Genomic DNA, 71,349 nt, shown 5'->3' with positions numbered 1-71,349 from the left:
CACCCACGTGGCTCCCCCCGCATGGCCTCCTGCGTCAGCGCCTCTGCCACCTAGTGCGTCCTGGTTTGTCGAGGCTGCTGACCGGGCAGCTAATGTGGCGTAACTTTTTTAAATTGCGTTTTGACATCTGGTTTCTGATTTTTCTTTTAAAAATACCTATAGAACCTAAATTTTTACCCTTTTTTCTCTAAAATTATTTTCAATTAAATCCCTAACTAATTTTTACCCTTTTTATTATTATTATTTTCATTAAATCAAATTAAAATAAAATAAAATAAATTAAAATCATATAAATAATAATTATATTTATATAAAAAAGTAATATGTAAATAAAAATAAAAATAATTAAATGTTGGGTGTTACAACTCTCCCCTCTTAAAAGAAATTTGTTCCCTCAAATATACCTCTTACTCTCGATCGAACAGCTGGGGGTATTGATCTCTAAAGTCTAATTCTAGTTCCCATGTGGCCTCCCTTGGTGTGTGGTTCTACCATATGACATTCACAAAGGATATCTCCTGGTTGCAGAGTAATCTGCTCTTTCGATCGGCAATACCGACTGATACTTCCTCGTAGGATAAATCCTCCTGAAGTGGAAGAGGTTCGTGGGCCAAGACATGAGAGGGGTCCGGGTTGTACTTGCATAGTATGGACACATGAAACACATTGTGGACATTAGAAAGTTCTGGAGGCAGTGCTAGTCTATAGGCAACAGTACCGATCCTGTCTAAGACTTCAAATGGTCCAATAAATCGGGGGTTCAGTTTTTTCCTCTTACCGAACCTACTCATTTCCTTAAAATGGGTGACCTTAAGGAACACCCAGTCACCTTCCTCAAATGCTAAATCTCTCTTCCAGGTGTCCGTATAACTCTTCTGTCTGCTTTGAGCAGTCTGAATGTTCTTCTTGATCTTAACTATTTTAGATGTAGTCTCCTCTACCAGCTCTGGGCCAAATAATTTTCTATCGCCCACTTCTTCCCAACAAATCGACAATCTGCATGGGCGCCCATATAATGCCTCATACGGAGCCATGCCAATACTCGCTTGGTAGCTGTTGTTGTAGGCGAACTCTATCAGGGATAGATAGTCATCTCAATGGCCCCCGAAGTCAAGGACACAAGCTTGGAGTATATCCTCAAGTGTACGGATTGTCCTTTCTGACTTTCCATCAGTCTAATGGTAGAATGCAGTATTGAGGGACAGCTTTGTTCTCATGGCTTGCTGAAAGTTACTTCAAAACTGAGAAGTGAACTTAGGGTCCCTGTCGGACACCACTGTCACTAGGACTCCATGTATCTGACTATTTCCTGTATATACATTCTTGCGAACTTGTCCAAGGGATCGGTCATCCTGATGGCCAAGAAGTGGGAAGACTTGGTAAGTCGGTCAACAATTACCCATATGGCATCATGTCCTGAGTGTGCCTTAGGTAACCCTGTCACGAAGTCCATTGTGATATACTCCCACTTCCACTTTGGGATCGATAATGGCTGAAGTAACCCGCCTGAGCGCTGATGCTCTGCCTTGACCTGCTGACATACCAAGCATTTAGACACAAAGTCAGCTATGTCTTTTTTCATCTCGTTCCACCAAAATTGGGGTCGCATGCTTTGGTACATTTTAGTGCTTCCGGGATGCATGAAAAACTTTGAACTATTGGCCTTTGTCATGATGTCTCTCTTTAAATCACTATCACCTGGAACACACACCATATCCTGAAATTAGAGTAACCTATCGGCGGAGATTCGGAATTCTGAGCTAACTCTCTATTCTGTATCGTTCTTAAGGGCTACTAGGGCGGGATCAGCTGACTGAGTTTCCCTTATTCTCTGGATTAACTCAGGCTGGACGGTTAGATGACCCAAACATGTGACTCTTCTCAAGTCCTGAAGTCGAACCTGTTGTGTGGCCCCAATTTGCCTGCATTCTGAAACCATTAAATGGGCTAAGATACCTGCACTTTTTTTGCTGAGTGCATCGGCTACCACGTTACCCTTATCCAGATGGTACAAGATGTCACAATCATAATCCTTAAGAAGTTATATCCACATTCTCTTACGCATGTTGAGATCTTTTTGAGTGAATATGTGTTTTAAAATCTTGTGATCGGTATAGATCTAAAAGGTCTCTCCATATAAATAATGGCGTCAAGTCTTCAAGGTATGTATGATTGCGGCAAGCTCTAAGTTATGGGTGAGATACTTTTTCTCATGACTCTTTAACTGTCTGAATCCATAGGCTATGACCTTCCCATACTGCATTAGAATACAAACTAGGCCTAGATATAAGACATCACTGTAAACTGTATACCCCCCCGATCCACTCGATAAGGCCAGCATAGGTGCAGTAGTCAGCCACTTCTTTAGTTCTGAAAAACTTCTTTCACAGTCCTCATTCCACTCAAACTTGTCATTCTTCTTTGTGAGTCGAGTTAAGGGAGCAACTAGACTAGAAAATCCTTCAACGAACCTGCGGTAATAGCCCGCCATTCCCAAAAAGCTACTGATTTCTTTAACTGATATCAATTTCTCCCAACCGAGCACCCCTTCAATCTTTTCAGGATTCATTGATACTTCATCCTTTGATATGATGTGTCCCAGAAAGGTGGTTTGCTCAAGCCAAAATCCACACTTACTCAACTTTGCATACAACTTTTTTCTTTTGAGAACCTGTAGAACTTAAGCTAGATGGTGAGCATGTTCCTCTCTGCTTTTTGAATAGATCAGGATGTCATCGATGAACACGATAACAAATTGATCTAAGAATTATCTAAAGACCATGTTCATCAGATCCATGAAGATGGTTAGGGCGTTGGTTAACCCAAATAGCATGACCAGAAATTTATAGTGTACGTACCTAGTTTGAAAAGTCGTCTTAGGGATGTCTTCTGTCCTTATTTTCTCCTGATGGTAACCTGATCGCAGGTCTATTTTGGAGAAGACATGCGCACCTTGCAACTGATCGAAAAGGTCATCAATCTTGGAAAGGGGATACTTGTTCTTGATTGTGACCTGATTCAATCTTCTGTAATCAATACATAGTCTCAACGTTCCATCTCCCTTTTTTGCAAAAGTGACTGGGTACCCTAAGGGGACACACTATGTCTGATAAAATCACTATCTTGCAATTCAGAGATCTGTTTCCTCAGCTCCTCCATCTCAATGCGGCTCATGCGGTAAAGAGCAATTGAAATAGGCTAGGTGTCTGGCTGTAGATCTATGGTGGATTTGACGTTCCTGTCAATTGGCAGTCCAATAAGTTCATCCGGAAACACATCTGGAAAGTCTTGAACTACCGGAATCTCTTGAATACAATTCTCTTTCTTGGTTTGCCAAGTTAGAGAAAATAGTAAGGTTAAGGTACTCGACAAATAAGAAAATTTGCCATCAAGGAATAAACACTAAATGATTTTATTAATTTGTAAATGGCTCCTCATTAGGAGGATTGAATACAACCTTCTTGCTAAAAAAATCTACGGTGGTGTAATAAGCTGCTAGCCAATTCATCCCTAAAATTACATCAAAATCCTCCGTGTCTAATTTTATTAGGTTTACACTCAGTTTTCTATTTGCTATCTCTACGGCACAAGCCCTATAGACAACTTCTCCCAATAGTGTTACACTCCCAGCAGTGGACACAAATAATATTGAATCAAGTTTATCATTTAATACATTAAATTATGATGCAAAAACAGGTGAAACAAATAAATGCGATGCACTAGTGTCAATCAAAACATGAGCAATATGGTTACAGATAGTGTACATACCCTGTACCACGTCCGAGTCGGCTTTAGCATCCTACTGGGTGAGGTTGTAAGCTCTATCCTAAATAGGAGGTATGCCCTAATTCTGGTTCCTTGAGCACTCTCTCGCATAATGTTGGGCACTACCATTATGTGACAGGTGTTGTTGAGGCGGTAGCAAGGTTGGTCCCCGTCATCTCTGCCACAATGCTGACAGATCTTACCACGTCCTACCACTAGAGGTTGAGGGGGAGCCTGGATCACCGGCCTGGGCCTCTTGTTTTGTTAGACAGACACATTAGGTGCTGGTCTGCGGGGTGGAGCTGAGGGTTTGAGGTTCTCTGCTGCCTAAGGGAGGGTGTGGAAGCTCCTCTCCACCAGTTGTGCCTTGGCCAGAAGGACCAAATAGGTCTTGAGCTCTAGCACGAACAAATGTTGCCTGATCTCTGCGCAGAAGCCCCACTAGAATCTCCTAGCCTTCCTGCCCTCATCCAACAGCGTCTCAGTGGAGTATCGGCCCAACTGCAGGAACTTGCGAGCATATTCTGACACAGTCATGTTTCCCTGGACTAAGTGAACGAACTCCATCTCCTTCAGATGTCGGAGATGCTCTAGGAGGTACTCTGTATAAAAGGCTGGTAGGAACTATTCCCAAGTAACTGGAACGGGCAGGGTGGTCTGTTTGAGTTCCCACCAGTAGTCTGCTTCTCCCACTAACATATAGGTAGCAAGGGTGACCTTATGCTCAGAAGTCACCCCTAAGGTCTTGAAGGCTTTCTCTGTCTCTGTCAACCAGTACTCAACATCTTCAAAAGAAGATCCCCTTGCAAAAATGGATGGATTTAGTCTCTTGTACCTCTCTATGTAGTCCGGGACAATCGTGAGAGGAATTGGGTCCCGTGGAAAAGGGACTGGGCCATGTTGATGGTAGACTGGAGGGCCCTGTGGTGGTACTTGTTGATACGGCGGGGGCACCGGATTATACTGTGGCGGTGGTACCAGGTGGTACTATGAAGGAGCAGGGTCATACCAGGGTGGCTCAACCTGTGGTAATGGGGGAGGGTCAGGTAGCTCCCTCCTCTCCTCTCGGCCCTGCTGGGCTGCAAAGAGTCTTTCTAACAACTCAAATATCTTGTCCACATCTTCCCTGAGCAAACCCTCCCGAGCTGCTCGGTTTAGTAAGGGTCTTCCTCTTCTCATCTCTCTGTACCTGCATTTCACAAAGAATAGTTGAGTGATAATTCATTGTTTGGTGTTTCTATAAGTATTATTATGTAAGGGACAGGTCCGAGGAACGCACCTCTGATACCAACTGTAACGACCCCGAAAATTTAAAAAGAAAATGCATATAATAATTTAAGTACGGAAGCAAAATAAAGGTTAAGGTTAACATTCCTTACACGATAACTTAAAAATACTAACAAACATCACGGAACAAATTCTCTGAAAGAAATACGAAAAATGGAAGAAATAAAAGAAACTATAAAGTATCTAACATCTACTCGTAGCCTTCTTGCGGATCAGGCTCGAGAATCGGGTCCTCCTAATCTGAAATGATTAAATAAGGGGTGAGTTACACTAGCCCAGTAAGGACATCACACTATATCGCCGTCATAAAAGCAAAGGTTGGTAGAAAACCAAAAATAACCAATGGAGCACAAATTTTAAACCAATACATTCATTAAAAATAAAACCATTTTCCCTTTTTCTTACTATTGGAGAACCTGTGAAAACAACCTATAAAGACAATAACATCATACTGATCATAACTTCATGCACAATCAGTAACATAAAATATATCATAAATTCATATTCATTAACAATAACTAATCATCACCGTTTCTTGTTTCATCAGCCTATTAGTATCCATGGGGATCCATAGGGGTGTTTTCGCTACACATGAACCATTTTCCTTAACAATCTTAATTACAGGGCCGTCCCCATACCCCATTTGGTATGAGCGCCAAGATATTAAACCTCAATACCCCATCTAGTATGAGGGTGAAGCAGGTCGTCCCCATACCCCGTCCAGTGTGAGCGCCAAATAACCAAGTCTCCATACTCCGTCTGGTATGGGACAACATTCAAGGTAGGGTTTCCTATGAACCCGATCTATCCACCATCTCCCAGGATATCTAGTGAGACTGTCACCTTATCTGTTTATTAGATCACATCCCTTTCCTGTTTATCCATAATCTCCGTTACCAAATTAAACACAATCACATAAACAATGAACATGCACCCAGTAATACAATCATATCTTAAATCCTAAAATCACACAGTGGTCAAGTAATACAGTAATACATGCATTTAAAACCATAGAATAGATAAACCAGATACCATTATGCATTTAAACTGTAAAATAAATCAACAGGAATCAACAGAAAACAATGTTTGATTTCGGGCTCCATTAGCAATCTGTAATTAATTAGGCATATTTATCTAACTTGTACAAAAGACAATATTATTATTTAATCAAACTTCATATCTATGATAGAAAATAGGGTGAGGGGTCCTTACTTGATTCGATGCCGAAAACTAGATGGTTACTGCGCCTACGGGCGGTCCCTAGGTTCCCTGAATTTTCTTTCAGGAACTGAAACGCGCTTACGATACCTATAAGTGTCCCAAATAAATCCAAAAATCAGACCCATGGCCTACTCGACCAATTTCAAAATTTCGGCACAGCGGCTCCGCCTTGCTCCGGGACGACGACGGCGATCCACATCGAGTTGGCTTTTTTTGGGCGTTTTTGGACGAATTCAGCCAAATGTGCCCTGTTCCTACGAGGAAACACACTTAGGGCCCTCGGTGGGCCAAAAAATGTAGAAAATCGAAACTCACCGGCGGTAGGACTCTCCGGTCCGGCGGCTCTTCCGGCTCACGTTGCGATTGGGTGTTTTGCTTCGGTTAACCTGTAGAGAAGCAAACGGTGGTCACAACGGTGAAAAAATCAAATCGAATGGGAATCGGGAAGGGCCTCATCGGAGGCATTTTCTGAAACACCTCACGACGACATTTTTCGGTCAATCGACCGGTTCTCTCACTTCGATTTGGCATTGGGTGGGTTTAAAATTGAATTTCGTGCAAGAGGATAAATTTTTACCTCGTTTGGCGGTCGAAACTTGCTCCGGTACAGCGGCAGGTGGCAGTGGTCAGCTCCCTGGCAGTTAGGCTGTCTTCTCCGGCGAGGGGCTCTGGCAGCTAGGGTTTGGTTTTGGATGCGGATGAGGTTATTTATACCCATCCGCTCTTGATTTGGGCCATCCATCACTGTCAATCTAGACCGTCTGATCGCGATTAAATAGGGAGTGAATCTTGACCGTTCATCGTGATTCAATCTGAACCGTCCGTGCGCGATGCAATCTAGACCGTCCGTGCGCGTTTTCGATATGGGCCATCCTTGCGGAAGGGAACAAATCTCAGTCGTTCGATCGCGCGCACGCGGATCGCCCACGTGGCTCCCCCGCGTCGTCTCCCGCATCAACGCCTCTGCCACCTAGCACGTTCTGATTGGTGGGGGCTACTGACCAGGTAGCTGACGTGGTGTAACTTTTTTAAATTGTATTTTGACCCCCGAATTCTTATTTTTCTTTCAAAAATACCCCCATAACTCAAATTTTTACCCCTTTTCCCAAAATTATTTTCAATTAAATCCCTAACTAATTTTTACCATTATTATTATTTTTATTATTATTACTAAATCAAATTAAAATAAATTAAATTAAATTAAAATCATATAAATAATAATTATATTTATATAAAAAATAATAAGTAAATAAAAATAAAAATAATTAAATGTTGGGTGTTATAGGTGACCTTAAGAAACACTCGATCACCTTTCTCAAATTCTAAATCTCACCTCTGAGTGTCTGCATAACTCTTCTACCTGTCCTGAGTTGTCTGGATGCTCTCCCTAATCTTAACTCTCTTAGTTGTAGTCTCCTCCATAAGACCCGAACTAAAAGATTTTCTATCACCCACCTCTTCTCAGCAGATCAACGATTTACAGGGTCGATTATATAATGCTTCATACGGGGTCATGCTGATGCTTGCTTGATAGTTATTATTATTGGTGAACTCTATTAAGGTAGGTGATCGTCCCAATGTTTCCCGAAGTCTAGAACACAAGCTCAAAATATATCGTCCAGTGTACGAATTGGCCTTTTTGATTGTCCCTCGGTTTGAGGGTGAAATGCAGTGTTAAGGAATAGTTTCGTCCTCATGACTTGGTGAAAACTAGATCAAAATCGAGAAGTGAACTTGAGATCTCTGTCGGATACCACTGTCACTTGAACTCCATATAACCTGACTATCTCCCGAATATATATTCTTGTTAACTTGTCCAAGCGGTCGGTCATCTTGATAGCTAAGAAGTGAGAAGATTTGGTGAGTCGGTCGACAATTACCTAGATAGCATCTTGCCTTGAGCGTGCCTTAGGCAACTCTATCACGAAATCAATTGTGATATGATCCCACTTCTACTTCGGAATCGATAATGGCTGAATTAGTCCGCCTAGGTGTTGATGCTCTGCCTTAACCTGTTGATATACTAGACACTTGGAGATAAAGTTAGCTATCTCTCTTTTTATCCCGCTCCACCAAAACTAGGTTCGCATACTTTGTTATATTTTAGTACTTTCAGAATGTATGACGAACTTTGAGCTATGAGCCTCTGTCATGATGTCCCTTTAAAACACAGTCATCTAGAACACACACCCTATCCTGAAATCTGAGCAACCCATCAGTAGATACTCGAAATTCTGGATTTATTCTCTGTTATGCATCCTTCTTGAGAGCTGCTATGGTGGAATCGGTTAATTGAGTTTCTTTTATTCTTTGGATCAATTCGGGATGGACAGTTAGGTGAACTAAGTATGTAACTCTCTTCAAGTCCTAAAGTTATATCTATTGTGCAACCCTTATTACCCTGCATTCAGAAACTATTAAGTGAACCAACATACCGATATTTTTTCAACTGAACGTGTTTGCTACCACATGGCCCTTACCCGAGTGATATAAAATATTACAATCGTAGTCCTTGAGGAGCTCTATCCAACACCTCTTACGCATGTTGAGATCCTTCTGAATGAATATATACTTCAAGCTCACATAGTCAGTATAAATCTCAAAAGTCTCCCCATATAAATAGTGGCGCCAAGTCTTTAAGGTATGGATAATGGCCGCAAGTTCTAAGTCATGTGTGAGGTAATTCTTCTAATGACTCTTCAACTACCTAGACTCATAGGCTATGACATTCCCATGCTGCATTAGAACACAACTCAATCCTAGGTAGGAGGCATCATTATATACGGTAGATCCACCTGTTTCACTCGGTAAAGCCAGCACAAGTGCAGTAGTCAACCGCTTCTTGAGCTTTGTAAAGCTCCTTTCGCAATTCTCATACCATTCAAACTTAACATTCTTCTTTATGAGTCGGGTCAAATGAGCGGCTAGGCTAAAATATCTTTCCACAAACCTGCGGTAATAACCTGTCAGTCCTAGAAAGTTACGAATCTCCTTAACCGATGTCAATTTCTCTAAACCAAATACCGCCACAACTTTTTCAGAGTTCATTGATACTTCATCCCTTGATATGATGTACCCTAGGAAGGTAGTCTGCTCGAGCTAGAACTCATATTTGCTCAATTTTACATACAATTTCTTTTTCCTGAGAACCTACAAAAACTGAGTTAGGTGGTGAGCGTATTTCTCTCTACTCTTTGAATAGACCAAGATATCATCGATGAATACAATGATGAACTGATCTAAGAATTGTTTGAAAATCATGTTCATCAAGTCTATAAAAATGACTGGTGTATTGGTTAGTCCAAATGGCATGAGCATGAACTCATAGTGTCCATATCTGGTTCTGAAGGCTGCCTTGAGAATATTCTATGCCCTGATCTTTACCTGATGGTTACCCGAATGCAAGTATATTTTAGAGACGATTTAAGCACCCTGCAACTAGTCAAAATGTCATCAATTCTAGGGATATGGTACTTGTTCTTGATCGTGACTCTATTCAATTCCCTGTAGTCAATACATAATCTTAATGTCTCATCCCTTTTTCATGCAAATGTGACTCCAACAACTCAATGAGACACACTATGTCGGATGAACCCACTATTCTGCAATTCATTGATATGTTTTCTTAGCTCTTCCATCTCAATACGACTAATGCGGTAACAGAAAACCGAGATAGGTTGAGTGCTAGGCTGAAGATCTATGGTGAACTTAACTTCTCTGTCTATTGGCAGTCCAGATAGTTCATCAGAAAACACATTCAGAAAGTCTTGGACTACCGAGGTCTCTTAAATGAAAACTTCTTTCTTATGTTTGCCTATATAAAGAAGACAACTTAGTTAAAGCGCTATGTAATAAGGAAATTAGCATGAAGGAATAATATTCAAAAATTTTATTAACTTGTAATGACTCTTCGTTAGAAATGTTGAATACAAGTTTCTTGTGGAAACAATCTATGGTGGCATGATATGCTGCTAACCAGTTCATTTTCAGAATTACATCAAAATCCCTCGTGTTAATCTCTATTAGGTCCACACTTAGTTTTCTATCTGTTATGTCTATGATACAAGCTTTATATATAAGCTCCCCTACTAGTGTCCTACTTTTAGGAGTAGACACAAACAATACAAAATTAAGTCTTTCAGGTAATACATTTAAATTTTGTGCAAAAGCATGTGAAACAAAAGAATGTGAAGTATTAGTATCAATCAAAACATGTACAAGGTGATCACAGATAGTGTACATACCTAGTATCACATCTGGATTAACTTCAGCATCCTAGTAGATGAGGTTGTAAGCTCTGCCTTGAGTAGAAGGTCTGACCTGATTCTGATTTCGTAGGTACTCTTTCAGTTAGTGTTGAGCACTCCCACATATGTAGCAAGTATTATTGAGACGATAACAGACAATCCCCATGATCCTTGCTATAATGCTAACAAGTCCTACCGCGTCCTGTTCCTAGAGCCTAAGGAGGAGCCTGAGTCACTGGCCTAGACCTCTTGGTCTGCTAAACTAATATAGTGGGTGCTGATCTGCAGTATGAAACCGGAGGTCTGGGATTCCCCACTACTGGAGGGAAGATACAAAAGTTCATTTGCACTAGCTGTGCCTTGGCTAGAATGGCTGAGTAGGAGCGCTCATATACGTACAGCTGCTATCTGATCTCAAGACAAAGGCCCCACTCAAACTTTCTTGCCTTTTTGCCTTCATCTATCATACTTTCGGGGGAATACCGGTCCAACTCTAAGAACTTTCGGGCATACTCCGACGCAGTCATATCACCTTGAACTAGGTATGCAAACTTCATTTTCTTCAAATGTCGGATGTGCTCTGAGAGGTACTCTACATTGAAGGCCATCAAGAACTATTCCCAAGTGACTAGAACGGGTAGGGTGGTCTGCTTAAGCTACCATCAGCAACTTTTATCTTCCACGAACATGTAGGTGGCGAGTATAACCTTTTGTTAAGGAACCACCCCAAGAGTTGTGAGTGCCTTCTCTATCTCAACTAATCAATACTCGACTTTTTCGAAAGAGGATGCCTCTGCAAAGGTAGATGGATTTAATTTTTTTGTACCTTTCAATGTAGGCTGGATCCATCATGGGTGGAACTAGGTCTCATGGAATAGGGATTGGATTGTGCTGGAGAGGGACCGGGTGGCCCTGTGGCGGTGCCGAATGATACGGTGGAGGCACCGGATTGTACTGTGGCTGTGCCAGATGATATGATGGAGGAGCAAAGTTGTACTGGGGTGGCTACGGATCTTTCCACTGCAAAGGTGGCTCAAACTGTGGCAGTAGGGGAGGGTCAGGCAACTCCCTCTTCTCCTCCCGAACTACTGGGCAGAGATGAGTCTCTTCAGCATATCAAAGAGTCGATCAACATCCTCTTAAAGTGAACCATCATGGGCTACTCAGTTTAGTGGGGGTCTTCCTCTCCTCATATCCTTGTACCCATATTTCACAAGGAATGGTTGAACGATAGTTTGTATTTGGTGTTTTTAGGTCTTTGTGTAAGGAATAGTTCCGAGAAATGTGGCTCTGATACTAACTGTAAAGACCCGAAACCTTAAAGAAAATGAATTTATTATCTTTAATGTGGAAATAAATAATAAAGTTAGGATTTACATTCCTTACATAATAAATTAGAATGCTCAATAGAGATACGGGAATGTCCCTTCTGCATTTGTTCATAAAAAGACAAACGGTAATTAAAAACAAATAAATAGATATCCTAGGGGTTAACCTTCACTAACACTTGAAAGGAGTTCAGGAGATGAACTACTCACAACTCTCTTGCTGATCGGAATCTGGATCTTGGTCTTATTAATCTGAAATAGTTAATAGAATGGTGAGTTACACTAGCCTAGTAAGAATATCACACTAATCACTGATACAAAAAATCAAAAATTAATAAATATCACAAAACAACTAATAGAGCCCTTGATTTAAGTAAATAATTTTAACTCTAAAATGTTTTATTCTATACTTACCATTACAGGTTTTCCCAAAAATAACTTATGAAGACAAATAGCCAAATAACATTTTAATTTCATACATAAGATCAGTAATTCTTCCTTTTAACCTACTTAGTAGGATCTCTTGGGGTCCATAGGGATATCCTTCTACTCGTGGACCGAGTATCAAGATTTAAAAATTAAATCAGTCGTCCTCCTACCCTTTCTGGTAATAGGCACTAAAAACACCATTGCTCGATACTCCGTCCGATATGAGGGTGAACCATATCTCTCAAAACCCTTCTGATATAGGACTTCTCAACCCTGTTCGACTGAGATATTGTCTACGGTAAGGTTCCTTATGTACCGGGTCTGTTCACCATTTCCTAGGATGCCCAAGAGTTGTGAATGCTTTTTCTGTCTCAACTAATCAATACTCGACTTTTTCGAAAGAGGATGCCTCTGCAAAGGTAGATGGATTTAATTTTTTTATACCTTTCAATGTAGGCTGGATCCATCATGGGTGGAACTGGGTCTCGTGGAATAGGGATTGGATTGTGCTGGGGAGGGACCGGGTGGCCCTGTGGCGGTGCCGAATGATACGGTAGAGGCACCAGATTGTACTGTGGCTGTGCCGGATGATATGATGGAGGAGCAAGGTTGTACTGGGGTGGCTACGGATCTTTCCACTGCAAAGGTGGCTCAAACTGTGGCAGTAGGGGAGGGTCAGGCAACTCCCTCTTCTCCTCCCGAACCTACTGGGCAGAGATGAGTCTCTTCAGCATATCAAAGAGTCGATCAACATCCTCTTAAAGTGAACCATCATGGGCTACTCAGTTTAGTGGGGGTCTTCCTCTCCTCATATCCTTGTACCTATATTTCACAAGGAATGGTGGAACGATAGTTTGTATTTGGTGTTTTTAGGTCTTTGTGTAAGGAATAGTTCTGAGAAATGTGGCTCTGATACTAACTGTAAAGACCTGAAACCTTAAAGAAAATGAATTTATTATCTTTAATGTGGAAATAAATAATAAAGTTAGGATTTACATTCCTTACATAATAAATTAGAATATTCAATAGAGCTACGGGAATGTCCCTTCTGCATTTGTTCATAAGAAGACAAACGGTAATTAAAAACAAATAAATAGATATCCTAGGGGTTAACCTTCACTAACACTTGAAAGGAGTTCAGGAGATGAACTACTCACAACTCTCTTGTTGATCAGAATCTGGATCTTAGTCTTCTTAATCTGAAATAGTTAATAGAATGGTGAGTTACACTAGCCTAGTAAGAATATCACACTAATCACTGATACAAAAAATCGAAAGTTAATAAATATCACAAAATAACTAATAGAGCCCTTGATTTAAGTAAATAATTTTAACTCTAAAACGTTTTATTCTATACTTACCATTACAGGTTTTTTCAAAAATAACTTATGAAGACAAATAGCCAAATAATATTTTAATTTCGTACATAAGATCAGTAATTCTTCCTTTTAACCTACTTAGTAGGATCTCTTGGGGTCCATAGGGATATCCTTCTACTCGTGAACCGAGTATCAAGATTTGAAAATTAAATCAGTCGTCCTCATACCCTTTCCGGTAATAGGCACCAAAAACACCATTGCTCAATATTCCGTCCGATATGAAGGTGAATCATATCTCTCAAAACCCTTCTGATATAGGACTTCTCAACCCTGTTCGACTGAGATATTGTCTATGGTAAGGTTCCTTATGTACCGGGTCCGTTCACCCTTTCCTAGGATGCCCAATAAGCTTTTATTTATTTAGATTCTCATCATCCAAACAACCATCAAAGCATGCTAACGTCTCATTTCATATTCACTAATTTATTTAAATGACATTTAAGCAAGCAATATAGTTTAACATAACTGAATAACTAAGTAACCAGAAACCAAATAAAAGATACAGGAGGAACCACATAAACCAAATAATCGAGAAAACTATAAAAACTATCAATTTAAATACACACAATATAATAGTAAGCAGTTTAAACAGTACAGAAAAATAAACAAGGAATCAAGAATAATGTGAACTAATCGATTCCGGCTCCACTACCTGTAATTATTTTTTAGGATTTTTTAATTTTTCAATAAACACACAATTATCGATTATTAATCATCAATTTACTGTAACAGATAATAAGGTGAGTGATCCTTATCCAGATCAGTGTTTCAAAATATTGTACTATCTACTATGCCTCCTAACGGGTTTTAGATTTCCTGAATTTTTCCTACAGGAATCAAAATACACATCACGTACCTAAAAATACTCTAAAAACTCAAAATCAGTGTTAAAAACTCTTTCCAGCCAATTTTAGGATTTCGACACGGCGGCATTGTCGTGCTTCGACGTCGGCTTTGCCACCCATGCCGGTGGTTCACCTTGATTTGGCCGATTTTGGCTGATTTTAGCCAATATTGGCCGATTTTACACATATCCCTGCAAAAAAACACATTATGGTGCCTCAGTTAGCTAGAAAATCAAAAGAAACCGAACCTAACAGCGGGGGGGGGGGTCTCTGGGTGCGGCAGCTCTGCTGGTTCTCCTTTACGGCTGGGGTTTCTCCTACTAACCTGCATAGAAAAGGACGATGAACACAAAGGTCGAAAAATTGTGTAAAACAGGAAGCAGAAAGGGGCTCATTAGAGGAGTTCGGACTTTACCCGCAGTTTTCAGTTCATCTGTCGTTTCTTTTGCTCTTATATGGCCACAAGGAGACTCGAAATCGATTTCTAAATGGGAAGAGAAAAGTTTTACCTTTTTTGGCAGTCGTCGGTGGCTCCGGTGCAGCGGCAATTTGGGATCGACCTCCTTCTCCAACGTTTGGTTCTTCTTCTCCGGCAATGGCTGGGTGGCTAGGGTTGGGTTTTTCTGCGACACGGTATTTAAATATTCATCCCGTGTCGATCTGGACCATCTGTTCGGGTACGCGTGACCCTCTCTTGTTCGTTGGATCTATCTTATTCGAAGAATGAAACTGCACCGCATGATTAGATTAAATCTAACCGTTCAATCACGTTTAAATAGGGAACACATTTGGACCGTTCACGCACGTGAGATTAAATCTGGACCGTCGAATCGCTGGGTATGCGGATCGCCCGCGTGGCGCCGATATCAGCATGTTTTGTCACGCGTCATGCTCTGGTTCGTCGTGACTGCTGAGTGAGTCGTCCCACGTGACCGGATTTTTCTTTTTTGTATTTTAACCCCCTTATTTCTAATTTTTCTTTCAAAAGTATCATCCGAATCACATATTTTCTTTAAAATTGTTCTCAATTTCGTTCCTAATTCATTTTTTTAAACAAAAATTAATAAAAATAAATTAAAATTACTTTTAAAATATTTAAAAAATAAAAATAAAAAAATCATCCCGAATTGATTTTTGAGCCTGAGTGTTATATTTAAAATGTCCAAATTTATTTTAACTAAGAACTTAATTACACTAGTTTACACATGCAAAAACTAGTAATACATCTAACTTCATCCTTCAAATCGGTAACTTCAACTTCATTCTTCTTTGCTTAATTTCAGATTTCTTGTATGTATGCATTTGGAAAAATGGGGCGAAAACAATTTTACTTATTCTGTCTGCAGCAGTGCATATGGATACCAGTTTAATAAACCATATATATGTACGCGTGTGTGTGTATATGTTGGTAAATAATATTATAAGAATTATTCCAAAAAAAGTTTGATTTTGACACGGTAAAAATTTAATTTAATATCTACCGTGTTTTCTAGTATGTAATTTTTATTTATACATGCGTACAAGCTTTTAACACGTATGTTGTAATACCGCCAGCAACTTAATTCTCATATTTCATTTTATAAAATCAATTTTTAAATAAAAATGTGCAACAGTTATATACATGTAATTTGCAAAAAAAAAAATTTATATATTTTTCTATAGCAATATGTATCATCTCCATAATATAATTTAGAAATTTAAATCTTTTTAGACTGGAATTTAACTCTTTTTAGATGCTTTCGGTGAATTATATCTACACTAATTAAAACTAATAAAATTTTAATCATCATCATCATTATGTTAAACAACCAATCAATTAATTGGGTACAACCACTTTGCATTAGCCAGATTAGACGTACCCAAATTATTTAATTTAAACCCAAGTCCCTACAATATACACATTACTTAAATCAAGGTAAATTCAGCGATACGTGGGTGGCTTAGAAGAAGGCATGATAGATTAATTTTAAATTATTTCAAAAAATAATGAAGCTCTTTTTCAATTGAATCAATTCAATAATAACTGTCACTAATTTTTATTTTTATCTCTTTTAGTTTCACAAAGTAAATATTTTACAAATCCAACTAATCAGCCCTTTTAAATATTAATTAAGAATTCAAATCTGATACTTGAGAACAATTAGTTTAAGTTAATTAGTAAGGAATCACAATATTATATATTTATTAGTGTAAATTTTTTTTTTATTTTTTTTCTTCTTCTTAAATTAACTAAATGCAATACAGCAACTTTTTTAAATTTTATTATGATTAACTAATTAGAGGAAGATAAGTGTATATTTTTAAATAATTATCGTAACTGTATACTAATTATAAATTAAAAAAAAAAAAAAAAAAAAAAAAAAGTAATATTTATTGAAACACTGACCCGTCGGCCACAATCAATCTCCACAAGAGACATATCCAACATACTATAAAATACAAGATTCCCCAATATTTATTGCTTTTTTTCTCAACTACATCAAATTATACAAACACAGATTTATATGGATGCATGAGAAAGAGAGACTAAATGCCGGAACATTATGAGCCAAACCTTGTGATGTAAGACTTCAGTCGGCAGCTGTAAACTGGTAAGAAGCATAAGAAAGAGAACTCATGTCCCAGCTGTGGTGAACTAGCTTAGCTTTGGCACCTTCACCGGCAGCACCAATTGCTACATGTAATGGATAAAAGTGATCTGGCCATGGATGAGCCGTCCTTGCATGTGGTGCCTTCTCTTCATAATGATTCACATCTTCGTATCTGCAACAATAATCAAATGTTTACATCTCCTAGGAAAACTTAAGCAAAATGTAAAGTCCAAATTTGATTAAACAAGATGATAGGCACAGATCATATCATAAACTCAATACACAGGAGAGAACTTTCAAGGAAGAAAAGAAAAAATTTGTGGAAAGATGATCTCCACCCCCACTTGTTACTTTCTTCTCTTTTGCTACTTTGAAGGCGGGGAATTGCTGTCATTCTGAAAACTAGCTCCAATTAACAAAATATCAAGTGAAAAGCCAACTCCTGAAAGCAGGAAAAGTAGCAAAAGGCCAACTACTAGAAGCAGGAAGTAGAAAAGGCTACATCAATTTTGTTCAACAAATTTGACAGATTCCAAGTGGCAGCACTTCAATCCTCCCATGAAATAAAGTTACAAAACTTCAGCATGATCAAAACAAAAAATACTCCGTGAAATGAAGTTATTCCACTTCTTTCATGGTATGAACATCTGAACTTTGGATTAAAAATTGACCCAAAACCAAAAATTAATTCTATCTCACAATTCTGAAACCCAGTTTCCCAAAATCCAAAGATGTTTATCCAGACACTTCCAAGTTAAAATTCTTCCAAATATGATGATGTCGCCATGGATTTTTGGTCCATAAGCTCTTAAAACATTTGATCCAGTGAAAGAAAGATGTTTCCGTAGTTGTTGTAGACCAGGTTACAAGATTAAATTTTTGTCCACCTAGAAACTAGTCATTTTGTGTTCAGTCACTCTTCCACCATCCCACAAGAGCATACGAAAATATGGAACACTATATATGGAACGAATGCTTAACAATTACCTTCCCTCAAGGAGAGAATCTTTCAACCAAGTATCAAACTCCAAAGCCCAAGAAGCGACAGAACCCTTACGTGGTCCAAGGGACCTCAGGTTGTGAGTTGCACTTCCAGATCCAATGATCAGCACACCTTCGTCCTTGAGAGTAGCCAATGCCTTGCCAATATTGTAATGGTAAGTTGCATCCTTGTCCAACTGAAGGGAGAGTTGACAAACAGGGATGTCAGCCTCTGGGTACATTAGCATGAGAGGAACCCATGCTCCATGATCAAGCCCACGTTTTCTATCTTCATCAACACGCTTGAAGCCAGAGGACATAAGCAGCTCTTTTACCCTCTTTGCCAATTCTGGAGCTCCAGGTGCTGGATACTCGAGCTGATGATAGGTTAAATTCTTTCACTTAAAAATTCCAAAAGCTATTTTAAGACACAGAGAATGATGAGATACTAGATTTCATGAAAATTCCTTTCTAATCATCAGTTAAGTTGATCACGAGTTTACTCTCACACCGACTGTTTCAACATATTAATAATACTGACTAGTCCAAAATAACAGCAATAATACCAAGGACTCGATTCTATAGAAACCTATTAGAATATGGTGTTATTTTCTTAATTATTTTTTTAATGTTCAGCTTTATTTTTATTTATTTTTAGAAGAAAGCTTGTTTTGCAACTAATGTTCTTTTGCATCTCCCTTCGTTGAGCCTATATAGGCATTCATTGTGTTCGGTCATATGTAGAGAAGAATGAAAAACTTTTTCAATCATTTTTTTACTTTCTCTCCTAACATGGTATCTGAGAGATACACTTCTGCTGCCCCTTCCTTTCTTTCCCTTGTTCATTCTTCTCTACCTATGACCAAATACAATGAATGTCTATATAGGCTCAGCAAAGGGAGATGCCAAAGAACAAAAGAATATTAGTTACAAAACAAACTTTCATCTAGAAAGAAACAAAAATAAAGCTGACAAAATAGTGAACAAAACAGCACCATATTCTAATACTTCCCCTCAAGATGGAGAATATATATTGTGGATTCCTGTCTTGCTTAGAAGGAGTTGGAATCGAGTAGGATGAAGATCTTTGGTCATTAAAACGCAAGTTGGTCGTGTGTTGAAACATGCATAGTCTTCAAAACTCCATCTTGAATCTTTTCTCTCACAAAATGGTAATCAAGTTCAATGTGTTTGTTTCGCTCGTAATATACTGGACTTGCTGCAATGTGAATATGCAGCCTGATTATCACAGTGGAGAAGTGCAGGACCTTCATGTTCAACTTTCATATCTTTAAGTCAATTCTTAACAGCTACAAGAACTAGACGTCTTCAAGAGGCCATGTGTATCCTACAATATATAAACAGAATGGTCAAGGTCTCTTCTTCTCATCGTCGTTGGCAGTTCAGATTAAAGCTTTTTCAGATGTGAATTGGGGCACCTGTCCGAACACTCGCCATTACCTCACGGGTTTCTGCATTTTTCTTGCTTCTTCTCTCATCTCCTGGAAGTCCAAGAAGTAAAAAATAGTGTGTTGTTCTTCTACAGAAGTTGAATACAGACAATGGAAAATAGAACTTGTGAGATTGTCTTGTTAATGAACTTGCTTAAAGATCTGAAAGTTGAGAGTCAATGGCCTGCAATCTCTAATATGATAATCAGGCTGCATTTCACACTATAGCAAATCCAGTCTATCATGGGCAAACCAAACACATTGAACTTGATTGCCATTTTGTGAGAGAAAAGATTCAAGATGGAGTTTTGAAGACTATCCACGCTTCAACACACGACCAACTTGCGTTTTAATGACCAAAGGTCTTCATCCTACTTGATTCCAAATCCTTCTAAGCAAGACAGGAATCCACAATATATATTCTTAGCTTAACATTCATTTGTTCTTTTGCCCCTCCCTTTGCTGAGGCTACATAGGCACTGTATTCGGTCATAGGTAGAGAACAATAAAAAAATTTTGTGTCATTTTTTAGTCTCTCCTAACAAAACCAAATGGCATAAAAACTGGAAATTCAACCCTCTTTTCTTATTCATTTGGAACCAAGATCTGAGCTTCAATTAACAAGCCAATTGGTCACAAAGATAAACAAACAGACACTTATCAGGTAAATTTCAAGAGAAAACAGAAAGTCCTCTCAAATTTTTGTATCAACGTGCAAGATCCAACATATTATAAACAATTGAACCTCAAAAACATTTATTGTGGGCAACTGATCTCAATACATACATACATACATACATTTACTATATAACCAACGAAACATAAACGCATCGGAATCATATTTTTCCACGCATCATTTCTTGTATGGATTCAATTGAGTTAACAACAAATCGTTAAACAGCGAGATAAACCTGGAATTGAAAAAACGAAGGGAGCAGGAAGGAACCTTGTACATGCGATCGGGGAAACCATAGAAATCGTGGATGGTTTGATTGCGTTGGACGACGCTGACGGTAGGGTATTTGGTCTCCCAGTGACCGGAGATGACGAGGATGGAAGTGGGTGATTGAGATAAGACTGTGTTCTTCCATGACTGAAGGAAGTGCCTGGCCGGCATCGACTCGTCAATGGATAGCGTTGGGGATCCATGGGATACGTAGAAGGTGTCCTTCATCTTCACCGCCATGTCTGTTTCCAAATACCAACCCGCCCGCCAAAAACTTATTCCTGAATTCTGACCACCATCTTCAAACGCGGAGAACGCTTATATATACACACTGAATCTGTCTTCTATATTTTTTTTATTGATGTACACACTCGATGTCAAATTGCGACAGCTACGGGATACCATTTTTCCATTTTTTTTTACCTTAAAAAAAAAAAAAGTGTTAATTTATTTTTAAATTATAACTCACAAAATTGTAATTCTAACTTTGACTCCCAATTTCCCTTTTTTTAAAAGTCTTTAACTCTAAATATCCAAAATGTATTTATCAGAAAAATATATATATATAGTTCTAAATTATCTCTAAAATAATATAAAAATTAGACTAAAGTGATGAATTTGAGAATAAATATTTTATTTAAAAGTATAGTCAAACTAAATTATTATATTGATTTATCATAAAAAAAAAAATATAGTGGTAAGATTAGAAACTTTGGAAATTATTTCACAACAACGAAGAATTTATAACTAAAATGAAAAATAATCTAAATTTTAAGGATTAACATAATAATTTATCCTTATTAATCTTTTAAAATTACTGGAAATAGTTTCCAAAGTAGTAGTAGATTGAGCCCCACAAGATCTCTTGATGTAAAATTGCAAATGAAAATTACCCAACATCTCTGCTTCTGTAAATCTAACAAACCATGTGCTGGCCATTAAAATAAGTTATAAGCCCGACCTTTCATCCCCTGCCAAGATCCTCGTCTTCTTTTCAGCTATTATGCTTCAAGGGCACTCCCCGAGTGGAGACTCCACAGAAACGGTACATCAAACAAGTTCAGGAGATAAAACATGAGACTCCACGGCATTTAAGCGGCTTTCTTGATGAGGCTTTCTTCGCCTTTGCAGACAATCCATCCTGACAAGAAGCGTAACTTCTGAGCTTCTCCAGGATCTTTCTCTCGCTCACACGCAAAATCAACGAGTGATATAATTTTCTCTCCCTTACAGAACACTTATTTAGTGCTTCAATATCATCCTCAATGGAATTTGAACCATATAAACTCTCCCTCATATCTGCAAGTGCCAGGAGAGCTCCACAGACGCTTTTTGTAAGCAAAACAATCTTGCTCAGTTCCTTACTTCCATCAGATATGGTACAGCATGATCTTGACAAAATCACAGCAACTGCTTCCTTTTTGTTACTGGCCATTGATATTGCATGATCCACCTTATGATACACATCTTCTTGCAACAGCATTATGTACAACAAAACCAGCAGCTCAATTTGTGGTTCCCCATCTGACGAGATCTCAAAATATTCTGAATTCTGGCTGACACATCCAGAGTAATCTAGTCTTCTCCATAAGGACAGCCTAGATCTACTGTACCGGCTAGTAGAAAAGGATGAACTCCATTGAAGTACAAGCTCCAAGTCGATATTAACTATGTCATATTGATTGTTAGGTTCAGTAAACCCATATCTGTGGAGCAATGCAGCATTGCCCAACAGTCCATAAGTATTAAACACCTGAGCAGAAATTTAAAAAATTAAAAAAAACAACAAACAAATAAAGAAATTAGAACCAATCTGACGTGAGGGCTAATTTCCCATTGGTACCAGGGGACGCTTGGATTCATATCAGAGCAATAATAAGGTAAAGTTTGAAGTCATGCACTAGTGCTAGAGATGACAGTCGGTAACCATCACATCAGATTCATGTGCACAAAGCAAGATCTTCCAAGATGACTGAAAGATGTAAATCTTTTCGAAGCATGTAATGAAAAACTTCCAACAAGAGACTCACTGGACGTTGTTACATGTGCACAAAATAATCATCTCATAAGAAGACGAACAGAAACTGTAAGGTGGTGCTAGCCCAAACAACACGACTTTTGTGCCTTCTTATTTTTCTCTTCAATAACAAGAGTATTGAGTCCTGGAGCCTTCTAAATAATATAAGACTAGATAAGCAAAACTTGTTTCACATAGATCAATTAAATTATGCTTGGAAGCAAGCCTTCTGCTGATATCCAATTGACAGCAAACGAGAAAGATAAATAATCTATATTTATCTGAACGTCAACCAAAAAATAGAAGAGAAAAAAGGAGCCAGCATCATTTCAACAATAGGCCAAGTTTCCAAAAAAAATCAACCTAATGTGCCACAGATAAGAACACTCTGTACACAGTCACATACTAACCTCAGCTCCAATTTTGACATCCTTAACCATAATCATTTCCAAAACTGCCGGATCATCACCCAAAGTTGAAGAGCATTCTGTGTCGCTACCATTTTGAAAATTCTCACCCGCAGAAGCTGCAGCAGAAACTTGCTTATCTAAGAGAGAATTTTGAGCGAATGAGTCCTCATCACCACTATCTTCATGGTTGATGCTGTCATCATCAAATTTATCATCTTCTGTCTCGTTGTCAGATCCATAATGTGATGATGAAGAGGTAAAGTGTACATCCTCAGCTCCAGTTTTGTGATTAAACCTGGATTATGGAGCACATAAATAAAATTAAAAGTTTAAAACCTAGGTAGAAAAGATTTTCTTTTTGAGGGGAAAAGACACTAGCTTGCAAAAATATTTATATAAGACAGTTACAATGAAAAAAAAATATCATAACCAGCCAAGCTGCATGATGATGATTCTTAAAAGATAGTCGGAGCCTCCCACTGCAAGGATTTTAGAAACTGTGTCTGGGGTTCAACTTAGTTTGGTTTTGACCCTATTCCTTACGGTTTTGCTTCCGTACAAATAAAAAAGAAAATGAAAAGAACAACACTTCATATTCATCATTATGTTAACAAGACACAATAAGCTATGCATGCTAAATTAGAGCCTCAAAGAGAACATTCACAACTAAACATTCTACTTAAGTCATTAAAATACTAAATGTAATCTAAACTAACAACAATTATGAGTAGACATGACGATAAATTGATTTCACTGTTCAGATGCCAGATAACCACCATTATTAAGCCTTGATTGATAATACCACCAATTTGAGTAGGAAATATAAAGTGAAAGAGATATATGACAGCACAGAACCATGATATAAATCATCCTAAAAGTCTATTCTAAAACAAGAAACTAGCACAAAATGCATATTGGATGCTTAAAACAGGGAAGTATATTATGAAACAAACAATTATACTTAGCTGGCATAGCCACAATTCATGGAACAAACCTTCAAGTTTATGAGTATTACCTTAGCTTTAAGTTACAGTAACGGAAGGGGGAGAAAGGTTGAACAGGGAAAAACGAAAACCAATGATGAGTTACATTTTTTTTTTAATGAAATGATGAGTTACAAATTGACCATCAAATTATGCAGCTCCCATGGCGACCAGGCCTAATGATGATATTTCCCAAGAGAATATTGGACAACTTTAGTGGTCAATCTTATCTATGACAGATCACCCAAAAAATATATAGTCCCGTTAAGAAATGTAATATCAAGTATATTAAAAAGATCAACCCCTAAACTGTTCAAAGATAGGTTCAGAATTCCCATTTAGTAGAAGAATTACTTACAAATCTGCCAGAGGAACCATACCAAACCCATGGTACTCATCTACTTCAAAAGATCGAGAAGCAACAAGACTTTTTGCAGCAAAATATTCTTCTACGCCAAAAAAGCATTTATTGACCTTTAGAGGTGCATCCATGAGAGGCAGAATGCTCTCTTTCCAATCCTCATAAATAAGAGCCTTATCTTCTTTAACTGTCTGCCTACAAGTGTACAATTAATCATTAAAGGAAAAGCTTCATGGTGAAATAATTTAACTCTTTGAAAGAGCATATAATATAAGCTGCAAAGCATTATGAATAATGAAAGAGAGAGCAATTCCTCTATTATCCTTTCATCATGTCCTCAGAAATAAAATGTGCGAAGTTTGGCTTTACTTTTGCAGATACCACAGTCAAAAAGATCTGACTGAAACTTATGCGAGCACTTTTCAAACTATATCACTAAAAAAATGCATATTTCAACCAACGTGCAACTTCATTTCTATCAGGCATCTATATCAGCAAGACAATGGAGGCTCAACCAATCCATGGAACAGACATCTGATACAAAGTGAATTTGATACATCTCAAACACAAGCCACTCGTCAAAGGGCAAAATAACACCAGAAAAGAAAAGGCAAGTCTGAACAAAATAAGCTATAAGTGACAAGACAACTTAACCAATTGCAAGATTGCTCCTAGTGTGAAGGGTACTATATACAACAAGAACTTTCTACAGAATCACAAAAGCAATTTATTAATATATGCAGTAACATAGAAATGAATACATGTATTGAACTAGTGCATTTTATACCTTGTGAAGCTCAGTGCCACGTAGAAGAGAATCCACTTCATCAACAGACCAAAGAAAGGGCAAGGACTCTTGATGAGGTAATAGCTGAAGGTAACCAGCCCAAGAGGAGGCTTCACCTAAGCTCCTTTCGTACATCAAAGCGACAGACAGGCCCAAACAACCATCCAAACGAGCGGATTCAATCATCTCACATGCCCCACTTGTTTTGATTGTGAGACAAGCTTTCTTTGGTATTTTTGCCACTACATCTCCTTTCTTCAGATCACAAAGAGCTCTCACAGAAATCCCTTCTTCAGGACTGTCCAAAAGCTCGAGCGCATCGCTGCATTCGATTCCTTGGGATTTCATCCACCTCTTGAATGCCCTCAATCTTCTGCTAAGAGATGCGGGGATAAGAGAAATTCAGGTTTAGATGTTAAGAAAATACTGAAAACGAAAATGCACCATTGAATTACAGAACTTCTAGCCGTAGATATTAAAGCGCTCAGACAACTTCATGGAAACAAAGAAAGAAGAAGAAAGTTTGTTTTGTTTGATAACTGAGGAAACTAGAGCTAGGAATAAAAAAAGAATAACCCTTCCACTCGAATTCATTGAATCATTTCGTTGTTTAGCGAAGCAATAAGAAGAGAAGAACAAATTCAGATTATCATTACTAAATCAATATTCTCATTTAGTTTTCCTTTCCCGAGCAACCAAACATAAATGTCGATTAGCAGGAGAGAGGGGCCAGAGAGAAAGAGAGAGACGTACCTGGAGGCCATCAGTGCTGCTGCTGCTGCTGCGTCGTAGTAGGGTTTGTTGTTTTATACAAAAACTATGACATGTTATATAATTAATTTATATTAATTTTTTAGTTATTAAGTAAAACTTTTAATTAATTTTTCATAATCTTAAAATATTTATTTTGATTACCTAATTAACAAAATTACATGCTTTTTCTCCTATTATTAATCATATAGAATTTTTAATCAAATGGTTTTAACTTTATTAAAAAAAATTATTTAATAATGAATATAATTTTTTAATTACACAATTTAATTTCCGTTTCAATCAATAAATTGGAACCTCTGTTTTTTACTTGCATAATCTTAGTTGCGATATAACTTTTAACTACACAATGAAATATATTTTTAATTAAATTATTTTAATTTTTACAAATTTAATTACCCAATTTATAAAACTACTACTGTGTTTTAATTGATTTTTAATAAAATTAGAATATGTCAGCATTAATTTTTTATTATATTTATGTTAAATTCAATATAATTTTTAGTCGGATAATTATTATTATTATTAATAATTTTTAATTAGATATCTTAATTTAATTATTCTAAAATCAGCTCTGTTGTGCCTAGAATTTCCATTAAAAACTTGAAATAATATGTACGTGCATTTGTGTATATAAGAAATCTAAAAATACCCAGAGCAGTTACAGCATTTTCTGGGATAAATTAGACCAAAGAACAAAGTTACAGTAAAGACGAACATGAAAATAAAACTAATCTACATATAAAGAAAAAACAACAGAACAGAAAAAGATCAAATTATATACAAGGAACTATCTTTACAAAATATATCTCATCAATTTTACAAAGACTATCTCCCAGATAGGTCAAAGACAGATACAAACTAACTAGCGAGCTTAAAAGCATCAATGAAAAGAACATAAGTAAAACCCATCTTGAAGTTGTTAAGGAGAGCGAGTGGAAAAGTTACCTTTGGTCGGCTGTAATAAAATCTAGTAACATACTCTGTTAGGAGAACTCACAATACTGCAGCTATGCCATCGTTGACTCCTAATGCTCCAAATGACAAGGAGATTGTTTGCACCACATAAAAGCCACCCAACAATGAAATTCCCTCCAAAATGTGCCTGTCGAGAAAGACTCCGGAAGTAATTCCAAGAGATTTCTGTGACAATTCTGATAATATCAACTAATCTTCGAGGACCTCCATTCTCTTGCACAGCTTGGATGCTGAGAAACCCAGGTAAAGACCGCAAAGTAAACCTTCCATATTATCCAGGTAAAACACTCGAATGAGTACTTGACCCAAAATTTTGGAGGCTTGGAGAGATCAAATACATAGAATGAGCCATTTAAAACTCTTTGCCAAAAGCTCTATGTAGAAGACAAAATTCCCTTTCCAGAAGGATCATTTGAAATACCTATGCCAAAAGATAAAATTAAGGTTAGTTAGCATTATAGGGAGACCCCCACTAAACAAATAAAAAAATTTGGAACACAGACAAAATGTGTTAATAAGCAGAAGCAATTTAGTTCACTCTGCCGATTTCTTTCACAATAGTAAAGCTTTTTGTTCCCTCAGTTCTTTCATCCATATTATGTTATAAGACTGGAAAGATTTCATGAATGACAATAAATGCAACAAGAGCATGCTTAGCCACTGGTTCTACAAACTATATGCCACAAACTCTTGACAAGGTTTTATGTTTGACTAATGAACATTGATCTAAAGCTTTCAGTCAAAGTGTTTTAGCCAGCAGCCTAAGAATTGTTGATGACCTTTCCTTTTGGAGAGAAAAACAGGATAACTAGACATGCACGATTGGAGTGCCAACCATGTCCAAGAGGTCAGGGTCCCAAGATCTTCTCCACCAAGACAAGGTGCCAATTAAACAAAAAAAGATAAGTTATGAAACCAGTAATCTCCAATGCTGTCAAAAGGAGAGCAAATGCCCTCAACTTCTGTTTCTCTCTTTTCGAAATGACCCAAGTAGGGCAACCTGGATGATGAAAAGAAGATTCTTCTTAGATTTATTTCAACAAATAACCAGCAGAAGCCCAGATCTCCTCCACAAACCACTGGCTGTTCAAGATAAGTACGGGAGACTAAGGGCAGAATCCCACAACATTTTAGCTACCAAAATGCCAAAGCAGCAGATGGTTATGGATTCTCACTCAGTCGAGATAACAAAGGGACACCATTAAACAAGATTCTGTCTCCCTCGATCAAATTGTAAGTGGCAAGAATTTTGCCCACCACGGCTCCCAGCCAAAAAATGCTGTCCTGAAAGAGAAAAGGTTAAGGTAGAAAGACCTTACTATGAAAACCTCATTCATAGAGAAAGACCAAAACAATATGTCAGTATCGTCCAGATCTGACTTGATCGGGGCAAGGGTAATGCTGTGATGTTCGTGTTTCAGTGTGTATCTTTACTTCACCTTCATCTGACTTAAGAGGAATGCTTCTTGAAGACCGGATTGAAGGAAGATAAAACAAACCTGCTTCCTAGTACTGAAAAGCTCTTTGCCAAAATAAGACTCATAATTATCTTGGCTTCTTGCAGAAAAACAAAATTACCTCCACAATCCTTCGAAAAGCCTTTAACCAGAGGTCTCTTACTTCCGTTATTTGAACATATCACATTCCAAGAAAGGGTCATGGTAGTCGTTATCAACTGTCAAAGCATTTGCTTCAACTTCTTCCAGGTCTCAATGCTGACTTGGCCCTTTTTATCATAATTGATCGGCCATTTTAATCCCCTTAGCCCCGCCTACTTCTATTACTAACAGGAGAAAAAATATTATAGAGGAAGACAGAGAAAGAAAAAATTTTGGCTATCCGAGGATCTAGCTCTTAAACCATCTCCGTCTCGAGGATTACTTCATTTTCTGCCAAGTTGAAACAACTTTTCATGCAAAAACAAGGTGAAGTTGGTTTGTTCAAATTGAGGCGCAGTTGAACTGGTTTTTCTGTTGGATGGTCATACCTATAGCTTTGGGCTTTAATTTGCCTTCTCTTAAGAGTTCTTAGACCCAATATTTGGCTTTGGCCCGGCAAACCCACTTCCCTTTTCGTAGCATGTAATGAAAAAACGCCCAAAGAGAGACTCACTGAAATTTGTTATATGTGCATAAAATAATCATCTCATCAAAAAACGGATAGAAACTGTAAGTTGGTGCTAGTCCAAAAAAAACTTTGTTGCCTTCTTATTTTCTCTTTAATAACAGAGTATTGAGTCCTGGAGCCTTCTAAATAATATAAGACTAGACACAGAAAACTTGATTCCACATAGATCAATTAAATTATGCTTGAAAGCAAGCCTTCTGCTGATATTCAATTGACAGCAAAAAATAAAGATAAATCATCTCTATTTATTGGTACCAACCAAAAACAAGAAGAGAAAAAAGGAGTCGGCATCAATTTAACAAGAGGCCAAGTTTCCACAAAAAATCAACCTAACGTGCCATAGATAAGAATACTCTCTACACATAGTCACATACCTCAGCTCCAATTTTCACGTCCTTAAACATAATCATTTCCAAAGCTGTAGGACTGGCACCCAAAGTTGAAGAGCATTCTGTGTCGCTACCACATCGAAAATTCTCACCCGCAGAAGCTGCAGAAGAAACTTGCTTGTCTAAGAGAGAATTTTGAGTGAATGAGTCCTCATCACCACTATTTTCATGGTTGATGCTGTCATCATCATCTTTATCATTGTCAGTGTTGTTGTCAGATCCATAATATGATGATGCATAAGTATACATCTTCAGCTCCAGTTTTGTGATTAAACCTGGATTATGGAGCACATAAATAAAATTAAACGTTCAAAACCTAGGTAGTAAAGGTTTTCTTTTGGGGGGAAGAAGACACTAGCTCACAAAAATATTTATATAAGACAGTTGCAACGGAGAAAAAATATCATAAGCAGCCCTGGTGCATGATGATGCTTCTTAAAAGATAGTTAGAGTCCCCCACTGTGCAAGGATTTTAGAAACTTTGTCTAGGGTTCAACTTGGTTTTGACACTATCTCTTATGGTTTTGCTTACGAATTAAGAGTAAAAAAGAAAGAAAATGAAAAGAACAACACATCATATTCATCACTACCTTAACAGGACAAGAAAAGCTTGCATGCTAAGTTAGAGCTTCAAAGAGAACATTCACAACTAAATATTCTAGTTCAGTCATTAAAATACTAAATGTAATCTAAAACAACAACAATAACGAGTAGACATGATGATAAATTGATTTCACTGTTCAGATGCCAGATAACCACCATTATAAGCCCTGGTTGATAATACCAACAATTTGAGCAGGAAATATAAAGTGGAAAGAGAAATATAGAAGCATAGAACCATGATATAAATCATCCTAAAAGTCTATTGTAAAACAGAAACAAGCACAAAATGCATATTGGATGCTTAAAACAGGGAAGCATATTATGAAACAATTATACTTAGCTGGCATAGCCATAACTCATGGAACAAACCTTCAAGTTTATGAGTATTACCTTAGCTTTAAGTTACAGTAGCAGAAGGGGGAGAAAGGTAAACAGGGTAAAAACAAAAACCACTGATGAGTTACAATATTTTTTATATGAAGTGATGAGTTACAAATTGACCGACAAATTATGCAGCTCCTATGGCGGCCTGACCTAATGATGATATTCCCCAAGAGAATATTGGACAACTTTAGTGGTCAATCTTATCTTTGACAGACCACCCAAAAAGTATACAAAGTCCCACTAAGAAATGTAATATCATGTATATTAAATAGATCAACCCCTAAACTGTTGAAAGATAGGTTCAGAATTCCAAGTTGGTAGAAGAATTACTTACAGATCTGCCAGAGGAACCATCCCAAACCCATGGTACTCATCTACTTCAAAAGATCGAGAAGCAACAAGACTTTTTGCAGCAAAATATTCTTCTACACTGAAAAATTGTGGATTGAGCTTTAGAGGTGTACCCATGAGAAGGAGAATGCTCTCTTTCCAATCCTCATAAATAAGAACTTTATCTTCTTTAACTGTCTGCCTACAAGTGGACAATCAATCATCAAAGGAAAAGCTCCATGGTGAGATAATATAACTCCTTTATAAGAGCATATAATATCAGCTGCAAAGCCTTATGAATAATGGAAGAGATAGCCATTCCTCTATTAATTCTTTCATCATGTCGTCAGAAATAAAACATGTGAAGTTAGGTTTTACTTTTGCAGATACCATGGAGATAAATATCTGAAACTTATGCGACCACTTTTCAAACTATCACTAAAAAACTGCATATCTTAACCAACCTGCAACGTCATTTCTATCAGACATCTAGATCAGCAAGCCAATGGAGGCTCAACCAATTGAAGGAACAGGCATCAGATACAAAATCAGTTTGATACATCTCAAACACAATCCACTCATCCAAGGCAAAATGACGCCAGAAAAGAAAAACCAAGTCTGAACAAAATAAGCTACAAGTGATACGACAACTTAACCAATCGCAAGACTGATGCTAGTGGGAAGAAATGAATACAAGTATTTCACAAAAGCAATTTACTAATATATGCAGTAACATACAAATAAAGAAATGAATACATGTATTAAACTAGTTCATTTTACACCTTATGAAGCTCAGTGCCACGTAGAATAGAATCCACTTCATCAACAGACCAAAGAAAGGGCAAGGACTCTTGATGAGGTAATAGATGAAGGTAACCAGTCCAAGAGCAGGCTTCACCTAAGCTCCTCTCATACATCAAAGCCACAGAAAGGCCCAAACAACCATCCAAACCAGCGGATTCAATCATCTCACTTGCCCCAGTTGTTCTGATTGCGAGGCAAGCTTTCTTTGGTAGCTTTACCACTACATCTCCTTCCTTTAAATCACAAAGAGCTCTCAGAGAAGCTTCCCTTCTTCAGGGTTGTCCAATGGTTCAAGTCAATCGCTGCATTCGATTCCTCGGGATTTCATCCACCTCTTGAATGCCCTCAATCTTCTACCAAGAGAGGCAGGTATTGTATTTAAATAAATCGTTAGAATACAAAACTACCTTTCATATTCTATTAAATGAGAGCAAAGGAAAAGAAATTAGCATGAACAAAACTCCACCCATTTTGGAAGTGATTGTTATTGATGGTTAGGGTTTGATTCTTTTAATTTAAAATAATTTTAGAGTCTGCTAGTTTTTTTGTTGAAGGGAGAAAGAAAAAAAAAAATTGACTATTTAAATTAAGAACTATAATCTTTTAAAAAGATACATGAAAAAATACATATTTTCATTATTTTCAATTTAGTCCATCATCAAATTAGAAATAACAATTTGATCTCTATGTATTAAATTCATGATAATTTTAAACCTTAAAATTAATTATCAACTTTATTAAATCACCAATTAAATTAACTATACTTTAAGATAGCAATACATATTAAAGCCCCAAATGTTGAAATCTTTTCCAACATTCTCTTACTTGGGCCACATATGTTGCCTTATAAATATGTACAACCTTATGAGCTTAAAATTTTGCTATCACACAAGATATTACGAACAATCTCATTCATTAACTATACTGATATGGGATTAAAGGAATTTTCGTCACACTTAACGTAACTAAATTCACCAATAGTCACACATATCAATATAATCAAATGATATACATCAATCATGGATGTATAGCATGAAAATTACATGCAACGTGACTCAAGCATGTCTATTTACAACTGGTCCTATTTTAAACTTTATTGAGATCAAACTTTAATACAATAAGATAGAGTGAGAATAAATTGAATACTCTATTTCTACAAAAAAAATATCAGAATACGTAAAATGTATCCATAATATAGAATAGAGCAAAAAAACACACACGTATAAACTTCCACTATATAAAAATTTCCTAAATGATATAATACCCATATGAGTAGTATGCTTATGAAAAACTTTGATGTTAATCCTTTAATAAGTAGATCCGCAATCATAGAGTTTGTTTCAATGTGCTCTATAGAAATCTGTCCACATATACCTTTTCTTTAATAAATAGGAACTTTATGCCAATATGTTTTGACTGAATCGCACACCTATTGTTATTGGAATATAAAATTATTAAGTTATTGTCACAATATAACTTTAGTTATTTTTCAATACTACTTAAAATGTGCAATCCAATCACAAAATTTTGCAGCCATAATCCATGGTTAGATGTCTCATAACATGCTACAAATTCAAATGTCATGGTGGAAGAAGTTATAAATATTTGTTTAGCACTTTTACAAGAAATAGCTCCTCTAGCCAATTTATAAATGAAGCATGAAGTAGATCTCCTACTATCTTGACATTCAGCATAGTCAGAATCTAAATATCCAATAATCTCCACATGATCGGACATCTTGTATGTGAGCTTGTAACTCTTAGTTTTCTGTTAGTATTTTAGAAGCCTTTTAGTTGTTTTCCAGTCATTTGTCCCATGATTACTTAAATATTTGCCTAGTATTCTAACAATGAATGTTTTGTCTGGACGTGTGCAAACCTGAATATATATTAGACTCCCAACTACCGAAGCATAGGGAATCTTTTGTATTTTTTTAATTTCAAGGTCATTCTTATGGCACTGATTGAGACTAAGTTTATTTCTCTTAGCGATAGGGGTATCTCCTAATGTACAATTTTGTATACATATTTTTTAAGCACATTTTTTATATAGCTCTTTTGAGATAATTCAAAAATAATCCGAAAGTGATCCCAATATATCTGAATTCATAAAATAAAAGAAACATCACCAATATCTTTCATCTCAAAATTCTTTTATAAGAATTTCTTGGTCTCGTGCAATATTTCCTTATCATTAGTAGTAAGGAGTATGTCGTCAACATACAAAACTATAAATATATATCTACTCCCACTGAACTTGTGATACACACTATTTTCAACAATATTTATCTTAAAACCAAATGAGATAACTATTTAATGAAATTTATGGTATCATTAATTAGAAGTCTGTTTGAATCCATAAATAAATTTTTTTAACTTGTAAACCATTTTCTTTGGGTCACCAGACACAAGTTTTTTTATTGCACTATATAGATTATTTCATCAGTGTCACCATTGAGAAATATTGTCTTAACATCCATCTAATATAACTCAATATTAAAATATTCAATAAAAGTCATGATAGTCTAAAAAGAGTATTTCGATAAAACCAAAAAGAAAGTCTTTTTGTAATCAATATCTTTTCTTTTTATATAGTAAAGTCTTTAACTACAAGACGAGCTTTATATCTTTTTGCATTACCTTTTGAATTCCTCTTGATCTTAAATATTCATTTGCAACTAACGGTTTTCTTACCCTCAAATAACGAAACAAAATCTCAAACTTGATTATCTTGCATAGACTTGTACTCCTCATTCATTGCACCGATCCATTTTTTAGAGTTAGAACCCATGCATGGCTTGATGGAAATTGATTGAATCATTTTCCACCATTGCATCAGTATCCTCATATTTTTTAAGAAAGACTACATAATCATTCAGAATAGCATTTCTCCTCTCTTTCGTACATCTTCTTAGTGACATTGGCTCTTGGGGTTGTTGATTTTATTCTGCATAAACAATCACTTCAACTTGAGTAAGAAGTTGTTCAATATTGTCTTGGATTAGTTACATATATGCTTCTTGAGCATTGATAGGTATTGGAACCTGTATACTATTAGAACAGTAATAGGGATCAAAATTGATTCCTTCTCAAAGACAATATCTCTATCTTATTTCTCTCCCCAAACTCAACATCCTCAAAAAATATTGCAGTTCCCATTTCAAAAATTATTTTTGTTATGGGATCATAAAACTTATAAACCCTAGACCATTTTGAATAACCAATAAAGTAGTTGTTTATTGTTTTGGAGTTTAATTTCTTTTTATTTAGTCTATAAGGCCTATCTCAGATGGACATCCCCAAATATGAAGGTGGTTCAGACTAGCCTTTCGGCCTCTCCAAAACTAATAAGGTGTTTTGGCAACTGCTTTAGTCGGCACTCTATTAAGAATATAAGTTTTAATCTTTAGTACTTCTTTCCAAAGTGATTCTAGTAAGGTAAAATGATTAATCATACTTCTTACCATATCCTTAAGAGTCATATTTTGTCTCTCAGTCACATTATTCATTTTATGCAAACCCGACATGGTGTATTGTGGAACAATTCCACATTCCTCTAGAAAGTTAGCAAATAGTCCTAGATGTTGTTCTCCTAAACCATCATGTCTGTCATAGTACTCATCACCACGGTTAGATTTAACACACTTTATTTTCTTAATGAGTTAGTTTTCAACTTCATTTTGAAATTTTTGAATATGTCCAGTGACTCTGACTTTTCATAAATAAGATGTAGGTACTCATAGCGTGAGTAATCATCTATGAATGATATAAAATATCATCGACCATTCCAAGAAGTCAAAGGAAATGGGTCACAAATATCTGTATGTATAAATTCTAAAACGCCTAAGGATCTATTCGCACCTAAGCTCTTTTGTTTGGTCTGCTTTCCTTTGATGCACTCAACACAAACATCTAAGTTTGAAACATCAAGTGAATATAAGATACCTTCTGACATTGATCATTTAATTCTAGATTTGGATATACGACCCAAACGCTTATATCATACATTTACTAAATTACCATTATTTAGTTTGCGTTTAGTACCCGTGAATCCACATGCAAGGTTTTATTATATAACTCAATATAATCAAATAAATACAGGTTGTCAAATATACTTAATGAACCAATTCTAACTATGCTAGAATTGAATGAAATAGTAAACTAATTATTTCTAAGGGAGCAATAGTAACCAGATTTGTCTAATGAGGAAATAAAAATCAAATTCCGCCTAAACGATGGTAAAACAAAAGCATTTTTAAAATCTAGATAACAACTGATTCCTAATAACCATCTAAAATGCCCTATTGCTTCAATTTCCACTTACTTGTCATCACTCACTTAGATGTATCTTTCAGCATCAATTGACTTTTGGTAGCTTAGGCAATCCTGCATAGAAATACTTGTGTAACTAATAGCATCAGAATCTAACCACCAAGTGTTTTAAGGTACAGAAACTAAATTAACCTCAAAACTGACTAAAATAAGAAATGCACCTTTTTTTGCACACCAAACGTGATGTTTGGCATAATCCTTCTTTGCATGTCGAGGCTTTCCATAAAGGAAACATTTTTTTTCTTCTTTAGGTTTCTTTTGCCCAAGACTATTAGCAGCTTCTTAATCCTTCTTTCTCTTTTTGCTCTTATTTTTAAAGGTGTTAGCCAGATGAGTACTTTGAGTTTTCTCTTGCTTCAATCTATCTTCCTCTTGCACACAATATGAAATGAGCTTATTGAGAGTTCATTTCTCCTTTTGACAGTTATAACTAATTTTTAATTGATTGTATTGTGCAGGAAGTGATATTAATACTAAATACACGAATAAGTCTTCGGACAAGTCAAGCTTTAGTGCCTTAAGTTTTGAAGCAATATGAGACATCTCCATGATGTACTCCTGAATATTTCCCTTGCCTGTATACTTTATTGAAATCAAGTTAGCTAAAAGCGTACTTATTTCAGTGTTATCGTTTTTTGCAAAACGTTTCTCAATTTTAGCAAGGAACTCACTGGTATTAGTAATGTTAAGTACCTCTAAAGGCACACTTCTCAAAGTATCTTCTAACATCAGAAGTACTTTCAGCCGTAAGAGGAGGGGGTTGCGCAGTTCTCAATGCAAGGTCTAGATCCATGCAGCCTAGAATGATTAACACGTTCTCTTTCCAATCCTTGAAATTTGACCCATTAAGTATGGAAATATTGTTTGCATTAGCAAACATAATAGTAGGATACATGATTATTGTATAGAGAACAAATCAAATAAGCATATATGTTCATATAACAAGCCAAATAATTAATTTTTAAATTTTAAATAATTATTAAGTACATCTCAAGATACTAACACAACATTAATATCAAGTCTTTAGACAATAATATCAACTTGTAAGTGGTATTCTTAGTATAGCGATCAAATGTTAACAATCAATTCAGTCTAATAATAAGTTTATCTTTAGATCAACTTATTATTCACATAAAAACCTTATAATTATTACACATTCATCACCACAAGTCTATGCAATTCGGCAAAATGTTACCCTTCTTTTAGGCCAGCTAACATACGCATGAATAAAAAATCATAAGTTTTTCTATAAGCTAATTTACATAAGAAATGTGACTTTGGCAACTTCTTGTTTCAATTAATTATATTAGATGTTAAACAAACTTAATAAATTATAAAGATGTATCAAAATTATTTATTCAACCTACTTCCAGTGTTGTTGTTGCACCAAAGATGCTATTGCAATATCTATTTTTTTTTTTACATGTGTATATACATGACATTTTACATACAACATATAATATCTGAATTATTCTTAAATGTGCATAAATACTAAAAGCATCATAGGCATACTATTATGTTTTATATCAAAATATAATATATAACATATTATTATATACATTACCATAATATATAATATGTTATTGTTATCATATATATATGTATATATAAATAAGTGGGCCACGAATAATTAAAATACAATCACATATTACCCTGCCCAATTTGTGCTCCTCTGCATAGCATGCTCCAATATTTGTGATACCTTATTTATTTATTTATTTAATCAATCGTAAATTTGGAGCAATACAGATTCTGAAGTCCTTTGGGACATTGTAAAAAAATTAATAATAATAATAATAATAAGTCGTGATGCAATGCCACAATCGAAATTTCTCGATTAGAATATACATTATATCCCATGCATACAACACATTAACTCTAACCTCAAATTTAATCCTAATCTTTAATTTGGAATTTTTCAAAGAATTAACAATGGAGTAGCTCTAATACTACTTGTTACATTTAAATAAATTTTTATAACACAAAATTACCGTCCATATTCGATTTAATGAGAATAAAAAAAAAATTAATAGAGACATAACTTAATATATTGTGAAATTGATTGTTTTTAATGGTTAGGTTTTGATTCTTCTAATTTAAAATAATTTTAAAAGTTTATAAATTTTTCTATTGAAAGGAGAAGGAAAAAAAAATTTAGACTATTAAAATTGTGGACTACAACCCTTTACAAAAGACACATGAAAAGGATCATATTTTCATTATTTTCAATTTGATTCTTCATCAAATTAGAAATAATAATGTAACACCCAAAAATTATATTTTTATTATTTAATATATTTTAATTTTTATTAAAATTTTTGTTTAATTTTATTCTATTTTAATATTTAATTTATAAGGTTTTAATTTAATTTAATTTAATTTAATAGAAATAAAAATAATAATAATAATAATATATGGTAAAATTATTTTTGGAATTTAATTGAAATTGACTTTGAAAAAAATGGGTGAAATTTTGGATTCTGTGAGCGTTTTTGAAAAAAAAATCGAAAACTGAAGATCAAAACGCAATTTAGAAAAGTAGTGTCACATCAGCAGCCACGTCAGCAGCCACGGCCAACCAGAACACGCCGCGTGGTAAGGAAGCTGACGCAGGAAGCCACGCGGGACGGAGCCACGTGTGCGATCCGCATGCACGCGATCGAACAGTCCAAATCTCACGCGTACGGACGGCCCAGATCTCACGCGCACGGACGGCCCAGATCTCACGCGTGCGGATGGCCCAGATTAAATTACGCACGGACGGCCCAGATCGCATCGCGATAGACGGTCCAGATTTATTTCCATTCTAATCGCGATCGGACGACCCAGATTAAATCGTGATGGACGGCTGAGATTAAAAGGGGAATGTTATAAATAATCTCACCCACACCCAACCCCAAACCCTAGCCGCCAGTACCCTCGCCGGAGAAGAAGAACCAGTCACCGGAAGAGCCGGCTGCCACCACCCGCCGCCGCATCGGAGGATTTTTCAACCGCCAAATAAGGTAAATTTTCTCCCCTTGGCTCGTTTTTCGATGGTGAATCTGCCTATGGCCAAATCGAAGCTAAACCACCGGCCAATCGGCCGAAAAACACAGCCGAAGTCCAGTGGCGCCATCGCAGCTTCCCTCAATTTTTGCCTCCGATGATGCCCTTCCCGGTTCCCGTTCGATGCAATTTTTACACCACTGTGATCACCGTCCTTTTCTCTACAGGTTGACCGAAGCAAAACATCAAATCGCGACTCGTGCCGGAGAAGCCGCCGCACCCGAGAGCTCCGCCGCCAGTAAGTCTCGATTTTTTGTGATTTTTTGACCCATCGAGAGCCCTAGGATTATTTTATCACAGGAACCTATGCAAGTTTGTCCGAATTCAGCCGAAATTCTGATATTGGCCGAAAAGGGGCTTGGGTCTGATTTGGAATTTTTTGGGACACGTGCAGGTACCGGTAGTGTGTTTCAGTTTCCCAGAAAAAATTCAGGAAATTTAGGGACAGCCCGTAAGCGCAGTGAAAACCCGATTTCAGACCCCGAAACAAGTAAGGATTTCTCACCCTATTTTCTATCACGGTATTAAAGTTCAATAAATGATAAAACGATATTCGTGAAATTAATGGATGTGTATAATTGCTTAAGGTTGCTAATAGAGCCCGAATCTAGTGTATTTGTCGGTCAGTTGTTGTTTGATCTATTTTACAGTTTTAAATGCAATATGGCATTTGATGTGTTTATTCTATAATTTCATATGCATGAATTACGGTTTCATTTATTATGGTTTGAATTATGGTGAACCCGATGTTGTGTTGTTTTGTTTGGTGTTCATTACTGGTTTACGTATTTGTGTATGATTGGATAATTGACGAAGAAAAATGGAAAAATGTATGCGAATTGATAAATGGATAATGTCGACAGCCTAACTAGATATTCTGGGAGATGGTGGACGGACCGGGTCCGTAGAGAACCCTACCGGGAACGTGGTCTCTCATATCGAACGGGGTATGAAGACTTTATGTGTTTTGGCGCTCATACCGGACGGGGTATGGGGACGGCCCGTTTCACCCTCATACCGGACGGGGTATTGAGGTTCATGGTTTTGACGTCCATACCGGACGGGGTATGAGGACGGCCCTGAAATCAGGTTATTAATATTAATGGTTCACGTGTAGCGGGGACCCTCTATGGATCCTCATGGATACTAGTAGGCTGATAAAAGAGAAAAATCTGTTGTCTGATGATTGAAATGCAAAGGTATGATATGTGTTATATTATAAAGCGTGTATGATTTCATAATATTATAATGTTATTGTTTTCTTATGTTGTTTTCATGAAGCTCATACAGGTAAGTGGACAGTAAAATGTTTTATTATTGATAAATGAATTTATCATGAATTATGCTTCATTGGTTGTTTTTGTTTTCTACCAACATTTACTTCTGTGGCAGTAAGATAGTGTGATGTCTTTACTGGATTAATGTAGCTCATTTCTTACTTAACCATTTCAGATCAGGAAGACGTGGTTCTCGAGTCCATTCCGCAGGAAGACGGCGAGTTAAACGCCTAAAGATTTTATAGTTATATTTATAGTTTTTATTTCGAGTATTTCTTTTAATTAGCTTATTTTTTCATACGTTGAATACATTTTTGGTTATTGTGTAAGAGATGTCAATCAGAATTTTTATTTCGTTTCCGCACTTAAAATTTTTAATACATACATTTTTTTTAAATTTGCGGGGCCGTTACAAATAATTTGGTCCGTGATAATTTAATATTAAATTAACTATACTTTGAAATAGCACTACACATTAAATCACATGTGTGCTCGAATATTAGAATTTTTTCCAACAGTAGGGATAAGAGAAATTCAGGTTTAGATGTTGAGAAAAGATTGAAAACGAAAATGCACCATTGAATTGCAGAACTTGTAGCCTGAGATATTAAAGAAACAAAGAAAGAAAAAAGAGAGTTTGTTTTGTTTGATAGCAGAGAAAAACTGGAGTCAGAGTACAAAACAATAAACCATCCACGAGAATTATTTCGTTGTTTGGCAAAACAATAAGAAGAGAAGAACAAATTCCGATTACTATTTAGTATTTAGTTTTTCTTTTCTCGAACAACCAAACATAAATGTCGATTAGCAGGAGAAAGTCACTGATACATATAGAAAAAGAGAAAGGCACCTGGAGGTCATGACAACTCTGCTGTTATGTTTATGTAATATATTCAATAGAATTTTTAGTTAGATAGTTAATATTATAATTTTTATTAAAAATATTTAATTCCAAAAAATTATTTAAACAATTATCAGAATTTTTAATCAAACATTTCAATTCAATTATTCTAAAATTAATTTTCTTGGTTGATCCTGGGTTACCATCAGCTGTGCCCAGTACTTCCATTAAGAACTTGAAATAATATGTACACTTATGAGAAATCTAAAAATATCCAGCAGTTACAGCATTTTATCCTCTTTTCTGGGATAAATTAGACCAAGAACAAAGTTACAGTAAAGAAGAACATGAAAATAAAACTAATCTTACATATAAGAAACCAAGAAAAAACAACAGAACAGAACAGAAAAAGATCAAATTATATACAAGGAACTATCTTTACACAATATATCTCATCAATTTTACAAAAACTCTCTCCCGGATAGGTCAAGACAGATACAAACTAACTAGCGAGCTTAAAAGCATCAATGAAAAGACCATAAGTAAAACCCATCTTGAAGTTGTTAAGGAGAGCGAGTGGAAAAGTTACCTTTGGTCGGCTGTAATAAAATCTAGTAACATACTCCGTTAGGAGAACGCATATTACTGCAGCTATCACATCGTTGACTCCTAATGCTCCAAATGACAAGGAGATTGTTTGCGCCACATAAAATCCACCCAACAATGAGATTCCCCCAAAAAGTGCCCGTCGAGAAGGACTTCGGAAGTAATTCCTAGAGATTTCTGGGACAATTCTAATAATATCAACTAATCTTCGAGGACCTCCATTCTCTTGCACAGCTCGGATGCTGAGGAAGCCAGGTAAAGACCGTGAAGTAAGCCTTCCATATCTTCTAGGTAAAACACTTGAATAAGGACTTGACCCAAAATTTTGGAGCCTTGGAGAGATCAAATACATAGAATGAGCCATTTAAAACTCTTGGCCAAAAAGTCTATGTAGAAGACAAAATTACCTTTACAGAAGGATCATTTGAGATGCCTATCCCAAAAGAGAAAATTAGGTTAGTTAGGATTACAGGGAGACACCCACAAAGCAATGAAAGAAAGTTCGGAACATAGACAAAATATTAATAAGCAGAAGCAATTTAGTTCACTTTGCAGATCTCTTTCACAAAAGTAAAGCTCTTTGTTTCCTCAGTTCTTTTATTGTGTTTACATAATTTTCTCCTGTCCAAAGAAATGATTCATCGAAATAATGAATCACCATTGATATTGACAAATTTCCTATTCTTACCTTATGAACATCTAATAATAATAATAGAAATGAATCAATGCATTTTTTTGTTTTGTTATCTCTTCATCATATATGAATCATTGCCATCATTGCCACGGTAGAAATTTCTCGATTTCAAAATATATCGAAACCTTGGGTAGTAAAAAAAAGGGAGATACTATATATCCAGGATTGGATTTCATATTCGAATGAACCTCCCTTTTCAACTTCAAGTTAGGCAAATTCAGATTATTCTCAGATGGGACAACACTACTTTTCAAAGAAAATCTTCTTCCATCTAGAGGAAATACTCAGTTTATTCAGTACAATCTTTCTAGTTACTTCGTTCTCTATTTCTATTTAATAGAATCCTTAAGAAAAGTATAAGTGATGTGCGCGATACAAAGTTCATGGTGTAGAACGTATAAAACAATTATCTCAAGATTATCTAGACTTTCTAGGCTATTTTTCAAATTTACGCGAATCTCTTTATGATAAACAGATCCGTTTTGCAAGTTCGTTATTACGGGTAGTTCATACTTCATGAATGGCAATAAATGCAACAAGAGCATGCTTAGCCGCTCTTTCTACAAACTAAGTGCCACAAACTCTGAAATGGTTTTATGTTTTGAGTAATGAAGGTAGATCTAAAACTTTCACTCAAAAGTGTTTTAGCCAGCAACCCAAGGAATGTTGCTGACCTTTCCTTTTGGAGAGAAAAACAGGATAAATAGACATGCACGATTGGAGTGCCACCCATGTACAAGAGGACATGGTGCCAAGATCTTCTCCACCAAGGACAAGGTGTCAATTAAACAAACAAGACGAGTTATGAAACCAGTGATCTCCAATGCTGTCAATAGGAGAGAAAATGCCCTCAGCTTCTGTTTCTTTCTTTCCAAATGACCGAAGTAGGGCAACTGGGATTATGGAAAGAAGATTTGTCTTAGATTTATTCCAACAAATACAAGCAGAAGCCCAGATCTCCTCCACAAACCACTTGGCTGTTGAAGATAAGTTCAGGAGACCAAGGACAGAATTCTACAACATTCTAGCTTCCAAATGCCAAAGCAGAAGATGATTACAGGATTCTCCTTCAGACGAGATAACAAAGGGCCACCATTGACCAAGATTCTGCCTCTCTTGATCAATTGTCAGTAGCAAGAATTTTGCCCAACACAGCTCCCAGCCAAAAAACGCAGTCCTGAAAGAAAAGGTTATGGTAGAAAGACTTTACTATGAAAACCTCATTCATAGAGAAAAACCAACACAGCATGTCACTACCATCCAGATCTGTCTTTATCAGGGCAAGGTAGTGCTGTGGAGTTTGTGTTTCAGCGTGCATCTTAGTGGCATTTAGGTAATGGTAATTAGTAAAATAAAACTGTAATTAGTACTTAGGTGTCTGTGCAGTATTATGTGTGTTGTGTGTGCTTATGTATTGTATTACGTATGACTTTCTTAAATAGATGCAGCAACTGCAGTAAGTATGACGTATTGTATTTCTATTAAATAGGAGGAGCGTTAGTAGGAAAAAAAATAGGGAGAAAACAGAGGGGAAGTTGGCTGCCTGGAATAACATACAGATAACTGCTGTTTCTTCTGGTGTAAAAAAATCCTGCACTGTTGCTGTTCAGTTTTATGGAGAAAAAATGTTTTAAAAAAGGTTTCTTGGGTACTTTAAACTCTATGAGATTGTACAACTCTCTCTTAAGAAGCCCCTAAAGTAGATTAGAGATTGATAAAAGAAGGAAGAAACAAAAAACACTCTAAAGTTTCTGCAGATTTCTACGTAAGTCGACCCATAACAAATTGGTACAAGAACTAGAAGTTCTGGAGGACTTACATTCTCTTGAGTCTTTTGTGAAAACATACCAAGAAGATTGGGAAACAAGATTGCCTCAAGTTTGAACTTTTAGCCGAACAATTGGAAGAATTATTTACTGGTCCCAAAGCAAACCTTATTTTTTTTAGTTGTACATACAATCAAACACTTAATTGTGGTGCTTAAAATTTCTTAAATATGATGTTTAAAAAATTCTGTGTGATATCCAGGTTTTATCTATAAATCCCGAGGTATGGCAATTAACTCTAATTGGGTCCTACATCTATCAGTCTCGCTCCACATGTTCAACAACTTTTGCAGGGTAAAGCAAAAGAATTTTTCTTAAGTACATGAGCTTTGATTCTATAGTAGTTTCACCTCCAAACTCACCTGGAACGTTGGACAAGCAATCCTCCTTCAGTACTGATCAAAGAGCAATGAAGAAAAAAAAAAGAAGAAAATAATATGATTTCTGTTACTTTTTACCACTATCATTCCTTTCTTTTCTCTTGCCTTCTAACTCCCAAACATCCCGAAATCTTAGCTAAACTTATAATCCTGAACATTTTCCATCAAAATTTGCACAAGATGCAATCTGACCACCATAATGCAATTGACCAAATCATGAATAAACCTAAAAAATGGAAACTTAAAAATCACCATTTCCTTTCACTTTCACACTCTCATTTCTATAGCTGCCACTGACTGCCCCACCACCATGTCAGTCTCAACTCTATATTTCACACTCAAATCTCTCCATCTAACCCAAAAAATCTGATGTGAAATTAATAAAGTGTGAGAAAATAAGTAAAAGAAGAATGCACAATAAGCAATTCTTTCTCCAATTGAATATGAGAGAAAGCTAGGAGGAAAAAAAAGTTAGGTAAATTGTCAAAGTGTACAAATCAGTGTTCTTAGATTGAGAAAAGAGTGAGCAAAACAAACTGCACTTTTTAAAAAAAATTTCTTTTCTCTTCCATGTTTCTATCTTCTCAAACTGTGAACAAGAAGACAAAACAACGATTCTTTTCCTTCCCATTTTTTCACTTTCTTTCGGTTCTTTCCTCCCCCATTTCTTTAATTTTGCTTCTCTCTTATCAATCACAGCATAAATCTCAGAACCCAACACTCTCTTATACCATCTACAAAAAATCAATCACTTTTTGCTTAATTTCACACCCATTTCTCTGGTTTTACTCCCCACCAGTTACTAAACACCACCACCCAAGCCCTACCACCTATCCAATTCTAAATTTCCACAACCAGATTGGTATACACTAATATAATAATCCCAGCTTCGCAACTCTCTCAAAACGAATTAAGAAAATCCAATCCAACTCTTTAAACCGATCCAGCGCCCAAACCGAAACTACCTTCGATTATTTTCCAAAAATCCCAGTATCCATCCCTAAGTAAATCCAAAAGCTCTAGAAAGTACGACCAGACAAAATTTGAAACAACCCATTTCATAAAAGAAATTCTGAAACAAAGTAACTCAAATAGATTACATGCATGTATATGTAGTATACACAGTACTGGTTTTGAAATGGGAAATCCACCACAGAAATTGATGGAGAACTCATACCAAAATGAAAGGGTGACCGCAATATGGTCCTTAGGAGCTAGATTGGTGCAGCCTGTTTCTGGTCGTGTCAGGTGCAACCATGGCTTCGTGAGAGAAAAACGGAAAGAACGGATGCTAGAGAAGGTAATATAGAGACGCAGCACACCACTGCGTGGCCTTGTGGTAGCTGTTCGTTTTCTACTGAAAATTTTAGGAGAAAGAAGTTTACTAAAATTGAATTTTTTTATTTATTAATATACATTAATTATGTAAAATATTATTAATAATTTATATAATGGATTTTTTTAAAATATAAAATTGATCAGAATATATTAAAATATAAGTAATAAATAATAAAAATTTAAATCATTTATGTAGACTACCCTTACAAATTCATGGAAACCCACATCCGTACTAGTAAGTACTATGTGTTGTGCAGAGAATAAATATGGTAGTAAATAAATATATAAAAGTTATATATATATATATATATTATATGTACAGAAAAGGATACTAGCATATATGTATATTGGTTTTATAGAAATAATCATAAATATACTGCTTTTATTTTGGGTGGCCTTAATTAATGGGTATTACTGATTTCCTTTCTTAACCAACATATATAATTGACATTGAATTTCCTTACATAAAAACAAGAATAAAGGAAATTACAAGTACTAAATAAATAATTTACTAAATAATATTCTTATATTTTCCAATAATGTTGTTTTCTTGATAGTTTAATTATATAATCTAGTTAATATATAAATCAATTACCAAAAATTTGTTGGGAAAATCTTTGAGTATCTCTTGTATATTTGAATGACTTGAAAAGAAAGAAAGGTGTCTGTTAATGAGTTATGAAATAGTTTATTCTGAAAGTGAAGAAGAGACCCCAATAACCATGGGCTGCAAATGTTCCAAAGATGATTCTTTGGCTATCCGACATGGCTGCCAAGACCTACAATGGAGGCCTCTGCATAAAGGGTCAAGTGAGAGGATCGAGAATCATGTAGTAGCAGCAGTAACAACGACAAGAGAAGAGAAGAAGCAAAAGCAAATTAAAAGCAGGCAATTAGGTGGCCAAGTTGGGATCTTCGACACCTTAGGCTTCGATAGGATCCCCAAGGCTGTCATAGGAGAGCTGGTCACAGCAGGTTGGCCTACTTGGCTGGCGAATGTAGCAGGTGAAGCTATCCGGGGATGGATTCCTCAAAGTCGAGACAAGTTTGATTTGCAGAATAAAGTATATGTCTATATATTTATTTATGTACATACATACACATATCAATACTCAATATATCATAACTCTTTTTTATTCTTCAGTTCAATCTGAAGTTAACCTAACTTAAGAAAACACATGCCTACATCCTCTCTACTTGTTATTTTCTTTTTTTGTGCACTCATGAGGACTCGTTTTAATGGCATTATGTACGGGATTTGTCCTTGCAGATTGGCCATGGATCTTATAGTGTGGTTTACAAGGCTCGTGATATCGAACGTCACAAATTCGTTGCTCTAAAGAGAATAGAGTTAAATCATCTTGATCCTCAAGGAATCAAGTTTATGGCAAGGGAAATCCTTGTTCTAAGGAGGCTTGATCATCCAAATATTATAAAATTGGAAGGTGTAATCACATCCCAGAGTTCAGGCACCTTGTATCTTATTTTCGAGCACATGGATCATGATCTTTCCGAAATTGCATTGATTTCTAACTTCAACTTCACAGAATCCCAGGTGATGCTACTTATATTCAATCTTGATCACTTGTTATATGTACATATATATATGTGTGCATATGTGTAGTATTTATATAGTATTGAGGAAGAGAGGAATATAAATCACGACTTACATTCCTTGTTCATTTTTATCAGATCAAATGCTATGCGCAGCAACTCCTAAATGGACTTGATCATTGTCATAGCCAATTTGTTCTGCATCGTGACATAAAGTGTTCGAACCTCTTTGTTGGCAAAAATGGTGTATTGAAAATTGGTGATTTTGGGTTAGCAAGTTTATATGATCCTCAAAATCTTTTCCCGTTAACAAGCCATGTTGTTACTCGTTGGTATCGACCTCCGGAGTTGATACTTAAATCATCTCATTACGGAGGTGCTGTAGATTTATGGAGTAGCGGTTGCATTCTTGCTGAATTATTTATGGGGAGGCCTGTTTTTCCTGGAAAGTCAGAGGTACAGATTCTCAATCAAACTTATATTGTTAATGTTGATGTAGTTGAATATTCGGTGTGTATTTTTAGAAAATATTTTGCATAAATCTTAAGAAATATTTTGAAAAAAATATTAATATTTTATTTATATAAGAGTTTATAATTTTATTAGTGATATGTTCTTATTTTTTATAGTAAAAAAATTTTGATAATTATTTTTGTAAATGTAAATATATTTGTGGAGTCACGTTAAATCTTATATATTTTTTCATTTTGCACTTTATTTTGTATAATTTTTTGCATGATGAGGATTTGTTTTCTCAATAATTATCTTAAGCATACATACATGTATAAAAGTGAATTTTTCTGCAGATTGAACAATTGCAAAGAATCTTCAAGCTTTGTGGGTCACCCCCAGATGAGTATTGGGACAAATTCCCTCCATCAATGAAAGTGTTAAAATCTGCAAAACAATATAAAAGATGCATTGTAGAATACTGTAAACATGTTCCTCCGGCAGCTGTAAGTCTTATAGACACTTTTCTCTCCATCGATCCGGCTGGCCGAGGAACTGCAGCATCTGCTCTCAACAGTGAGGTTCAAACCATTAAATTCTCTTCCAAATCAACTGAGCCATTTAATTTTCTCAATTTTCTTCATCCAATTCTCATAAATTTATCTCTTTTATTTTCATATAACACTAACGAATTTGCTTTTCCAACAGTTCTTTATGGCAGAACCGCTTGCTTGTAATTCTTCAATCTTGCCTGAGTATCCTTGGAGCGAAGACCCTCATCCTAAGAGTAAAGAAAGAAGGTTGCATCTTATGAACAAATCTTATCTATTTCATTGTCATTTTATGGAAATATTTCTCGAGTTTTAAGCAAGAATACATAGAAATAAATCAAAACAAGATGAACAAGAAGCAAAAAATTATAAGACTACAGTGGAAAGAACTAATAGATAAAACTATAACTTGGCGATACGAGAGGGACAATGTCAATAGTATTAACTTGTTTAGTGATTTTTCCAGGAAAGGGATCGACAGATGCCAAACCGAACCTCCGGCAATTTCAATTCCTAGAGCAGATGTTCCATTCACCAATTCAAAGCAGGTAAATTTATGCTACATATAAAGTAACAATCAAATTTAATTTTCATTTTTGAATACGTTTTTAAAAGTAACTAAGTAGCATTCATTTGAATCTTTCTCAGTTTGATTTCTTCTTGCAGAAAGTGCTAAGCCATCAACAGACAACTACAAATTCTTTTCTTGAAGCTACCCATAAAAATATTGATAGGAAATCTTCATATTTTCATGGTGTTGATAGCTACAAACTAGCTGAGGAATTGAGGGATTCTTCTTCCCTTTCTTCTACCACAATTAACTCTGACCTGTCCTCCACTTATCCAAGAATCATAAGCACTGATCTTAGATCATTTCATGTTCAATCCAGTTTGAAACAGATTCGAAAGCACTGCGAGCAGGAGACCGTCACATGTTCTCTTGAGATAAGTAGTGGGAAAACCTCAACAGATTAACTTGTTTTGGTCAGTTTTTCCTTTCTTTCTTTATCTCCAACATTGACAAATACATAAACACACATATTTACATATATTGAACACCAGGCATCCTATATTATTTAGTAATCCGGGAAAATATAATATATACTAATGGTTTTAAATCCTCGAAAGCACTAATATATAGTATTGAAAAAAAATTTAAGAGTTAGTTTACCTTTAATTCATACTTTGTAAGAAACATAGTGAAGAAGAATGATAGACCAATATACAGATTTAATTTTTTTTTTTAATTTATATAGTCATTGTAAATTTTCAAATACATGAATATAAATACTAACAACTCTTAAAATTTCAAATATATAAATCATAATTAAGTTTAATTCATAAATCATAATTAAATTTAATACTTGAACTATTTATCAAAAATTCAAAAGACCTACACTTATTATCATAATCAGAATCTGTATTTAATTTAACTTTATAGTAAGATAAAAACTTTATACATGTTGAAATTTACAAATTATTATTTTAAATAATATTACCTTTAAATAATAAATAGTGTATGTGATAAATTTATAGTTTTACAAATTATATCAAAATCGATAATATAAGACAAACGTTGGATAGCCGTATTCTATTTGGATAAAATCTGATTTCATGTTTGAAACAATGATCGAGTTTTTAACATATTGCATTTGTTATTGATTTATGTTTGCTAAATTTTCTTTAGGATGGTACCATGTGACGAAGGAGACTTGCAGGGCCATTAGTTGCTTCATTAAGCAAAGGTTGATAAGATTTTTATGGTGATCAATTGTAAGATACAAGTACATGCCAAAACAAGTTCGATAGAATTTTAGAAGCAGTTATTGTGAGAATTACAAATTCGATGTATGTCTAATTTTTTTACGAAATATGATATTTACTGTAAAAATATTTTTACTAAAAAAAATGAGTGAGATAAGGTGATAGAAGTTATATGCGTCATGTGATAATTTTATCTCGCATTGGAAAGAAATGTAATTATTGAACTCTATATTATAGTCTATATTGTATATTACTAAACCAGTTGTTTGCGGTCAAAAACTGTTGGATTAGAGATTATTGGACTCAAGATTTTATAAATTATGACTCATAATATATGTTAATATGCAAATTTGGTGATTCTAGGTTGGTACAATTGTGAACCTTACTAACTTTTAAATTATAATTTGTGATTACAATAGCTAATATTAATTATAATATCACTGATTTAAATTATAGAGATTATGATACCCTAATGATTCATAGTTTGAAAAATTCTAACATGCTCATTTAGAATTCTTCTATTTAATATATTAGGACTTGATAGAAGAAAAGGTTGATAATTTCATGTGATTTATGGAGCATAAATATTTATTTAAATTTTTATTATTTTTAATTTATCACATCATAAAATTAGAAATAATATTTTTAATTTTTACACGAAAAAATTCATATTTTATTTAATACATTAAAATTTAATATTCATTTAATTTTAATATATTGCATTGAAAATAAATAAATTAAATTGATAATTTTTTTATGCACAATAAAAACTTACATTGAGTTTATATAAGTTTTATTAAAACCCAAAAGAAAAAAAAAAATAGACGAATGAACAAAAAAAGTTTGCAGACAGATTTCAGTTTCTATCCACTTTTCTTGATAACATGAAATGGTTCTAATTTTGAGGAAACAAAACAACTCTTTTTGACCCAATATATATATATATATATATATATATATAGTCATATACATCGACATTAACGTTTGCAAACTCAGAATCAGAATCCAAGAACAGCTTGACAACATTATCGGAAATAGAAGATGAGCAATTTGAAACTGTCCATTTTCATAAAATTTAACATTTATTATTTTAATTTCATTTAATATTAATAAAATTTCAGACAATGAACTTCAAGATTAAACTTCCGACAAAATCGAGTCTACATTTCAAACTTCTATCACTAAAATGGCAACAAAAATGCTGATTATTATTGTCCCAAAGAGGAAACAAATACCCATGTAAATTTGTCAAGTGTTTCAAAGAACACCGAAGCTAAAGTTGGCAAATCCTATAATTTCAGATTTTATTTTCATAACTTTGACAAATATTTGAGATGAACAAATTGTATATTGTAAAACATATCAACTTATCACTCCTAATACATATGGTTCCACAAGAATTAGCGAATATCTACTTGTTATATACTGTTAACATGTAACACGACATGCTGTCGTAAACTTGATTTTTAGATGGAAAAAAAAAAAATTCCAAGCACTTACAGCAGAAAGACAAGTTCTGGCATTTTTTCATTCTAATATCGAAAAATTAGAAGTTGATTTAAAAGGGAATAGATTGAATCTCATCTCTCAAGAAACTACATGATGGTTTTCTTGGTTTAGCAGCATACATAGCTTTGTATATGTATATTTTCTTGGAAATTAATCAAAAAGTAATTTTGCAATGTATATATAATTTCCCCGCTCAGCAAAATTGGTAAGTATATTAAATGTAAGTAAGAGGGAAGATATTTGTTTTTATGGTGTCTATATATAATTACAAGTTTGTTTAAATAAACTAAAAGAAAGAATGTGAGATAAAGAATTAATTGAAAACATATCAATTTACGTTGTTTATCTTATAATTTTTCTGGATCATCTCCGACTTGATCTGTTGTCGATCCAATCCCCATCTGCAACCATGGAGAAGAACCCTCATTGATCATTTTCATGTCCTTGAGTTCACTTAGCTTTGCTAACTTCACCTTACTGTCTGCTTCGTCGTCGAGTACCATATTCTTCAATGACTCGTCGCAATTCTCGTCTTTGTGGTTAATGGTAACGTTATTGTTGTCGCTGTTGTCATGATCTTGACTTCGGCTTATTTGCTTTTCGTGCTTAACACCTACCAAAGGTTGCAAGAATATCTCTGTAGAGACTTGACCGCTTATAATATTGGTAGTATTGCGTTTATGAGGATTGTGATGATCGATTCCCGGGGCAGGAAGATTGAGATCCAGCGTAAGATCAAGTGTCTGATCTACTGTAGGATTCTTGAACAAGTTATTATTGTTGTTTGGTCCTTGTTGCTCATGAAACTGGTGGTGATGATGATTGAATTTGGGCAACGAAGATGTCTCCGCTAGCGAATTTGACGTAATCCAATGACACCTTTTGTGTCCACCAAGTGCTTGCCCTGACGAAAACACACGATGACATATCGAACATTCATGTATTTTTGATTTCCTTTTTGAACTAGTTGCACCCACCCCAATAGTTCCATGATCAAATTGCATGGTTGACATTGATTTAGTCGGAAAGAACTCTTCATGTGTAATCACGTCATGATCTTGATCATCGATATTATTATTGTTGTTGTTGTTGTTGTTGTTATCTTTAAGATGATCTATTTTTGCCGCAAAACACCCTTTAACCTTCTTGTGGCTAGCTCTATGTCCGCCCAAAGCTTGATGAGAATTAAACACTTTCTTGCACGCTTTACACTCGAACATCCCTTTTGTTACCACCCCTTTGGCCTTGTCCCTATTGGCTGTGACTATCGTCGTATAGTCATTATTGTTGTTGTTAGTGTTATTATTCGAGACGAAATTTAAAGGTAAGTAATTCCTTTGAATTTCGTCTTTACTGGCGGATGCACAAGACTCCTCGGGTTCTACGATGAAAGCATCAACGGTGGCATTAGATAACATCATGAGACAATTAGCGAGATCTTCTTCTTCGCTGGAAGGACAATGGGATGAGCCAAACACTTTAGCTCGAAAAGATCTTTTTCTTTTAGACCAGTTACCGGAGCCCCCTCCTCTACGTTGGATTAATCCATCATCGGCGTCCGAACCAGGAGAGGAAAGGAGGGAGTCGTCGTCCCCCTCGTCGTCTTCTTCATCATCGTCGGAGGTGCACTTTCCATGTTCAAGAAAAGATTTCCACGACGAGAATTCCTTGCCGCAGTTCTCACAGCTCCGGCAGTTTTTGAACCTGTTAGGATTAGTACGTAAAGCGTACATGCGTTTATTGGTGGTGGGGGGAGGTGGAGCGTTTGGACCGGCGGCAGCCTCCCAATCACTAGCATGATCGTCGTCGTCGTCGTCGATATGGGCGGTGTCATCGCCGATGCCATGAGCCCTCATGTGGCCACCGAGGGCTCTGCCACAACCAAAACCCTTTTTGCAGATCCGGCAATAATGCTTGAAATGGGAGTGTTGATCTTCGATGAGAGCCATGCATGAAGAAGAAGAAGAAGAAGAAGATAGGAAAGTAAAAGATGAATAAAAGAGGAAAATAGAATGGTGATTTTTGTAGTAAGATCGTATGGTAAGTCCTGGTTTTTAGTTGGGAGTATGAATTGGTGGATGAGAATAGGAAAGTAAATTAAAAAGTAAATCAACGGAGGTGCGTAGGTCCAGTACATGTTGTGTGCGAGTGAGTGAGTCAAATCCTTCTAACTGATATTTCCTATTATTATATTTTCTCTTGCAAACCAAGAAAACAAATCAATGGACTCTCCTTCTATGTCGCTAGATACATGTGTGTATATATATGCACACATGTATAATACCGTACCCACTAGTCTGTACATTTTTTCTCTTTTAAAAAAAAAAAAAAAAATTAAATTAAATTAAAAATAAGAAGAAGAAGAATTTTTACAACGAATCTAAATTTACCATCCAATCAAGATTTTATAATAATAATATAACAACAAACAAACAAACAAACAAAACAAATTCTGCTTATGAAACGAAAAAGAAGGTGTAAGAAAATGTGAAAGTAAATTAGAAATAAATACCCAATTTAATTTCAAAGTTTATTGCGAATTATTCTCCAAATTTTTAATTTTATTTCAAAATTCTTACTAACTCATAAACTTTTTTTTTTTTTTTTTTTGTCTGCAAAATACAACATTATAGGAATAAGTTTATAACAAAATCCAGAAAAGTTGGGTTGAAGAGAAACGGCAGAGGAAGTAAAACACCTATCTTTTCCGACCGGAAGAGAGGTGTCTACTAAATACCTTGTGTTTGGTCAAAACGTTAATCTTCAAAAGTCTGGAATGGTTAGATTGGGGAAGATTAACGAGGACTTGGTAGGTTTTAAATTTGTGGATCTACCAATTTAAGTATTTGAAGTCTACCATTCCATTGGGTGCTAATAATGAAGATGACTCTATCGTTGTGGAATTTTAAAAAGCCAATGGGACCTTACTACGGAAAAGGGAAGTTGTGCACCAAATGAAAATTTTTGAAAGAGTGTAGTAAATAAAAGAGTTAGAGATGGGTAAAGAATTAGTTTATTATATATACAGTCTGACATTTGTTAAAGAAGGATTCGCAGAATTGAGGTAGTGTGAGATCTCATTTTGGCACTCTTTAACACAACTAAAATATTTACTATGAGAACTTTGTACAAGCATTTTCCATTCGTATAGACAGTAAATGCATCTCCAAGGATATAAGCTTTGTTTGCTTGGAAAGAAACACGCGAATGCATTCTGACCATTGATGAGCCAATGAGAAGAGGGAAGATATCATGGCTAACTGGAGGAGAAATGTGACCATATATACCACTCAAACGTCCCATCACGTAGAGCTTGTTATAAACTTTTGGAATTTTAGGAGATACAATTTGATCGTGGCTGACATTGTCATTGGCAATTGTGTTTGGGTTCCGTGGAAAAAAATTAATAAAAAAGATATAAGATAAAGATAAAATTAGAGAGAGAGAGAGAGATGTTTTGAAAATGAAGTAACAACTATATTCAATGAAGAATTTAAGAGAACTTTTTTTTACACACTTAAACTAATATATCATTTCTTTTATACATAAATTTGCACTTCCTTGATGCAAAACACTTTTTTTTTTTTTTTTTTTTTTTTAGAAAAATAATTTAAAGAAAAACTAAAAGAAGAGTAATTATTTTCTTGGTACATTCCAAGAACTCTTAAAAGAGGAGCCTAGCCTGTAAAACACCCTTAGTAAGCTTTACCAAGTTTGTTTACACACTTGATCGACAATACCCACAGCATCTTGGTAACATGTCTTTAAGGGAATCATTTTCACAATTTACTTTTCTTTTTTTTTTTTTAAAGATTATTTATTTGTCTGTCATCCCTTTTTCTAACTCTTAATCATCTAAGCAAGCACCAAAATGCAATCACAAAATCCCCCCGTCTCTGTTACATTACAGCTTGTCAAATCTTTTCTAAAAGTCTTCATTTTAGTTTTTTCAACCACTTCACGCGAATAGAGAACTCAAATCCTTCCATTTAACAAATGGACAAGTGAGCAATTTGCACACTTGAGTTATGCACTTCAACAAAACGGGTTTTTTTTTTAAAAAAAAAATAATAATAATAATGAACATCAAGAAAACATTATCCCAAAAGTTTTTTTTAAAATAAAAATGATTCCCCCCATACGAGGAAGAAATTTTCACCAGTTAGAACAAGGAATATAAAAATTATGATCTAATAGTTCTAATCAGCAATATCATCTCCATCTACATGGTTATCACTATCTTGGTCTACCAGAGGTTTATTTTTTACTTTTGACAATCGACCAGAAGATTTCAAAGGTTTCAAGGGTTTCTTGACCTTTTCCGCCTGCAACTCTAACCCCTTCTCTGAAGGCTTTCGTTTTCTTTTCAAGCGTGTTCCACCTGTGTCCTCTGTAAAAGAAATTAAGCATCAGTCAGCTATCCCACATCCTCTATGTTGGTGCAATGAACCAGAAAAGATAGTCATAATTTAAAGAATTAAATGAGCCTAAGGGGTAAATTGAAAAGGCTGTTCCTATTGGCAAAGTTAGTGTGTTAAGCATGCTGCATTCCCAATATATAATCATGCCTTCAGTTTCCCAGGTCCACAGTTGTTTCCTCCTGAATTCATAGTCAATTCGTTTCTGGAATATAATTGAACTTATGCTCACATTCTATGTCAGCATTGCCATAAGGTCAATAGGAAGTGTTTTTTCCAATAATTGATATAGGAAAACTGCCTTGACTGTAGTAGTTTCACAATAGTCATCTTCAAGGATGGTCAGCTGTAAATAGTTTAATGTTTAAAAATATTATAAATTCTAATCTATTAAGACAATCTAAACTTAATTCATTTTACATCACTTCCCCAGTCACCTGATCTACCTGTCAGCATTGCCATAAGGTCAATAGGAAGTGTTTTTTCCAATAATTGATATAGGAAAACTGCCTTGACTGTAGTAGTTTCACAATAGTCATCTTCAAGGATGGTCAGCTGTAAATAGTTTAATGTTTAAAAATATTATAAATTCTAATCTATTAAGACAATCTAAACTTAATTCATTTTACATCACTTCCCCAGTCACCTGATCTACCAGGTCCAATTGGCTACCTTCCCACACGACAAAATGCAACCTGAAACAACCATAGCACACTCGGATTTCCACCCCATACCAGAACCACTCAAGGCTACATGCCATAGCATCAGAAATTTGATCCATTTTTGTTCCTGCAAACACACTACTTCAGGCTTCCATTTGCAATAAAAAAAATTTTAAAAAAATTATTTCACAACCGTCTTTTCCTAAATCATTCGTTCTCCCAATATTCCAAGAGATAATTTTTTTAACTAAAATCATACTAGATTGTTAATATTCCAAGAGATAATTTTTTAACTAAAATGATACTAGATTGTTGGAAAAACTGAAGCTCTCTAGGAAAGATGAATCCTTCCTGGATCTTTTTCCCTTAGTTCCTGTTTGCGAGTAATGATATGGGCTCATTGAGAGAGATGTGAATGATTTCTGAGAGTAAGACAAGAAGCTTTCTTTATCAAACTTTTCCCCAAACTTCCTTCATCCTTACAAAGAACTTTTACTCTTATGGAAAAACAGAAAAGTTACTGACTCCTAAACTAGAAACTGTTTGACCTTCAGACAAAAAAGGCAACTCTAAAATTCACACAACGAACTAACATGTGGAAGTAAACTACTCTTACAGAAGACCAAACTAAAGAACATGTCATAACTAATATCAGATAATAAACTATTCTGAAAAGACACCAAACTAACAAGCATGTGGCATTGAAGCACAAATGATAAACATTCAGACAAACATGTGGCAGTCAACCACCAAAAAATATGACGATCAATTAACAAAGTTACATAACTAATATTTAGACATACCATATTCAGGGTTTGTTTTGCTCACCTGATGCTTGTGCTATGAGTTGATAAAAATAGTATGAAAATAAATCTCATTAAAAACAACTTTAAAGTTAAAATAACATAGTATTTCCTAAAAATTGCTAAGTATTTGGTAGAACTTCTAAAATTTTGTCAATATAAACGGAATATTATGTTTGATTAATTATATATATAATTAGTAATAAAATTTGAGATAATAAAATTGCATAAAAATATAAAAGTTAATTATTATAATTATTTGAAAATTTTACTTTTATTTTTTTGTAATAATTTAGATTATCTAAAAATATTTTGTTCTAATTTTAACTATTTACCTATTTTATTCATCAATACTTTATTTTAAAACTATTTACACAATTATTAGAATACAAATTTAGTAATAGTAAATTAGAATTATTTTTTATTTAAATATATTCCATAAATGAAACACAGAATTAGTGAAAATATAATTTAAAGTCATTAAAGATATCATCCACCTGCTATTGTACAAGTCATATTCCATAAACATCTATTTAACTTTTGATTTTATTTTTATCAAAAGACAAACTACATTATCTTTTGAAGTAAAAATAACACCATTTTTTTAAATAAAAAAATACCTACAATTTTGGTGTTTAACTAAACTTCTACTTTCTACAGAGAAAAACATAAGTTAAAACCTGGTCAAACAATTACTTAGTTTTCTTTGTTATTCTTCTTTCTTCTTCCTTGCTAATTGGAGCTCTCTATGGAGCGGCATTCTTAACAAGAGAACATAAGAGAGGGAAAATCCTTGTCAATGGGCGTTACCTGTGCCAAGAGACAGCAGAATCACCTGATTACTTGCTGTTATGGAATCATTTGGCTCATCTATCATGAAATAATTATTGATTTCCTACACATTAAGCTGGCGATAGATAATTTATTGGCAAATAAATTGAAAACTTGGTAGGGTGTCAAGCTAGAAAAGACCAGAAGAAGATCTTTGGCGCTAGTCTGTTCGCCTATTATGAGGGTTATTTGGAGATTAGTTGGAACAGAGAAAAAGTACAGATTTTGATTGAAGAGTTACATTTTTGGTAGGCTTTGAGATCTTAGTTTTTTTACTTAAGGGTCAACCTCTCTATTCTAAAGAGGGGCTTTGTAATCTTGTTGATATTTTGACTAACTTGTGGGTAGCACCCTCTCGGTGCCTCATTGACACTCTATCCTTCTCTTTCAAAAAATTTCTGTCAAAAGAAAGAAAGCAGGAATAGATGTAATCAAATGCAAAGTCCAACAGAACTCCTATGCAAATTAGCTATCATCAAAAACAGGATCAACATGGCTTAAAATTTGCAAATGCAAAGCTTATGAAAAGTATTCATCATGATGATGCATTCTCGTGGACCAAGAAGTGTGGTGGTCTGATCAACTGTCAAGTAGTATGCCAAGGACAAATCAAAGTACAAAACAATTAAATTTGAAATTAGAAAAGCAACTCTGACTAGCATCTGCTGCTATTACTTTGGATCTAATTGAATATTAATCGCTAACCAAGGTAAACCAATAGCAAGAAGTTTCGAAGTAATATCACCCTAAGAAATCATGAGAATATTTGATTTCAGAATGTAAACTAGTTACGATGCTCATGCCTTGTAAATCTGAAATGCTACAATATGTGATTAGTAATGTTACCTTCAAGTGGACTTGATGCATGGGTTGCTACTTGTCCATTCTGCAGAGCCTCTTCTGAAATAGGAGATGCAGAATGATTGCTATCTATTAACTTTGAAGAACTTCCCCCACACTTATCTTGCTGTTCAGGAACATCAGGACTAGGAATGGCTGGCAAAAAGCAAAGTTCTTCCTGTGACATATCTGAATCACTGAAAGCATCCTTCTCGATTGTCACTATATCAACTTCATCATCCTCATTAACATCTGATTCTTTAACCTGCAAGCATGCATCTACTTCAGAAAAATAGATTAACTTAGAAAAAGGAGTGCATGATCTATTTCCATTTACCTTTTCAGTTTCAGGCATAAGATCAAATTCATCTTCTCGTTCCACATATTCCTCATTTTCCTCAAGCTCCTTAAAATCAGGAGCAAATGCACTCCAATTCTCCGTATAATCCTTTGCCCATATATAAACCAAGCCAGTCAAAGAGACAGAAACAATAATAGGGTGCACAGGATGCCATGCTAAATCAATAATTGCTTCCTTCGGACCTTCAAGAATTTTTACAAGATGCCCAGCTCTATCCCATATGTAGATCTTGTGCTCTCCTTTGCTAGCAGAACCTCCAATGACCCACTCTCCATCACCACTGAAACAAGGAGCTTTCCAATGCATCTTGGTGATGGAATCCTGAAACTCCCGGAAGAGTGACAAGCACTTTGATCCAATAGCCTTCATTTTCTCAACACCCTCAAGATCACTCAGACTTTTGTTTAGGTCATGAAGAGCTCCAATTCCATCTTTCAAAGGCAGAAGATTTTCATAAATCCTGATTGTTCGATCATTAGAATTCGTAAGAAGATACTGTCCACTCCTACTAAAGACGATGTTCTTAACCACTGCTCCACCAGAAATTGGGACAATAGCATGAATCTCAGTGCTTTTGTAATCTACTATGAGTATTTCCCCTTTAGAATTCCCTACATAAACTAGATCTCCATACTTGTTAAAACATGCTGCAGCTGGAGAGAATGGGGATGTTCCCTCCGAGTATTTATTGCGTGATTGCGGAGCAAGTCCATTGGTCAGATCAGAAAACACAACTGGAAGCAAAGTTGTGTTTCCTTTGTTTAAGTCAACAATCATGGGAGCAGATGAGAGAGGACAGGCCAGGCAAAGAGTTGGAGTTGAGGAACCAGGATGTAGACGAGCCTGCAGTGGGGTTTGCTGGAGAATTATACGTTTAATTTTCTCCCCACTTCTGACATCCCAAAGAGTCAATGACTTGTCAGCAGCAGATACAAGAATCCGATGGCCATACTTGGACCAGCAGACACTTGTTATGGCAGCAGAACAATCTTTATCACAAAGTTCCTTTGCAATTCCCCTGGTCTCAAAGTCCCAGATAACACAACTTCCATCAGAGCATCCAGCTGGCAAAAATTATCATTAAGAATGAGCAATATAGGACTTGGGAAACCTTTCACAAAAGTCAATAAATAATTTCTTATCTAACCAAAGAAGATATGTAAAAAAATCTAAAATTTCAACAATATGATTTGTTTTGGGAATAAACCTTTAAAAGTAAAATTCCCTTCAGAAAGCTTGTTCATAACTCAATTAATCCCCAAACAAAATTTCAAGTTTTTTCATAATAATCCCATAATTAAGAAATAGTTAAATGGCATTTTCTACCAAAACACTAGAGGAAGGCATTTTTTAATAAAACTCTAAAAGATTAAACTCCTATCATTTATTATAAGATTAAATTTGGCTCAATTTTCAATTTCATAGAATATGAATGGGAATACAATATATATATGAAATAAAAAGGAATGGGAATACAAAAAATATGAATAAAGATTTCAATAGAGTAACATTCTAGTTCTTAATTAATTCTATAGACAATTCAAGTTCAGTATTTTTGTGATTCCAATTCATTCCTTAACAAGCGGAAATACTACTCCATTATTATGGGATTAAAGATGTGAATGGAGTTGATATATATTCATGCATCAAATATTTAATTGACTAAATTTTATAATTTAAATAATTAAGATTTAGAAACTAAATCAGAAATGAACAAAAGTCAACAAACTGTAATGTAAGAGTAAAATCATAGCAACACAACTAGAATTTCCTTGTGATATAAAGAAGCCACTGTATTCTGAATGCTTCAACCTATAGGACTATTAATCAAAACAATGTCCAATCAAGTAACTAAATTTCTTGCCGTCACAGAGAAAAGCAACTTTTGCCTTCTCAAAGAAGCAACAGCGGCATAGGGTGCATTGTGTTTAATGTGTGCCTTGGTGCAGAAGACGCAAAGTAAAAGTCTAACCTCTAAGATGATATTAAATGTCACCAGATTGCATATTACAGGCAAATTTCTCAATATTTTGTCTTAACATTTTACAAATTAACCCTCCTAAAAATATGAGATTCCTGCTAGAAAATCCCACTGATACCAACATTTGATTTGACTAGCTGTATTTAGTTTCCAAATTTTTTCTCTTCATAACAATTATATATATCTACATATATATATGCGCTCATCCTTCAATAGAAAAGAAATTCAGTTATGTATATATTCTGCAAGATATTAGAGTCCTAAAGTCTCGGCCTTCATTATCGTTTATGTTCTTTTCTATTAAGAAAAAAATAAATAAATAGAGTTTCCAGCCTTTCCCTTATGCTGCTCTAACATGCATCTGTCCTAAGGCACATATCCTCACTCTAGGAAGAAATAAGCGATTTTGGGGGGCGGACAACAAAGAAAAAACCAAAAACAAAAACAAATGGCTCTAAGGAGGCGAATGAAGGGAAGGAAATGCGTGTTTATGTGGAAGACGAAGGGGGAGAGACTGAGGAAGATGATTGCTACGATCTAATTGTAGATTGGTCTAAAAGCGAGGCAACAGATATTTCTGGAGCTGAGGATGCACACGGTGCGACGGTGATGGAGATGAAGGATGGTGGTCGAAGCTTAGCTGCGATGCCAATGGGGCGAAAAACATGGATGCAGGATTTGAGGAAGGTGGATAAATGATGTCTCAGAATGAGGAAGATCAATTGAGGGAGGAGAGAGAGGAGATGACATGAGACATTTTTGAAAAGAAAATTCTAACAATTATCTACTAGAACAAAATATTTGTTATGCTTAATATTTAATTTACTTTCAAAAAAAATATTTAATTTGATATGTATCTGCATACATGAGTAGGCTCCATAAGATCCAATAGAACAAGTGATGTAGCATAATCATAATTCAAATTATGTTTTTAGCTGTATTTTACTTATTTAATAGAATAATTAATAGTTGTAAATATTCAGCCGCTTGTGAACCCTCAAGCACTGTCTTATTTAATGTTTGTTTAATTACTCTTTTACCGGCAAATACTATATAAGCATTAGATTCGCCAATAATGATATCCCCCAACATACCAAAACTAACTATCACCTCACTGGTAGTAGGAGATGTAAGAATTATGGATTCTGCAAAATATTGAGAGAATTAGTTGCATGATGGGTATTTCCTTTGATGGGCTCAAGGAGAAGGCCATGGATTTAATCAAGGAGATAAAGAGGTTGAGAAAGGAGAAGATGGAAGGAGACAGACAATTGACGAGAAGGAAGAATAGACAGAGTGAGACGGGATCCAGGGAGCTAAAAGATTGCAGTCCGGCATTAATTATGACATTGTGAGGAGAGGGAGAAAGAATGGAAGGGAAGCTAAAGCCAATGACTAATCCATGTTTGGGTGAATAATCTCTTGGACTATTAGGGACATCAACGACACAAGAAGAAGTAAATGATTAAAGGAAGCATGAGTAGATGGAAATTGGATATCATTTGTTTGTAGGAGACAGAAATGGACAATATTCAAGATGGGATCATCAGAAGCTTATGGAAAACTAGAGAGGTGGGCTGGAAGGATTTCCCTTCTATGGGAGCAGCGAGCAATTTCCTGGTAATGTGAGGAAGAAAGATTCAGGTGTGTGGAGTACATAAAGGGAAAGTGCTCTATTTCTTGCCTTTTTGAAAATCAGAGGTGTGGAGGTTCTTGGGTGTTTACTAAGATTTACAATAAGGAGGAAGAGGGAGTTAAAGAGTCTCATTACGGAAGGCCTTGGAGGAATACGTATAACAGTGGAATATGCCTTAGCCAGTGAGTGGGGACTTCAACATGGTGCTCAGCAAACAGGAAACTATAGGGACTCGCTTCTCAAGGACATGCACGGATGAATTCAAGGAAACTATGGAGAGATTGGAACTAATAGATCTTCCACTTACTGCTGGTAAGTGGACTTGGTCTAACTAAAGGATAAATCCAACATGTTCTCGAATTGATTGGTTTCTAGTGTCTATCACCTATCATCTCCAAGTTGTAACTATATGCCAGAAGAGGTTGCAAATGATCATTTCTTACCATTTTTCCATTTGCCTTGGTTCTGAAAGGATCATTTGGGGCCTGTGCCCATTCACATTTGAAGACAAATATCTAAGTGCGGATGGTTTTGGTGCAAAGGTTGAACAATGGTGGAAGAGCAATGAGGTTAATGGCAAGGCTAGCTTCAAATTAGTGCATAAACTGAAATTATAAAATCTACAGTAAAGCAATGGTGTGAAGAGAAGGAGCAGAGGAATATCCAAGTGTCATTTCGAGAAATGGAAGCCACAGATGGATTGGAGGTAGAGGGTGCAATGTCTATAGAAGATATTGCAAGGAGGGAAAATCTTAAGGTGGAATTGGTGACTAGGTTTCAAGGGAAGAGGTTGACTGGAGACAAAAGTCGAGATCAATGTGGATTAAAGAGGGGATCATAATATGAAGTATTTTCCATTGTATGGCTAATCACTATATGCCTTATTGTTTATTAATGTAATAGAAGTGCTCAACAAGTTGCAAGTGAAAGCAAGTGAGCAAGGCTTATTTAATGGGATCAAGGTGGGTGATGGAGAGACGGTGAAGGAAATAACGTAGTTATGTTTTGCCCATGATACAATGTTATTTTGTCAATCAAAAGAGAAAGCTCTACAAAAACTTAGGTGTATCTTGCTCTGGTTTCAAGTTATATTTGGGCTTAACATAAATCTTCCAAAATAAGAGATCCTAAGATTGGGGAATGGGAGTAATATTAGAAGACTGACGAAGACCCTAGGGTGCAAAGTCGTGGAGCTACCAATCAAATATTTGGGCATGCAATTTGGCGTTCATTACAAAGATAAAAAGACTTGTGATTTTATTGTTGCTCGATTTGAGAGGAGAGTTGTAGGGTGGAAGAGAAACTTTTGTCCATTATTATCAATTAATTCACATTAGAAGCATACCTCCCCATCTTCTCATCTATTATATGTCCCTATCATCAATCCCGATAACCGTTGCCACGAAATTGGAAACAATCTAGTGTAGATTTTTGTGGGACAATTCAATGGAAAGTAGAAAATACCATTTGCTGACTTGGACACAATAAATCGTTAAGATATACATGCATAATCAGATCATTATTGAGATTTTCCAATTAAAAAAAAACAATTTCTAAATAAAATAGATTTTTTTACTTTGTTTAAAAAGAGCAACTAGAAATAGGTCAATTGAATTAAATTATTAAATTAATATTCAATTTAAATAATTAATTTATATTTATAAAACATAAAGAATATAAATATATATAGAATAAAAATAGAATAAAGAACTGATACAATACAAAAAAAAAAAAACAGAGTTCTTGGGATGGGAATTGTAATTCTTTCTACTTCTCGAGATATAATGACAGACAGAGAGACTCGACGAGAAGGAATCACGAAGAAATTTTGTGTTTTATATGGTAATCTTTTCATCTAATATCCAAATTGTATCCGAACTTCCCATTTGTACAAAAAAGAAGGGTTTCCTAATATCACTCCTCCGACATTAGTTGAAGCTTTAAGGGGTTTTACCTGTAATGAAAAAAAATAAGGAATTCAATTGGATTGAGTCTTGGTATGGAAACCTAATAAGTGATAACTTTCAAATTCGGAGAAACCCTAAAATTAAAAATGGGCAATCCTAAGTCAAATCTTGTTTTACAAGAACAAACAAAACAAGAGTACAGAAAGCGAGAAAAGAGGGATAGGTGCAGAGACTCAATGGAAGTAGTTCTAACAAACAAAGTTCATTACCTTGTGTTGGTAAAGGAATCTTTCTATCGAACCTCCAGAAAAGATGAAGGGATAACCCTATATAAATAGGTATGCGTAATTTAAAACTATCTTAAAAATAGTGACTCGAATATGGATTTTTTTATATGAAAAAAAAAGAACACTTTGGCAATCAAAAGTTAAAGAAAAAATCGAATATTCATTGATCAAACCATTCACTCCATAGTTTGATAGATCTTTTCAAAAACTGATTAAAAGACCATTAAATCAAGATAGATTAGATTTGAAATATGTTGTTGAGATGAATCAGGCTCTACAGGAAAAGTGGGTATGGCGCTTTACGGAAGAAATGAGCAAGTTATGGAGGAGAATTATTAAGGAGAAGTTTGATACATTAGATATAGGGTGGTATCCAAAATGTCAGCTAAACCTCATGGGAAAAAGTTGTGGAAGAGGATTTGCATAAGAAAAGAAAATTTCCAGGAGCATATCGAGTGGAGAATTGGAAACAGGGAGAGAATTAATTTATGGTCGGATAGTTGGATTGATAGAGGAGCTTTGAGGATTATCTTTCCATAAATTTTTGTCATCACACTTTACAAGAATATTTCTGTTAAAGAGGCATTCAATGAAGACGAGGGCCAAATGAGGTGGCAAGTGGAGGTCATGCGGAATCCCAATGACTAGGAAATAAATGAATACAAATCACTTCTAAGTTTGTTATCTTTGGTTTCGCTTACGGAGAGTGATGACCAACTAATATGAACTCTGTGTCCAAACGGAAAATTCACTGTGAGTACTTTCACAAGCATTTGACTAGGAGAGAGCATGTCGAAGGCAATTTCCCGTTCACGCAAATGTGGAAAGTGAACAGCCTCCCGAGGATAGCTTTCTTTGCTTGGAAAATTGTTCGTGAGTGCATTTTGACTACTAATAAACTAATGAAAAAAGATAAGATCTTGGTTATCTAATGCTGTCTACACAAGAGAGTGGCTGAGATTGGCGACCATGTTCTGCTTTGATGCCCCATCGCATACAGTTTATGGTTTATGCCTTTTGGGATCTTAGGGTATAATTGGGTTATGGCTGGATCTGTTAAGAAGGAGGTGTGGGCTTGGAAAGATATTACAAGTACGAAAAAAACATTTGGAACTTATTCCTTTAGCAATCTTTTGGCTTATGTGGAAGGAAAAGAATAAGAGGGTCTTTGAGGGGGTGGAGGAGGGATTAAATAAAATTGGAGAGAGATGGTTCTAAATCCTTCATGTTTTGATTATGAGCCAACAATTGTAATCTATGGAGAATCTAGAGGAACTAATTAATACACTAACTGATTGTAAAGTTTTTTGTACATGGGTTGCACACCTTTGGTGTTTGAAATTAATGATACTATTTATACTTTTTATTTCAAAAAAATTGTAAGACTGCCTTTATAAGAGAAGAAGAACAGTGAAATAACTAGACAGCAAAACCCCCAATCCATTCATTTCACCATCAGTCTAGTGCTTTTTCTCGGAAGCTTAAATCCCAAGTTTCTTTATCCATGTACCTAATCCTTTATGCCATATTTTATTAGGAAGAACATCAACAACAGTAAATAGTTCTAAAAAGTACTTCCTCAACACATTTCTGATGGAGCAAATTACATACCCAAGCCCCAAGGTACGTAAGCAAGGAGGTTGATATGTAACCACTACCCACTGCTTTCTTCTTTCGCAGGCGAAGGACTAATGATAGAGATTATGTTACAATATTAGGGGTTTCCGTAGCTCTCCTGCACTTATCTTTTACTGAAATTAAAGTCTTTCCAATAAAAACCAAAATTGCAAGTTATCACCTTCCACCTCCTGAACAAGAAGAAAATCTAGTAGAGCAACATAAAGTAAGATAACAAAGAGAGTGTTGCTTGACCATGAAAATTACCAGCAAGAAGGGTACCACGGCGGTTGAAGGCAATGCACTTCATGACCCCATTCTCCAAATACTCCTCTATCACTTCCGGAAAATCTCCTTGCAGTGGATCTTACATGAAACCCAATTCATATAAATAAGAAAACCCACATTAAAGAGGGGGGGGAAACCATGTAAAAAGGAAGAAGCTCACCTATAATTGGAGCATTCATGTTTTATGCTTGTTCTGGCACGCCAACTCTATAGAAAAAGGAAGTAAAAGCAAGGATTAAGCTCTACGAATTTTAGAAAAGGAAGAAGAAAAAAGTGTTGCAACAGAATAACACTTAGTATAGCCAGATGAGGCAGAAGAACATTATAACAATTTATTTAAAACACACTAATTTAGCATGTCAAATAAACTCAAATTTGCCGCTAAAACTATATAAAGATGGTGTTATAAAACCATCACAACAACTAATCTAATAAAGAAACATGTAAGCAAAACCAAACATGAAGTAGGAAGGTCTTAGGCACCCACCTTTACATGCAAATATTCATCGGAGCCAAAGACATACGTAAGCGCATTAAGGTGCATGTGGCATCCATAGTAAAAATTCAAATGGTCTTATAGCCTAGTAAAATCCAACGAGCCATTAGCCCAAAATACAGCCTTCTAATGCAGTGGGGCATTTATACATTCCAAAATAAAAACAAGAGAAACCTTATGAAGATTTTAAAACAGAAATGGAAAGAACATGAAATCCTGCAATTATTGTCAGCTTCCTTTGATATGACATAATAAAGTGCCAAGAAACTAAATAAGGACATGTTAATATCAAATGAATGAGATGAATGAATAGAACAAATAAATGAGGCGAAGCAAACTTGTATCCTTAAAATTAAATAAAACATTGTATACATTGAGAGATAGGTGGTTTCATTTTTTTGGTAATATGTTATTGGGGCGTGACATGATGAGTGGAGTAGATTTTGGGGTTGTCATTGATACCCTCACTAGAATGTAAATTTACTGTATATAAGCGGTACCCCCTTTTGGTACGTTGTTTATAATACTACATTAGCACTTTTTATTTCAAAAAAAAAAATGTATATCAAATAATGAATAAATTAGAGGTATGAGATTTAAAGTATTTGGCATGTTAAGATCTTTTACCTAAATATCAATGAGCCACGGGATTTATCACAAAAACATGTTATCAATGAGTATGAAGAATAATTTATGAACCCAAGCCGCCAATATCTACCAATCAATTCATGGCTAACATGCTAATACTATTATGCCAGCTCATGTTTCAGTTTAACAAATCTGCTTCCAAGAGAAACATGGGCAACTTTAATATTTTATCAGATAAGCAGAAAGTTTCATGCATTCACACGTATTACAACGATTTATTTAAACCAGAACCAGAAGTCAAATTTCAAAGGTGCATCACTCAAATTAAATTGCTTCACCATGACACTTAATGAACACAATCATAGTCCACACATACCGAGGGAGGCAGAGTTATAGCAGGATGCACGGATGATGTTATCATGAGTAGAACAGCAAGGCTGGAAAGTCTAAGAATGCAAAAACAGAAACCATACCTAGCCAAGCTTTCAAGAAAAAGACAAACATCACAGGAGAGCCGTATACAAGTTTTACAAATACAGGTTCATGCATCCAACCTACATAAACATGCACTCAAACACAGACTTCCATGAACAACAAAAAAAGTTGCTAGATGCAGAATAGATGAAAAACCCAAATCCATATGCTCTTTGTGACAAAGAATCAAAAGGAGATCAAAGGTAACACCCCAAACAGAGTCTACCTAAATCAACTTGAGACAATATTGGCATGACCCCAAACCCAAGAAGACTCATATCATTATCAGTTCAGCCCCAGAAATAAAACAAAAACAAACAAGACATTCATGCATGAGAAAGCCGAGATCAAGTTACATATAAAAAGATTTCAAAACTTTTAAGTTCAAAGTCTCTTGCCAGTAAAGCATGCTAGATTTTTGAAATCAAAGGATAGATTTAAGATTATATGCAGCCCGTGAAATGAAAGCATCATGATATACATAGTCCAACTAGCAAGGCGACTACAATGTTTCAACTCCTCCAAGCTTGACTGCTAGAGGCTTGAATCATGTGATGCCAAGGGGAAGTGAGCAGACTTTGAGTAATGAATGAGCTAGAAGGAAAAAAAAAATAGAACTCCTGAAACCTAGGAGCCTGAAGAAGATTGGTGACGAGGAAGCGGTTTTCGTGTTTCTAGGATTTTCATTGTTCTGCCAGAGTAGTCGAGAGAGAGAGCAGATAATGGCTGCTGATGAGAATAAGAGACTGAAAGGGGGTTTTCTAAGTTGAGGGAGGAGAAAATAACATTGATACAACAACTTTGGGGCATTCAAGCTCTGTGCTTGTCACCAGTGCTATACAAAAAAAGAAAGCAAATATGAAGGATAGACTAAAGCTAACATGAATTCCAGAGAAGGAAGAAGAAGAAGAAACTACGGTAACAGACTAACACTTATTCAAAGCGAGATGAAGGTTTGAACGAATACATTCGTATTGAACAAAAAATGAACAGACAAAAGGATTAAAATATACCAAGCAGCGGACCCAAGGAACTTGATTCAGTCATTTGTGAATGAAATAAGATAAATAAACAATACGACCGGGCCCTTCTGGGACTCAAGCAGGAAACCAATATTTGCATAATATAAAGGGATATCATATTGTAACAACATTCAAATACAGCAAAAACAGAGTATATTATCTGTCCTCTAAACAGAAAGGAAAGTCACATCATAGCTACTGAAATCAAGAGAAGCATTAGGAGAAACAGAAACAAGGAACTTGATTAAGTCATTTGTGCCAAAACCACACATTCTATTCATATTTAACAAAATGAAAACAGTTAAAAAGAAAATGGCGAAAGAAGGAGAACCAGAGGATACCGTTTGTAATCGAGTCCCTTACCTCCAAAACCCACTTTTCTTCCGGTTCGCCTTCCTCTTCTGAAAAAGCCAGCAACTCTCACTCTCCTCCTGTTCGTTCAATTCTCAGCTTCTCTCGCTCCACCTTCTCCTTTTTTTTTTTCTTTTTTTTTTTTTTCAAAAATCGCCTTCTTTCCCCCCCATTTGCTCTCTCTCGAAATTCCTCTTTTCTAAACCCTAACTCCCTTCCCACCAAAATGGCTCTCTTTTTCTTGACTAGTTCTCCGTTTCTTTTGTAGCTGAAGGCCTCTCTCGCCTTCACGCATGCCTCTTCTCGTCGTCTTCTTCTTCAGCCAGTCACAGCTTTGTCCCTCCTTTTGATTCCCCACGTCCAGGACACCCTATGTCTTCATCACAGATGTTGTCGCGCTGACCAATTGGTTTTGCTTCTGTCCTCCACTCCTCTTTTCACCAAACCAGACAGAAAGCTTCTCTCTCTCTCTCTCTCTCTCTCTCTCTCTCTGTACGTCTACTGCAGCTCTGTCTGTCTCTCTTCTCCAATTAGTAATTTAATTTATAAGAGAATGATAAAAGAGAGAGAGAGAGAGATGAAAAATAAGGGTAAGGGAGAATGAGGGAAGACCGAGTGAATGTGACATTTAACGTTGTCGGAGAAGGAATTTACCGATAGATAAAGAAAAAGGGTTTGAAGATTTATTTTATTTTTTTAGTATAAATTAAATTTAATTAATTTAGAAAATAGTTAACAAAAATATTTATTAGAATTCAATTCTTTAAAAATATTCAGAAAAATATTTTGTCACCAATAAAGTATCATAGCTACAAATGAATTAGTAATTCGTCAGTGTACTAAGATTATGCGTAGAAATTAATTCCTAACTTGTTTTTTGTGTTTATTGAATTTTATTATTTTATGAATAAAATTTTATTATTTATATTCTAATATTTATTTTATATTCGTAATTATAATTTTTAATATTCATCTTATTACATACAATTAAAATATAATTTATTTATGTTATATCATAAGTATTTTAATTGTAATTGTCCAAATTTAATACTAATATAATTTAAAATTTTACAAAAATATAATTCATATTGTATTCGTCAATCAAATATCTCGTAAATAAATTATTATAACATTATTTTTTTATTATTATTATTTTATTATTTTAACTTGACAAAAGTAGCTAACAATTCTCTTTCTATCTATT

General features: G+C 35.4%; 7 protein-coding genes across 12 annotated transcripts; 1 reads left to right on the top strand and 6 right to left on the bottom strand.

Annotated features, from left to right (window-relative positions):
• Positions 1 to 16,854: 16,854 nt before the first annotated feature.
• LIGB (catalytic LigB subunit of aromatic ring-opening dioxygenase family) lies at positions 16,855 to 20,893 on the bottom strand. Its single transcript, XM_022056926.2, has 3 exons — positions 20,471 to 20,893; positions 18,080 to 18,450; positions 16,855 to 17,264 (listed from the first exon to the last, which is right to left on the bottom strand). Exons 1-3 carry the CDS (start codon positions 20,708 to 20,710, stop codon positions 17,072 to 17,074), a joined length of 804 nt encoding a protein of 267 aa, XP_021912618.2. The 5' UTR covers positions 20,711 to 20,893; the 3' UTR covers positions 16,855 to 17,071.
• Positions 20,894 to 21,248: 355 nt separating this feature from the next.
• LOC110808635 (ribosomal lysine N-methyltransferase 3) lies at positions 21,249 to 25,863 on the bottom strand. Its single transcript, XM_088206760.1, has 5 exons — positions 25,782 to 25,863; positions 25,029 to 25,401; positions 24,239 to 24,432; positions 22,898 to 23,192; positions 21,249 to 22,223 (listed from the first exon to the last, which is right to left on the bottom strand). Exons 1-5 carry the CDS (start codon positions 25,790 to 25,792, stop codon positions 21,531 to 21,533), a joined length of 1,566 nt encoding a protein of 521 aa, XP_088062886.1. The 5' UTR covers positions 25,793 to 25,863; the 3' UTR covers positions 21,249 to 21,530.
• A 694-nt stretch (positions 25,864 to 26,557) lies between these two features.
• LOC110808609 (uncharacterized) lies at positions 26,558 to 31,966 on the bottom strand. 2 transcript variants are annotated; one of them, XR_015812926.1, is made up of 4 exons: positions 31,393 to 31,966; positions 30,615 to 30,808; positions 29,279 to 29,568; positions 26,558 to 27,198 (listed from the first exon to the last, which is right to left on the bottom strand). XR_015812926.1 is itself a non-coding variant. In XM_022034153.2 (4 exons), the coding sequence occupies exons 2-4, from the start codon at positions 30,652 to 30,654 to the stop codon at positions 27,130 to 27,132; spliced, it is 399 nt and encodes a 132-aa protein (XP_021889845.1). In that variant the 5' UTR covers positions 30,655 to 30,812; positions 31,393 to 31,960; the 3' UTR covers positions 26,558 to 27,129. The 2 variants fall into 2 exon arrangements, 1 of the variants encoding a protein (XP_021889845.1); XM_022034153.2 differs by having other exon boundaries at positions 30,615 to 30,812; positions 31,393 to 31,960.
• Positions 31,967 to 41,311: 9,345 nt separating this feature from the next.
• On the bottom strand, positions 41,312 to 45,790 carry NPQ6 (YCF20-like protein (DUF565)). 2 transcript variants are annotated; one of them, XM_088223225.1, is made up of 3 exons: positions 45,595 to 45,790; positions 42,886 to 43,388; positions 41,312 to 41,950 (listed from the first exon to the last, which is right to left on the bottom strand). In XM_088223225.1, exon 3 carries the CDS (start codon positions 41,879 to 41,881, stop codon positions 41,414 to 41,416), a length of 468 nt encoding a protein of 155 aa, XP_088079351.1. In that variant the 5' UTR covers positions 41,882 to 41,950; positions 42,886 to 43,388; positions 45,595 to 45,790; the 3' UTR covers positions 41,312 to 41,413. The 2 variants fall into 2 exon arrangements, with proteins under 2 accessions (XP_088079351.1, XP_088079350.1); XM_088223224.1 differs by lacking the exon at positions 42,886 to 43,388 and having other exon boundaries at positions 45,595 to 45,789.
• LOC110808629 (putative serine/threonine-protein kinase At1g54610) lies at positions 45,556 to 49,285 on the top strand. Its single transcript, XM_088223329.1, has 8 exons — positions 45,556 to 45,717; positions 46,409 to 46,819; positions 47,026 to 47,310; positions 47,448 to 47,765; positions 48,116 to 48,340; positions 48,468 to 48,559; positions 48,777 to 48,858; positions 48,977 to 49,285. The coding sequence occupies exons 1-8, from the start codon at positions 45,556 to 45,558 to the stop codon at positions 49,283 to 49,285; spliced, it is 1,884 nt and encodes a 627-aa protein (XP_088079455.1).
• Positions 49,286 to 51,776: 2,491 nt separating this feature from the next.
• On the bottom strand, positions 51,777 to 53,585 carry LOC110808630 (uncharacterized). Its single transcript, XM_022034174.2, has one exon. The coding sequence runs from the start codon at positions 53,530 to 53,532 to the stop codon at positions 51,931 to 51,933; it is 1,602 nt and encodes a 533-aa protein (XP_021889866.1). The 5' UTR covers positions 53,533 to 53,585; the 3' UTR covers positions 51,777 to 51,930.
• A 2,095-nt stretch (positions 53,586 to 55,680) lies between these two features.
• On the bottom strand, positions 55,681 to 70,752 carry LOC110808599 (Transducin/WD40 repeat-like superfamily protein). Of its 4 annotated transcripts, none has more exons than XM_022034137.2 (7): positions 70,136 to 70,752; positions 67,702 to 67,795; positions 67,375 to 67,421; positions 67,194 to 67,292; positions 59,475 to 60,562; positions 59,144 to 59,402; positions 55,681 to 55,973 (listed from the first exon to the last, which is right to left on the bottom strand). In XM_022034137.2, the coding sequence occupies exons 3-7, from the start codon at positions 67,391 to 67,393 to the stop codon at positions 55,783 to 55,785; spliced, it is 1,656 nt and encodes a 551-aa protein (XP_021889829.1). In that variant the 5' UTR covers positions 67,394 to 67,421; positions 67,702 to 67,795; positions 70,136 to 70,752; the 3' UTR covers positions 55,681 to 55,782. The 4 variants fall into 4 exon arrangements, with proteins under 4 accessions (XP_021889829.1, XP_021889828.1, XP_021889827.1 ...); XM_022034136.2 differs by having other exon boundaries at positions 70,158 to 70,752; XM_022034135.2 differs by lacking the exon at positions 67,702 to 67,795.
• Positions 70,753 to 71,349: the final 597 nt, after the last annotated feature.

This window comes from Carica papaya, chromosome 6, assembly GCF_054855325.1.
Source record: "Carica papaya isolate Zhongbai chromosome 6, ASM5485532v1, whole genome shotgun sequence".
Taxonomy (NCBI): domain Eukaryota; kingdom Viridiplantae; phylum Streptophyta; class Magnoliopsida; order Brassicales; family Caricaceae; genus Carica; species Carica papaya.
This window is presented reverse-complemented; position numbering and strand designations above follow the sequence as displayed.

Bases quoted from the DNA above. Each gene is read 5' to 3' on its own strand.
- LIGB (XM_022056926.2), bottom strand. From the start codon at position 20,710: ATGGCGGTGAAGATGAAGGACACCTTCTACGTATCCCATGGATCCCCA. The intron at 18,451-20,470 runs GTTCCTTCCTGC...ACCTATCATCAG, and splicing joins TCCCCGATCGCATGTACAAG to CTCGAGTATCCAGCACCTGG. The intron at 17,265-18,079 runs GTAATTGTTAAG...TTATTGTTGCAG, and splicing joins GATTCTCTCCTTGAGGGAAG to ATACGAAGATGTGAATCATT.
- LOC110808629 (XM_088223329.1), top strand. From the start codon at position 45,556: ATGGGAAATCCACCACAGAAATTGATGGAGAACTCATACCAAAATGAA. The intron at 46,820-47,025 runs GTATATGTCTAT...TTGTCCTTGCAG, and splicing joins AGTTTGATTTGCAGAATAAA to ATTGGCCATGGATCTTATAG. The intron at 47,311-47,447 runs GTGATGCTACTT...CATTTTTATCAG, and splicing joins TCAACTTCACAGAATCCCAG to ATCAAATGCTATGCGCAGCA.
- LOC110808599 (XM_022034137.2), bottom strand. The intron at 60,563-67,193 runs GTAATTTTCATG...AATTTTTGCCAG, and splicing joins CCGTGGTACCCTTCTTGCTG to CTGGATGCTCTGATGGAAGT. The intron at 55,974-59,143 runs GTAACATTACTA...TTTCTTTTACAG, and splicing joins TGCATCAAGTCCACTTGAAG to AGGACACAGGTGGAACACGC.
- LOC110808609 (XM_022034153.2), bottom strand. From the start codon at position 30,654: ATGAGTACCATGGGTTTGGGATGGTTCCTCTGGCAGATCT. The intron at 29,569-30,614 runs GTAAGTAATTCT...TCCATAATCCAG, and splicing joins ATGGTTCCTCTGGCAGATCT to GTTTAATCACAAAACTGGAG. The intron at 27,199-29,278 runs GTATGTGACTAT...CTTTTGGCATAG, and splicing joins ACGTGAAAATTGGAGCTGAG to GTATTTCAAATGATCCTTCT.
- NPQ6 (XM_088223225.1), bottom strand. From the start codon at position 41,881: ATGGCTCATTCTATGTATTTGATCTCTCCAAGGCTCCAAAATTTTGGG.
- LOC110808630 (XM_022034174.2), bottom strand. From the start codon at position 53,532: ATGGCTCTCATCGAAGATCAACACTCCCATTTCAAGCATTATTGCCGG.
- LOC110808635 (XM_088206760.1), bottom strand. The intron at 23,193-24,238 runs GTAAGTAATTCT...TCCATAATCCAG, and splicing joins ATGGTTCCTCTGGCAGATTT to GTTTAATCACAAAACTGGAG. The intron at 22,224-22,897 runs GTTAGTATGTGA...ATTTCTGCTCAG, and splicing joins ATGTCAAAATTGGAGCTGAG to GTGTTTAATACTTATGGACT.